At 36.7% G+C, this 71,199-nt stretch overlaps 9 protein-coding genes and 2 long non-coding RNA genes across 16 annotated transcripts in view; 5 read left to right on the top strand and 6 right to left on the bottom strand.

The window, feature by feature from the left end:
• Positions 1-631: 631 nt before the first annotated feature.
• LOC100746777 (mitochondrial fission 1 protein) lies at positions 632-3,224 on the bottom strand. Its single transcript, XM_003489989.4, has 4 exons — positions 2,984-3,224; positions 2,318-2,527; positions 2,132-2,237; positions 632-1,348 (listed from the first exon to the last, which is right to left on the bottom strand). Exons 1-4 carry the CDS (start codon positions 3,026-3,028, stop codon positions 1,257-1,259), a joined length of 453 nt encoding a protein of 150 aa, XP_003490037.1. The 5' UTR covers positions 3,029-3,224; the 3' UTR covers positions 632-1,256.
• Positions 3,225-3,656: 432 nt separating this feature from the next.
• Positions 3,657-5,093, bottom strand: LOC100746576 (dTTP/UTP pyrophosphatase). Its single transcript, XM_003489988.4, has 4 exons — positions 4,656-5,093; positions 4,171-4,412; positions 3,947-4,093; positions 3,657-3,864 (listed from the first exon to the last, which is right to left on the bottom strand). Exons 1-4 carry the CDS (start codon positions 4,743-4,745, stop codon positions 3,726-3,728), a joined length of 618 nt encoding a protein of 205 aa, XP_003490036.1. The 5' UTR covers positions 4,746-5,093; the 3' UTR covers positions 3,657-3,725.
• A 289-nt stretch (positions 5,094-5,382) lies between these two features.
• On the top strand, positions 5,383-6,977 carry LOC112212945. Its single transcript, XR_002946802.2, has 2 exons — positions 5,383-5,914; positions 6,602-6,977. It is a non-coding gene; the product is annotated as an uncharacterized LOC112212945 (long non-coding RNA).
• A 2,028-nt stretch (positions 6,978-9,005) lies between these two features.
• Positions 9,006-11,884, bottom strand: LOC112212944. Its single transcript, XR_002946801.2, has 3 exons — positions 11,350-11,884; positions 9,644-9,750; positions 9,006-9,145 (listed from the first exon to the last, which is right to left on the bottom strand). It is a non-coding gene; the product is annotated as an uncharacterized LOC112212944 (long non-coding RNA).
• A 3,912-nt stretch (positions 11,885-15,796) lies between these two features.
• Positions 15,797-23,245, top strand: LOC100746341 (endocuticle structural glycoprotein SgAbd-1). 3 transcript variants are annotated; one of them, XM_012386519.3, is made up of 5 exons: positions 19,634-19,966; positions 20,075-20,234; positions 20,715-20,848; positions 22,163-22,440; positions 22,835-23,245. In XM_012386519.3, exons 2-5 carry the CDS (start codon positions 20,181-20,183, stop codon positions 22,837-22,839), a joined length of 471 nt encoding a protein of 156 aa, XP_012241942.1. In that variant the 5' UTR covers positions 19,634-19,966; positions 20,075-20,180; the 3' UTR covers positions 22,840-23,245. The 3 variants fall into 3 exon arrangements, with proteins under 3 accessions (XP_012241945.1, XP_033176942.1, XP_012241942.1); XM_012386522.3 differs by lacking the exons at positions 19,634-19,966; positions 20,075-20,234 and adding an exon at positions 15,797-15,929; XM_033321051.1 differs by lacking the exons at positions 19,634-19,966; positions 20,075-20,234 and adding an exon at positions 19,498-19,536.
• A 3,409-nt stretch (positions 23,246-26,654) lies between these two features.
• LOC100745340 (endocuticle structural glycoprotein SgAbd-8-like) lies at positions 26,655-27,937 on the top strand. The gene is made up of 2 exons (XM_012386336.3): positions 26,655-26,752; positions 27,264-27,937. Exon 2 carries the CDS (start codon positions 27,290-27,292, stop codon positions 27,686-27,688), a length of 399 nt encoding a protein of 132 aa, XP_012241759.1. The 5' UTR covers positions 26,655-26,752; positions 27,264-27,289; the 3' UTR covers positions 27,689-27,937.
• Positions 27,938-30,942: 3,005 nt separating this feature from the next.
• On the bottom strand, positions 30,943-33,589 carry LOC100745217 (endocuticle structural glycoprotein SgAbd-8). Its single transcript, XM_012386534.3, has 2 exons — positions 33,451-33,589; positions 30,943-31,661 (listed from the first exon to the last, which is right to left on the bottom strand). Exons 1-2 carry the CDS (start codon positions 33,463-33,465, stop codon positions 31,281-31,283), a joined length of 396 nt encoding a protein of 131 aa, XP_012241957.1. The 5' UTR covers positions 33,466-33,589; the 3' UTR covers positions 30,943-31,280.
• An 11,736-nt stretch (positions 33,590-45,325) lies between these two features.
• On the bottom strand, positions 45,326-46,971 carry LOC100746222 (larval cuticle protein LCP-17-like). The gene is made up of 2 exons (XM_003489986.4): positions 46,866-46,971; positions 45,326-46,057 (listed from the first exon to the last, which is right to left on the bottom strand). The coding sequence occupies exons 1-2, from the start codon at positions 46,875-46,877 to the stop codon at positions 45,671-45,673; spliced, it is 399 nt and encodes a 132-aa protein (XP_003490034.1). The 5' UTR covers positions 46,878-46,971; the 3' UTR covers positions 45,326-45,670.
• A 7,430-nt stretch (positions 46,972-54,401) lies between these two features.
• On the top strand, positions 54,402-55,992 carry LOC100746101 (endocuticle structural glycoprotein SgAbd-8-like). The gene is made up of 2 exons (XM_012386539.1): positions 54,402-54,674; positions 55,287-55,992. The coding sequence occupies exons 1-2, from the start codon at positions 54,663-54,665 to the stop codon at positions 55,671-55,673; spliced, it is 399 nt and encodes a 132-aa protein (XP_012241962.1). The 5' UTR covers positions 54,402-54,662; the 3' UTR covers positions 55,674-55,992.
• Positions 55,993-57,086: 1,094 nt separating this feature from the next.
• Positions 57,087-62,476, bottom strand: LOC100745982 (endocuticle structural glycoprotein SgAbd-4-like). Its single transcript, XM_003489984.4, has 2 exons — positions 60,397-62,476; positions 57,087-57,780 (listed from the first exon to the last, which is right to left on the bottom strand). The coding sequence occupies exons 1-2, from the start codon at positions 60,406-60,408 to the stop codon at positions 57,313-57,315; spliced, it is 480 nt and encodes a 159-aa protein (XP_003490032.1). The 5' UTR covers positions 60,409-62,476; the 3' UTR covers positions 57,087-57,312.
• Positions 62,477-64,798: 2,322 nt separating this feature from the next.
• LOC100745862 (sodium- and chloride-dependent GABA transporter ine) overlaps positions 64,799-71,199 on the top strand; it is a 14,806-nt gene continuing 8,405 nt past the window's right edge. The window contains exons 1-3 of one of the 4 annotated variants that reach the window (XM_012386487.3): positions 64,971-65,109; positions 65,970-66,774; positions 70,672-70,868. In XM_012386487.3, the coding sequence (XP_012241910.1) occupies positions 65,984-66,774; positions 70,672-70,868 (988 nt within the window). In that variant the 5' untranslated portion in view covers positions 64,971-65,109; positions 65,970-65,983. Of the gene's footprint in view, positions 65,110-65,969; positions 66,775-66,922; positions 67,170-67,637; positions 67,984-70,671; positions 70,869-71,199 lie in introns of those variants that run through there. The other 3 variants (XM_024368158.2, XM_012386490.3, XM_012386489.3) reach the window with 3 other exon arrangements.

Raw genomic sequence — 71,199 nt, 5'->3', positions numbered from 1 at the left:
CGCTTTTGCCGCGGCTCAACACCGTCAAACATGTAAATATGTGTCGTGAAAAGACAAAATAAAGAGGAGGCCGAGGGAAACACGACGGTGCTCGAGAAAAATAGTAGCGGCGCTCCATATTTTGGCGTAAAAATTAAGCGAACGTGTAAACTCGTAAAACCAAACGGGGAGAAAGTGGTTTTAGCGAGTCCCTGGGCCATAACATAGGTCACTAAATATAATAATATTATAGGAATATCTCAGCGTTATTTTGTACATAAACAACTTTATCAACGGATATTAAGAAGTCATCAATAAATCTACATATAAAAAGACAATCCGTATAATTTTCTTTTCGATATCTATTCCCCTATTTTATATATTTCCTCAAATATACTCGCTCCATACATCGGATTAATAAAATGAGATCGTTAAAGTGTTAGATTGATCCGTTTTAAACCTAAATTAAATTTATTAACAAACATATATATTGTAGAAAAATTGGCATATAGTTTGTGATGTGTCTCATGTGTGAGAATATGTTGATCGTATTATACAAACAATACAATATTTATTTAAATATTTAAGGCATAATGTAGGCATTGGGCATAGTTGTGGAATATAGATCAGTGAACATAAGATGTAATATAGACGTAATATATTTATTTCAAAGATTTAAGTAACAATACACATAAATAAGACAATACAATACTTTTATTTTTATATACAAAAGCTATGTTTATCTGCACTGCGGTTTCGGCATAAATATATTTTTTTTGACGTACGTGGATTTAAATTAAATATAACTTTAAATCATTGATACATATATATCATTGATACATATATCTTATTTATAAACAACTAAACACAGAACAAAACACGAAACATTCGGAATGTCTTTCTTTTATAAATTAACGTATATATTATTAAAAAATTATTTTTGACAATCTAAAAAGAGGATACATATGATTTTATGATACATGAGAGAGTGTAATTGAGTTTACGAAAATCTAAAAAATAATACACATATATATTTATTACCGTGTATTGCTTATATGACGTATTATTTGTTTTTCTGTAAAAATAAATTTGACATTCTACATTACGAATCGCATTGCAGTTTACTTAATTTGAACACAAGACTATTTCTATTGTCCTGTCTCTGTTTTTTTAAATAAAATCTTTGGTGATATTAATTAACAAATTGTATATAACACATTGTACAAAGTAACTATTTCATATCACACAATAGTCATAAGCTTTTTCACGTGAATAAATTAGTTTCTTTTGACCATAGCAAAGCTGAGGCCGAGAATACTTGCAATACCGATAATAACCCCTCCTGCAATGGCCATACCGTATAGACCTTCTGTAAAAAAAAATCCTCGTAATAATTTAAAAATTAACATTTTTGTCGTTTTTGCTTCATTCATATTACAAAATGCCATAAAGAAAAAGATATGCTTGTGACTAGAATTAAAGTATATGAAACAAACACAAGTTGAATACTGTAAAGGTATTGAAAAAATTTCATATATAATACTACTTTTATTAAACATGTAAAATATACACACAGAAAGAGTAGCAAACACAATTTTCTAGTATTAACACGAAGAGCTAATATAATTATATTAATAAGGAAAGGTCAACAGTGTGAAATGAATACTCCTAATAAAATTGTATTAAGACCTATGTGATAAATACTGCTATCATTTTAGAAGTACGCAAGTCCGTTCTTTATTCGTTCCATTAAAATAATTCAGATCAAAGATATGCAAAATGCAATTTCTATATCATTTAATATAAACATGTATACATATATACACAGGTACAGAGCATTTGTACTTTCCTAGTATAGAGAACATAATGAAATTATCATGTTAGTAATGTGCAGACTTCTTGATTCATTCATGATATAACATCTAAGTTATTTACAGGTATAAGATATTAAATGAAATTAATATCAGTTAACTTTGACTAAAGGAAATGTAATAACTACTAACCCATGAAAGTATTACTATTGTAAAAAATAAAGATAAAATGATTGATTTATACTACGTGCTGACTGTAAAAGCATCAAAATGACGACGAAGCATCAAACGAATAACAAACTTTATCTGTCTAAAGCAATAATAATTTATAAAAAAGAAACCTTTTTCCATTTTTTTCTTGATCAATGTTTCCAGATGTTGTACTTGTTGATTTCCAGGTTCAACTTGAAGAAACGATCTGACATATGCTAAAGCTTTCGTATATTCCTATAAAGAAAATAAATAAATACTAATTAAACAGTGCTGTTTATTTTGAAAAGTTTCAGCAGGCTCGTAAAAGTCCATACCTTTATTCTAGCGTTTCCAATAGCTAAATAATAGAGACAATCTCGTTTCTCACTATCGTTATGATTGCAATATAAATCTTCCAATAACATTATTCCCTTTCTGATGTCTGCAGGATATTTGCTTCTAACAAGACACCAAGCATATTCAAATTGTGCTTTTTGTGTTATAACAGATGAACGTAATTGTTCGTTATATATACGTTCAAATTTCTGAAACAGAAAAATCATTTTTTAATCTCTCGGTTTATGATGTAATACTTTTGTGTATCTCTGAAGTATGAGTAACCAATGAATAATGTTGTCATTTTATTTTGATTAGAGCTTAATATATAGACTTATTACAAGCTTCGTACAAAGACATTATGTATTAAATATAATTGCAAAATTCCTTAAAAAGCCTACCATAATTTTATATCAAAAGAAAAATGAATAGAAATCACATAACCTTTATTGCTATATAGACACATTCAGTGTTATTTTACAGTATAAGCAAATGGAAATTTCATTTTGCAAATTTAATAATCAAATATTTAAAAATATTTCATACTACATACATTAATTATATATTATTATATTACTTATTATATATTTAAAATATGTGATTAAAACATTAAGGAGTCGACAAGTAAGAATGGTTTTCGTGTATTCTTTATTAAAAGAGTGTACCTTTAAATCATCAGAAGAAACAACCTCTTCAAGAACGTCCTCCATCTTCTAATACAAATTCGCAAGAAAACTACGAAAAACAATTTATCCTGTTCTAAATCCTACCTTAAAAGCAAAGAACTCATTACAAAACTACCAACTTCGGTCCGGCAATTGAGCTGTCAAAGGCAAAGAAACAAGCAAGTTCACATATGCGCTTCTACTTACAGTCACTACTTATTGGTAAGAATAGCAAGGCGCCATTATATGTATGGTTTAAACGACCATAAAGATGTACATGTATATTGGACTTTGTTCTTTTAACAAAATCATTTTGATTTTATGATGTTGGCAGTGCCAAACTAAACCAAACGTCTCTAGATTAAAAAATACAACTTTTCGCTTAACACAATAAGTATATGTTTAATCTTAAAATAAAGGAAAGAAAAAGTTCGTTTAATCATGCGCTGTGGTGGTAACTCAAAAATATTAACAATTGATTTAAAAATAAATAAATTAATCTATTTTTCATAAGTTATATGTAAAAAATGTTTCATGTAAAAAATAAAAAATGATATAAAAAGAAATATACACTGCTGCAGCAGATAAAATTCTAATGTATATTTTGTGTTAAAATTAATATAAATAAGAAAATGGAAGACTGAGCGAAAGAAGATACAAATAACACAAACTATCCTGTTTTTCAAACATTTATTATGAAATCAATTACTCGTAGTTCATTAACAATATGTATTTTTTCATGTTAGTTATTACCAAACATTTCGTTTAATCGTTTTGTCAATGAATACAATGGCAAGCCCATTACTGTATAAAAATCACCGTCTATTTTTTCAATTAAACAACCGCCAAGACCTTGTACGCCGTAACCTCCAGCTTTATCTCTGCAAAAAAAAGAAACAATTAGCAATATTTTCACATTATTAAGATTATAACATTTACAAAAAGATGAAATATTTTACTCACAGTGGTTCCCCTGATTTTATATATGCCCATATTTGTTCTTCCGATATGTCACCAAATTTTACTTTTGTAGATTCATAAAAATTGACTTCTTTCTTTGGCGTTTTTAAACATACTCCGGTATAAACTATGTGTTCCTTATTTGCTAAACTAAAATCATATTTTTACTTAAGTTAAGTTGACGTTAATATTACTTATGTATAAAGTAATATATAGTTATATTTTACCTTGATAACATTTCAAATGCATGTAAGTTATTCTTTGGTTTACCATAAATGACATCACCCATTGTAACCAAAGTATCTGCACCAATTATTAAGGAAGGTGGTGTTACATCTTCCTTTAATCTATCATATACTTCTTGCACTTTATATTTTGCCAAGTCTTGTACATAGTCACCAGAATTTTTATATGCCGATCTATCTAAATTTTCATCATACGTAGATGATACTACTTCTATATTTATACCCTAACATACAAAATAGATATATCCATGTACTACAGTACTAGTATAGTTATATTAGTATAGTTATAGTACTGTCGCAAATTAGTAATATTTAATTATATGTATATTAAGGCTTATGACAAATTAGACTTATGTAAAGTTTGCTTTTTTAAATAGGTTATTATGTCATTTACTAAGGTTACAATAATACATAAATATTTTCTGATATTATAGTAACTGTGTTTATGAATGTTATAAAGAAGTTACCAATTGCTTCATTATTTCATATCGTCTAGGAGATCCACTGGCTAATACAACTCTACCTGCTGTCAAGACTTGCACTACTTGTTCAAACATTATTTTTTCTTTTCAGATTGCATTAATGAAGTAGCTTTAGGAATAAAGTCTTGCAAAAGTTCAATATTAAGGTTTCCTATGTAGTCTTTCTATCTATATCTTTTTATCATTTTTAAGAATACAAATTAATTTATTATTCAATCAAGATGATTATATAATCACTCATAAGGTACAGAATACAGAATACATAGGCCTATCATTGTATGGGTCAACCGACGAGGTACAACTCACAGATTACAGACGTACAGAACTGTCCTTACAATTAGTCAATGCTGTCACATTATTGTTACATGATAAGATAAATACAATGTTTCCAGATGTCGCTAGTTACGAAGTTTTCTGCTAACGAGTTTAATACTCCATAGGAAACTATTTGGCATTTTGAGTTGAAAGGAACATTTTATTTTTCACTGTAACAAATCAGATTTAGTTTTCGATTTTAAGATCTTTATTTCTTTATCTATTTTAATATGATTACAGAGATTACGTCTATCACTTATCTAAGTTTGGTTTAGTAGTATTTATATATATATATATTCATTTATAGCATTCATAGAAAAATAAGAATATTTTATTTATTACTAAGTAGACTATATTTATAACAAATTATATTTCTATTGGAAATTTGAAATTTAATCAGTAATAATTGGAGGAACATATGTTTAATTAAACATATATCTACATAAATAAATAAAAGTACACAAAATGTTGAACTTCTAGGAGATATCGTCGGTTGCATTAAAACAATTTCAGAAATACAAACGAGGTGGCATATAACAAGATATCGTGTAACCGTTTTGTCAGTTCGATGAAATTAAAATCGACTAAAAGTGCGTAAAAACGACGGGCATGGCAACACGCACTCGTGATATTCATTAACGGCTGTTACGAGAAAGCGAAGTGGAGGATAAGCGGACGGTTCATATCGTTCAAACTTAGTCTTATACCTTACTATACCTTTTTATTACTTGCTATCATAAAACGTATTTTCAGTGTTACATACTTAATTTGTAAATCAAATATACTGTCATAAAAAATGGATGGAATTTTTTAAAACTAACATCGAGTACACGTAGTGTTAAGCCTACGTGTTTTAATGGAATCATCTAGAAGTTGGCATGGTAATTGAATGTGGATGACAAAAGAGAAGACGATTAAAGGCGTAAAGGGTAAGTAAAAGGGGAATAGGGTGAATATATAGCGCAGCTTAAAAATATTAGAGCGGGAAGGAGAACTATTTTCTAGACACAGAAGATTCTAATACATCGTAATCGGTAAATTACGTAAATGCCGCATGCCATGAACGAACCTAAAGGTCAGTCAGTCCGAGGTCTTACATAATCGCAAGGCGAAAGGTTGACCCATCTTTACGCCGTAGCCTTCCAACTGAACAAAGATTTCGTGGCATTTTTTCGCCATACCTCGCATTGTTTCGACGGTGCAACGATCTTAACAGTTACATTAATTAATTCAAAACGATTTTTTGAGTGGTGGGAGGGGGGAGGGGGGGTTGTCACGATTCTTATAATTAGCCTTACTTCTAACAGCATCTGTGATGCTTATCTGTTGTGTTATTTTATTTCATTATGATTTTTATTGTACAACGGACATTTCATGGCGATATTTGATTGATCGTACTTGAGATAATATCATAAAATTGAGTTCATTGTGAATAAATTACTTGCGTACTTAATTCTGTTTAGAATCATGTTGCCATTGAATTTGAAGTCATTAAGAAACTTCCAGTTATATAGTTTACGGAAAAGATTCGAACCGATTAAAATATGCACTTTCTTTGCATAAAGACTACTATAATTTCAAAGAAATTGAAATCTGCGGAAACGTATTGATTGCAGCTGAAGATGCAAATTACCCGGAATTCTCGAAGATGATTTCATGAAAACAACATTGGTTATCTGAAGATCTACATAATCAAAGACTATGACGAGCAGGATATTAAAAACCAGTTATTAAAGAGTATTCATAGACAGAATGCCAAGATAAACGTAGATGATGTACGCTATTGTTACTTCATACGTTTGCCTCTTTACGGAATTGTAAATGGAAACAAAGATCTTAGGAGAGCGGGGAACATTCTTCAGTAAGAGGAAATTTGTTGCAATTTTTGTAAAAACGGTGAAACTTAGTATAAATTCTGCTAATGTAGCTCCTAATAATCAAATCTGAGGTAAATCTTTGAAAAAAAAGGAACAAAACGAAGAAACTTTAGAATCCTTTTGTTCTTTATTACTTTTAGTTAAGGAAACGCGTAACAATAAGATATAGGATCTATACCTATATCTATATAGGATATATACTAATATATATCATATGATACTAATATACTGCAATACAACCAAATATATGTATATTAAAAGAGAAGGAGGAAGGAACAAGAAAATATGATAGGTACATGTCGCTTTCTTTTTTTCCTTTTTCATATATTTATTTTCTGAATATTGGAACTTCCAATGAATGACCAATGATCGTAAGATATTATGAAAATTAAAAATTATGAAAGTATTCTCGGTCCCACGGAGAAATAAATTACGTTAATAAGCACGAAGCGTCTTCTCGTACTTTCACTAACTTTACATATCCTTCTTATCTCTGCCGAGTCTGAATTTGCCTCATCCGTATCCTGAAGTTGTTCCTTACCATATAATCAAGGTTAATAGGAAAATTAAGTTAAATAAGACAATTTTGGTTAAAAACTATGAAACGATGACAAGAATTGCATCATAAGTATGTGGTATGCAATCCTTGAGCCGACAATTGGAAAAGAAAGTGAGATGTTCTGGCTCGTCCAGTTTGGCGGATTTGCGAAGTCGTATACTAAATGTGGTGAAATTAGTGAATTGGCTAATAAGTGAAATTACTGGTATAGGTCAACCTCTATTTCTACGCGTATGATGAAACATTGCGTGGATATCGTAAAAATCGTTTGAGTAATTAATTATCACCATGCTGCACCGCATTTCTGTATTGGACATTACATAACAGTATTATATATCGAGTTTGGAACGTTATCGAATACAAATAACGAATTCTATTGATACAAATTTGCAACAACTTGTGTTGGTCTTATTGCTTTTCTTCTCCTCTCGTTTTATCTCTTCACATTTATCTCTTCACATAGGACACCGTCCTACGCATAGACTAAAGTTATTAAATGTTTTATCTCTAAAATTATTAATTTTTTCTTCCATCGATCGCCATTCTATCGTCGATTGTACGGCAATTTTACGTCGATAATCAACTTGCAATTCGTAAAATTCATTCGTAGAATTTCGCATATTTTATTACGAAAGTTACTATTATATAAGCAAATTTATCAGCATTGCTAATTTATACCTTGTCACTTGTAAAACTTCGCTGATGATACTAGTTCAATCGTGGAAAAAGATAATTTTATCGAAGCAAAATTAACTTTTTTCAAAATAATTGTACAAAAATCTCATTATTAACTAAAAAGGTGATTCTCAAAAATTTCATTGCTCGTTTCATTAATTGCTCGTTTGTTTAATCGTTACTACGAATTCGCTTACTGCTCATCCCGTCTGTGAGTTACTGACATCAGTCAGCACATTTTGAAACGTGCTTTTTCGTAGCAATTTATGATTATTTAATTCGACGTTGAAGCAGTAAAGATTCACCTTCCCGACATCCCTTAAGCCTTAAGGCGTCGTATGGTAAAATCAGGTAAAATCGCGGCTGGTGAGTCGAGATGCAGCGGTAATCGCCAGGCTGTCGTTATTAAATGTGATTACGCAACTCGAAAAGTGGCTTCAAAGGACGCGCATTATGACACTATGGCACGTAGCCGTTTCTATGGGGCGCTACGTCATGCCTCGAGGTGTCTGCGTTTAGCATTACAGCTAATACGCCTGCGAACAGGGGCGTATTCAGACGGAATTCGATCCCGGAACACGGTGATCCTTTTTTTTTCTGTACCGCGATTATACCTCGCGGATAATAAAATCACTTTGTTAGGTTGGATACTATTGCATCGTTTTTTATTTTCGTATAAGTTTTCCAGTAGAATTTGATACCGTAGGTAGTTCCGGAGAGTTATAGTTTACACATATATAGTAGTTCATCAGAATTATAATTTTTAAGTTATTTTCAATATGTACAATATTTCATATGTATAATGTTATGTTATGTTATGTATGTAATGATATGTGTAATGTTATGTTATGTTATGTATGTAATGTTATGTGTAATGTTATGTTATGTTATGTATAATGTTATGTTCAATATTTCATATTTTCAATATGAAAATTGTGTATTAATAACTTCTTTCTTGCAAATGATGGATTACGCAGTGTAGGTATGTGTTTGCTCCGGAAGTGGAGGCGTTTCAAATATTTGAAGGACGTAAAATTTTTTTAACGGAACTGTGGAATGGAACTTTTTCATATATCAATTAAAGTATCCCCTAATTTTGTATGGAAAACGTATATATAAAATACTTGTGTCCGAAAACTATTGGTTTAAAGTTTAACGATGTAAGAATTAACGTAGGACGGACAAGGTCCTAATTAACGTATATACATACAATGTATCCGTAACGTTACGAACGAAGGAGAACAAATAAACGATATGTTGTATTTATTTTACTAATAATTTTTAGATATACTTTATAAAGTGTAACGAGATAATCTTTCGAAATACATCGCACAGAACGAATTTAAATAAACGAAACGAAATAAAAATAATTAAATCTACCATAAGCCGAGAATTATTTGCGGATTTATAGTTATTAGTTAATGGCATTTTGTTCAAACAGAGATTAACGAAAGTATTATAAGAAATAATTGTTATTAATCCGCTCCTATCCGTCGATACTAGTACTTGCATGATGTATACGAAAGATCTATTCGTATATAACTTACCTGATCGTCTCATCTTCTCTCAGCTGACTCTACAGGCTATAGACAGCTGCATGATTTGTCCATACTTGCGTGTACAGTCTCGTTAGGCAGTTGCGCTTGATCGATACCTACTTTGAAATAGAAATGGAATGTAAATTGCACTTTTCGAATACGGGAAGATGGATTAAAATATCTCCAAGCGAAGAATGTAATATAGTCATTAAAGAAATTCTGTAGTCATATGATTGGGTAATATTACAAAATAATTACGAAGTGATGTAAAATGGATTTGAAAAATAATTATTTGTTTAAAAATATTCGTTTACAGAGGTGCTACATACGCTTGCTATATCTGTTATAATTTTGTTATATGAAACGAATTGAAAGAATTCACCACTTCCCTTTCTACGTGACCTAACATTTCAAAGCACATTATGACTTTTAATTAGTCTAACTCTGATTGTTAAACGCTACTGTGACCAAAGAGCCTTTGAGCGGATCATCCAATCGATGGATGTTGCTTCTTTTGACTGTCATCGGCAGCAGACCGATGGGAATTAATGAAAAGGGAACGCAAAAATTGAAATCACGAATGATTTGTCGCAACGAATTATTGCGATACAAGTTACCTATTGTCGAAAATATTCAGAGTCACGAGATATTATTAAGCGTCACACATAAATTTATTACTGCCTCTTCCTCTATAACATGTAACTTAAGCAGCATCAGCCTTCTTTTCGTCGTAGTTGTTAACCTAATCTTTCTAGGGTTGTTAGATAGAAGAATCTTCCCTCGCTTATGCGTGAACGGCCCGCGCCTCCTCTTCGTACCTGAGTTTCATCATCAATGATATCACGTATATTTCCTCTCTTTCTTTCTTAATATTCATTAACTTCTTTGCATTCGCAACTAAGATAACCGCCAAATATTTATTGACTAATTTCTTTACTTTTACGATCCCGATAATTGTGATATTAAATATACGTGTACATGTATTCTATATATCTAATGTACTATGATTCCTCCAAAAATTTCAAGATTAAATGAATAAATAAATACGTCTCACATTATCACCATTGTTTCTGATAGATGGATAGATAGGTCGAACATCAAAGGCGCATTCGCAGACTTCCCGAGCATCTACATGACACACCTTCTGTCACAATAGCGAGTATTTTTCTGACCTTTCAGTTGTCATTAAAAAGAAAGAAGAAGCTCGGCTGACGTGAAACGGAATTGCGGTTCGACTAGTTTCAAAGCAGCGGTCGACCGCCGCGAAGGACTGAAAACACTGGCATTTCAATCTTCAAACAGATATACTCTGTCTACCCTTCGTTCCCATTTGTTTCTCCAACGATTCAAGGAAAAGGTCCTACCATTCTATTAGGTCATCCCATAAGTAACGCTCTTTTTTTTACAACTGAATTTAAAACGATAAGATAATACCAATACAAATAGCTATTAACTCTTAACGATCGGCAATTGCTGATCTGGATAGTGATTAATATTATCTGATTAGTGACTGGCATTATAATAATGTAATATAATATAATGCAAAATATTATTCCAAGTTATAGTCGTGATAAATAAAATGTACCGAAATATAAGAAATTCTTCATGCGTTTCCGTTTCTTTTGTTTTCTATAACGCAAGTGAGATGTATTAACAACGAAGCTTCTCGATTTTCAAGGACTAATTGTTTATTTGCACTTAATATATGTACATACCGTAAAAATCGTATTGCTTATGAGGCGAGCTAATTTCGCTTTTCATCCTGAACAGTAGCGCACGGTATTGCGCGTCCTCGTTTGTCGCTCCGATGATTTCCACTCAAAAGACGTATACATTCCAGGAACCTAGTTGCGTCTAACAGCTGAATAGATGAACTTGTTACATTTATTAAGCGTACACGATTTCCCTAGTTCGTGGAAGCAGATTGTTTTCCAAAGGATCGTGCATACTGTACGACTATACTGTATAGTGTAGGACGTCGTGTCGCGCCACATGAATGACACGATGTAAATGTCGGTATATGGCCGTGGAATCCTACGAGAAAGGCTGGTACATTCGAGCCGAACATTAATAACAAATCAAGATCTCCGATCAGCATTAACGTCACAAATGAATTTCACCGAAATCTCCACGCGATGATTTCGTACCGTACATATTTCAGTGACAAATTATGTAACGAATGCTCCCGTTTTGACCTTATGCGATCAACGTTGATCGCGCGTTGAATTTTTAAAAGCATAAAGTTGTACGACGAAGACAAGTGTGTAAGATATCAGCGAAACATGTATCTAACGAGAAATGAAAGTGATTGATCGTTGACTCTATCGAACAATTTAACGAACAACTTTGGTAGCTGCGATCGTTCTCGATTTAATTAAAACAGGAAAGATACGAGCAATAGAAATGGAAGATATAATTTGTTTTATCGTTTTCATTATTTAAAGTTTTGTATGATATTTTTAGCAACTTGTATTCAAAGATTTTTAAACAACATCATAGCGGCGAAGTTTCACGTATACGCAGATTAAGAAAATCTCGATGTACTTACATAATAAACTATTACCATTTAAAAATATTAAAGAAATTGTCTGTAGTTAAATAGCGCATGATAATTTCTCCTCTTTATTTTATAATTTATTTCGTGCTTGTTTTCTAAATCTGAAGTATGTTAGCGAAATATCCATCGAATGATAATAAAATAAACACGATAATTGCTAAAATCTATTTACCAACGATTTTGAAAATACATATTACAATATTTATATACACGTTATTAGCATTATCCGAGCATGTTAATTACCCATATAAAATGCCTGTACGAGGTAAGATGATTTTACATGTCGAGATAAGAGATACGAAAGCGGATACAAGTAAAATGCGCCTTTGTCGCGAGAGTCGATCCTCGAATCACTGAACGATATAACAGTGATTCATAATGCGAAGTCGTCGATGATTGCTAACGATATAAATAAAACAATTAGTTAATCTCGTATTAGAATTTATTCTTTAAATTATGACGCAAAAGCTAATAAACTTTACATCGTTCAATTTAATCGCCTAATAATACAATATTGAACATAAAATCGGATTTTATATGTACATAAAAAATGTGGTATTACTACGACGTCGTCAAACACGTAATATTTTACATTGTTCTCAATGTTCCGTCCCACGTTTCATTTCTATGCAAATAATTAACAAAGTAAAAGATTACACGAATGAAAAACGTGTCTACAAAGTGAATTTCTTTTATTAAGAATTCGCTACAATTCCCAATCAAACAGAGCATTCGTACGATCATACCATATTCACCACGTTTACATATATCCATGGAATCGAAAATTCGGTTCGTTATACTTGGATTCATGCGAATTCTAATAATTAAGTTACGAATCGATGGTCGAATTTTCATGTTCACAAAACAATATACCTAGTGTGTATGTACCTTTCTCTTGTTTCGTGGCGTACTGCCATGTAGATATGTTCATGCCTGCCGCAGGAAACGAAGACTAATAAAAATCCGTTGCGGTTAATCATTACGAGATCAAATCTATCACGTAACAAGAAATCGAAGAAGCATCATACAGATTACTCGTGCTATTCAAGGCGACGAAAAAAAAAACCGATGCACAGAATACGTGAAATTACATCTTAATAACATGCGGGTGGGGACTTTGATCTAAGATAACATGCGGCTATTTTTAAGATAAGAGTAAAGTTGTAATTTTTTAACTACGAGCGTTGTTTACTTAAATTAATGCCGTTAATTAACGTGATTCTTGAAAGGAACTCAATCTCTATTAAAAGCACAATTAAAAGCGATATTACAGTTTTTAACGATATTAGGTAAATTTCTCATTATCCAAGCGTAATCGATCTTCTATCAGTTAGTATATTTTCGATTAACAAACAAATAAATAATTCGGCTACGTTTATCCAAATTTGCTTGATATTATTTAGAAAATATTGTTGTGTTAGATGTAATTTTCACTTCGCATAGAGAAACAAGGAAGATTTGTATTTGGCAAGTTATAAAGCAAGAAAAGTTACGATCCTATTAAAGGAAAAGGTATTTGTAATTATTATCGTATCTACTTGATGAGGCAAGAAAAACGATTATTGGCGAATTTATGAAAATTACGTTCAAATAGTCGTTGATGCATTATCGCCGATTGTAACTTACGCCGCAAATGTCAGGGTTAAGCAAAAGACCGTTGCATTAGAACACCGATATTCCAATATCGCGGGAAATTCTGGGTAATTTACTTTTTTTATTTCGTCCGAGTTTTGTTTCGGTATCGCGTGCTTGAAACGTTGCAAATATGTTAATAGTAGAGCTGATAGGTTGTTGTTAAATGTCAGCATGTACTTATTGAAAATATTTTATAATTAAGACGAAGAAACGGCAGAAGTAACAAACTTCAAAGTGCAACGATAGGGAAAAGAGTTGCGTTGACCCTTTACGTTGATTCCTGCCAATTTTTAAATCTCGTTGTCGTTAAAAGTCGCTTCGATTGATTGGGAGAAGGTTTCTAAATATTATTTTAAATCGGCGAAGCCTCAGAAAGAAGTTTTAATTCTGAGAATCTAGGTAGTAGATATAAATAGTTCTAGTGAAAAGACTACGTCGTTTCTACTTATTTAGATACTAAAAGACTTTCACTTGTTGGATTATCGAAGATTTTTGCTAAATAAATTCACTAAGGAAAAGAAGCCAAAATTCTGTCTTTTGAATATCATATTATTTCAAATATGCAATTTATTATGAAATGGATATTTTTATTAAAAAATTGCTAAATAAATTATAATAACAATTCGTTATTTTTTGCAACATTTTAAAACTCTTAATTACTATTCAAACATTAAAGTACGCTGTTATTCGTGTTAATTTTGCTAAAAGCAATGACAAAGCGCGAACTCTATATCGAAATTGCTTTTAAAAGTAATCGAAATGAAATTAATATTGCGTCAGGTAAATGCAATGTTAATAAATGACGCTATATGTATATAACTCGTACATCTATACGTATAAACGTGTCATGAGCTGTGCGTGCAGAAACGATTCAAGGAAACGAAGATTTCCTCTTCTATAATCGCAGCTAACACAATTGTACGTGACCTAGACACTGCATCCCTTCATACATTCAATCATAGCCTGTTTTGTTCGACTTTATAAAAATTCTGAACAAATATCCGGTAGAACCTTGCAACAAATGGCAATTATCTTCCTACTTCTCTCGTATCTTTTGTATTTCTTGTTTGTATTTCTCTGTTATATTACTGCATTTCACAACTGATGCTATCGACGAAATTGAAATTGAAATTAAAATTCTGTGCTATGAATCATACACTCGGATTTGTTCATTGAAACATAGTTTTCACGGTAATTTTTTACCGTACGTTATTTAATTCTGAATTTTCACCTTCTGCCTTATTTCTTTATTGTTTCCAGTAATTACTTAAAATTTCGATTTCGTTTAATAACCTATTCTTTGTATTATACGTTTATACGGATTTATTACGGATATGCATAAGTTTTATCGCTTTTGAATAATATTAATAATTAATAAATATTTCGTTCATAAAATAATTTATTCTTTAATACATTTTTTTTTTTTTTTTTTTTTTTGATTGATAAAGAGATCTTTCATTTTAATTTTCGTCATTATATTTGACATCTTTTATTTAATTAATTTTACGGCTTGCTCCATACGCACAAAAAGTTTCTTCAATTTGCTTTCACATTTTAATGATCACCTTGTTTTGTCTGGTATTTAAATCCTTAAATGTTTCATCCGTAAATCATTTATCCGTAAAGCAACTTTTAAAAAATCTTTCGCCAATGTATAAGGCGACAGCCGTCACTTGATTTCTGGACCTCGTGTGTTTCTCGAAACGTCCGAAATTCTTGGACGCGCTGCTCTTCCGGAGGATGAGCGAAGAATAAATCCGCCATAAGGATGATATCATCCATAGTCACGAGCGATACAATGGATAATTTCGCTGTACCGAAATTAATAGACGGGCCATGGACCATCGTTGTACGTATCGAGCGTCAAGATAAAAAATTCCAATTCCTCGATTCATCCGAGCACATTTTTCCGAAGATGCACTGGTCAGAAGAAGTGCATTGTGAAGAGGGCAGGGATGACCCCTTTCACTGTACCACGTTGCTACGGTCGTGTATATAAAGAGGCGAAGCATCTGACGAAGAAGCACAAGTACCAACCCATCTGCATCCTAACCGCTTCATCGCCGGTGTCCGTGTGACAGAGAGATTATGTTCACTATCAAGGTAGGTACTCAGTCCGTAATACACGCGCCCGACAGTTGTCCGCGATACACGGTTTTCATACGGCGAGATAAGTCTTCTGACTTGAACGCCACCAACTTGGCCGTGAATTACCATCGGTGTTAGGTAAACGGGTCGAAGCTTTGATTTACGTTGGCTATGGGGAAAAATTGGCTACTCTCGTTGGTAGCGTGTCCCTCGTCACGCATACATTTCCCGTGATCGGTGTGATACTCTAACGATAAGCACAGAGGAAGATCTATGGATATCGAGATATCGCTTAAACGTGGTTACAACTTGATTTCAAGTCACTGTTCGTTGTTACTTGTATCTATGAAATAACTATTACATATCCTTCTTTCATTCCTTTGTAGTTTGACAAGCCTGAAATAATATTCAAGTAGGTGTAGCAATCATTTCTTTCTTTCTTGATTATTTGGAATTTTGGACTTTACTTTCGATAGAATTACACAATTATTCTTATTTTATTCTTGAAATACGTCGGCGATGTACATGCGAATAATCAATGTTGAATTAATAGGATTGATCAATGAACGAGTAATCTGTCATGAAATAGTTGTGCTAGCGATAAACAGGGTTATTTCAGAACAGAAGCAACGAACATTCGAAAACCCTTCGCGTTTATTCCGAATGATATAATATCGTATTTTAAATCGTATAATTTTTTATAATTTTTTTTTTTGTTGTGTCGCCTTCCATTAACGCGATAATGACTCGCCATAACGCGTTGCTATCAAAATTATCTACGTATTGTGAGACAAAACACGAAGGACAAACACAGAACGCGCGTGTAACGAAACGGTTTTCTCAATCGATATATGTTTCTAAAAAATAAAAGGGACAGAAAGCTTGAAACGCGACGGTACTAGTGGGATATGTACCTGTAACATCGAAGTTCCCGCGAAATTCGATATTCGTGTTATAAATGTTAATATTGTATATTTATATGGTAAGAATTGAGTTTGCTGATAACGAAAGCTCTTCCGCGTGTACCGATCTGATTAATATTTATAATTCTTGAAATATTTCGTATTGTATCGTACAATAACCACGGTAATACAATACCAATACACGCAACGTGGATCACATTTCTTACGTGCTCATTGTATTAATATTTGTATTAATTTGTTCTTCATTTCGGTGATTGCAATTCTTCGTGCCGCGCAAATGGAATTGCACGTATACCTAAAATATTTTAATCGATACTGTTCTATTATAGAAATAACGAGACAAACAAATGGTCATTGACAAGCCTTAATATCTATGGTTTTCTGTAGAAAAAAAATACCGAGTCACGATATTTTCACGTTCGAAATATCCGCCGTTATCGAATTTTGAAACTTGAATTCATGTACGAATCTGACTTATTGACAGAAGTCGTATCCTTTCGCTCCGTGTATGTAGCTTTCGAATTAGATAGGTGTTACATCAGGATAACTTTAAAGCCGATTACTTGCTCGTGCGACTTTGATGCTGTCGTTATGTCACTTATATACGGATACGACTTTTCTCTTTTGTTCGTATAGCAGTGTCTTCGTCGCATCGCTGTTGCCTTATTAGCATCGAGCTAAAGATATTTTTACATACATTGTCAAGAATATTCTACGCACAGGTATTCCACTCGAAACATTTTTTCGTAACAGAATCGTCCTTCCTTTTCATTTACTCAACAAATTGTAGAAATTGTACATAATATATGTACGCAACGATAGTTGAAACGAACCTGTTAATCGAATTGAGCTGAAAATATATTTTATTAATAGAACTCGTAGTCAAACATGTACAAATAATACTCTGCGAATGATACGAAAAATATTCATACTCGGCAAGTTAAGCTCGTTATTCTTCTCTTACGCTGCATGCGTATCTTTTTTTTCAAATCAACGATTCGTTCTCGATGCAGGATTTAAAAGGAGGCGTCCGAAGATCTTCATTAGCAATCGCTGTTGCGATTGCATACAATCAAAATTAACGGAATTCGAACGAGGGAACAGAGGACAGGCGTGAAATTAAGAATAGAATTATCATAACAATTACGAACGACGAACGACTAGCACGATTGCGTCACGTTACACTCGTGTCGACACCTTTTTCTTCGAGGTAGGACAATTGCGATGGAATAAAGCATGACACCAACGAACATCCCGAATACTTTCGTGTACGCGTGCACACACGCGTGCGTTCCAATTGTGTCATTTCTCGCGCCACTTTGCCATTTAACTGGGCCAGGTAATACGCTCAACAAACGGGTATCGAACAATGAAAGAAATATTATTCATAGTTTTTATGAAAAAAAAAAACAATCGCCGCTATTCTAACTAAAATCTTTTGTATCTTATGTACGTTTTCCACATTGACGATAAAATTTCTCGCGAGTCTCAATAATGAAAAATCGTTCTTCCGCATTATCGAGGTTACAAATGATTGCTTATTGCAGTCGTGACAAGAAAATAATAGCTAATTTCGAAGGCGACTTAACTAGTTTTAATATGCGCATATATATACACACACACATTTATATATGTATAATGTATAGATAACTGTACGAACGACTACCAAGTAAGTAAAGTATGAAACAAAGTATCAACGAAAAAGCAGAAAAAGTAATGCAAAGTAGTGTTATTTGTAAGTTTTGAATAGCTAAAATTGATTAGAAAGAAACAATAGATTCTCGTTATTCTCGTTGTTTTTAATTGTTTATCGTAAAACACAACTTCCAAAATAAAAAGAAGGGAAAGAAAATGTAAGAGAAAATGTTCGATGAAAAACAAGGAATAAAATTCGACAGAAAGATATATGCATCCGTATCAAAAACATCGATTGCATATAAAAGTAAATACGAAAAAGGTACCACCGTCGAAGATCAAAAATGGTTTTGAATTAGTTTTTCGATTCGAAATCCAATACCAATATCGTTACTGCACAACTACGACGGATGGCGGAGCGATGGCGGAGCGAAATTGACAATCAACGAACGTATCGAAACGCGTCGGTGCACCTCTCAGACAGGGTCCCCTCGGTGATCGTTTGACCTTATGAATGAGAAGAAGAAGCGCCTTCGCGTCTCTCCGGTTCTTTCATAATCCGTGTGATTGCACGTTACGCGGCGCATCATTACCGCCACTGGTAATTCCTCCTTCATTCCGCGCGACACTTGTGAAACTTTCCACGCCTTGTCATTTTCGCGACTGAACCGCGTAACAACGGGGTCCGGTGCAATTAACATTTCAAGTAGCGATTCGTTCGTATCGAGATCTTTCTATCGCGCGCCTTGATAAGGGATCGCGAGCGAAAAACGGCCGATATCGATCGAGAGAAAGAGAGGAAAATCAAGACAGGCTACGTCCGCTTGTACACTCCGGCATACCTCTTCGATTTCCTTCCTTGTCCTCTCCCCCTTGGTGACTGGCTTCGCTTGGCCTTCCGCGCGTTCCATTGTCTACGCGGTGAACACGACACGTAGGAAGCGATCGCTTGTTTCAGCTCGGTCATACGGTCAAGGAGAATCGAAATATCGATTACATTGTTACGAGAATGAAATCTCGTCTTGGATAGCGTTTCATTGATGTGGCGCTGTTGCTCGGGATTGGTAATTAGAAACGCGTTATGGACTGGAATAAGAGCCACGAGTCCGTAATTCGATCTTTGATCGTGCTAGACGACTAGCATCTTGTCATTTGTCGGCGTCATTCACGAGTGGAAGTTTAAACAGTCGCAGACGGACGTCGGCAAAAATTTCTGTATTTCGCGAAACAATTTTGTGAAAGTTCGTCGGATCGTACGTTTAACGGTGAATAGAAGTGAAAATGTTTCATCGTGTTCGAAAACCGGTATAGAGTGCGATCTATGAAGATGGCCGTGCATACTTGTAGAAGACAAGAGTCAACGATGAAAAGCGATCCGATCGGGTTGACATTTAATTCGCGAATTTTTCCTCGAGCAGATTCACGGTTGATGGAATTCTTGAATGAAATTACACGTTCCACGGTCGTGCGGAGAAAAACGGGCACATTACACGGGTACCGCTTTCGTCCTGCCATTACGTTGTATTTCATAATGTCATTTGCAACTGATGTAACCGCGTCGTGCAGTCTCTAGACATTATCGTCTTCGCTTGCCCTTTGCAGCCGCACCACACAGTGCCACGCCATCGTCGCCAAGCGCTACTTTCACGAATTCTATGAATATTTGAACGAAAGGTTTTACAAATGGTGTTAGCGATCGGCATTTCTCATGGTCTACGGATTTCCCAGGCGCTACCCCACTTTGCCAGTCACGAGAGACAATGCAAGTTAAAAACTCGTATTCCAATTAAACTTAATTGGTGCGAATCCCATTTCGACGCCAATTCAAGAACGACGCTCACTCGATCGCGCTTATTTACGATGGCTTTGTTGTAATGTACACCGTGTAACGTGTAACGCGAGTGCTCGTAATACGATTATTCATCGAATTAAGACAATCGCAGGTTGGGTATGCGAGATTTCGCACGATTTGTATATTCCGTTCGTAGCATGGTTAGTGTAACCGCGATCACTTTGCTTCGCAATTATTTTTTCACAAAACAGCCTTTATTTTTTCACAAAACAGCCTTTATTCTTGCCTCTTTTTACAAAATTCATATTTTGAGTAGATGCGACGCTTCCTTTTCTATCGATACAGCGATTAACTACATATTCCTTCTTTGTCCGATTATTTGATATGTATATATATATACAAGTTCTTCGAAATTGAAAAATATATTAACGAGAAACATGATTGTTTCAGGCGTTAGTGGCGGTCGTACTTTGTACGACGGCGGTATTAGCTCTTCCTCAACGACCTAGCGGAGGCGCTGACAAAGATGCGATAATTACATCTCAGCAGCTCGAAGTCAACTTTGACGGCACTTACGTCAATAAGTAAGTTCATGGGAGAACATCATCGAAAGAAATAGTTTGTTGCAACTGATTTCTTACAAAAAGGTTTACAACTAACGGCAAACTTACCTCGTCGTTTTATTTCTTAATGTAGGACACTAGTTTTACAGAAGAAAAGTAGGTCAGGGCAACGCAGGAAATATAGAAAGGTGTAGCATCTGTATAAGAGAAATTATATAGTAGGTTTTTAATTTAAATGAGACGATATTTTTTGCTTTCTACAAACAAATACGCAACATGTAAATATAATAAATGAAATTTTCTTAGGTAGATTTCTTTTTAGAAATTTAAGTTTCAACTTTATTAACATATTTTGTATAAGACAAATGTCATGTGCCGTTTCTTAAAACTTAAAGGATTTCATACGAAGTTAGCTTCTATTTTTTCGAGAGAATTTCATACCAGACCAGTTGCATGGATTACAAACGATCAACTTGCGGAAAGCGTAAAGAAAATCGAGTTCAAAGTTGAATTGTCTGCCGGACGCTTTGCCATGTAACGAGTCAAGACAAGATCTTTGATCATTGCTAGAACGCGAACGTGTAACGAACAAAGTAATCACAGACGTCGAAGACAATAGACGGAGGATAACAGGTATTTGAGTCCAATGGCACTGGTTTATTCACACGATTCGCATTGTCGCCAACTGCAATCTCTATTTTGCATAAATACGTAGTTATCCATAGGTAGGAGTGACTGGCTACCGAGCTGAATGTTTTTCTTTCAATTAGAATACTGTGTCTCTTTCTTTTTTTTAACGCCGTTGGATTCTCGATATGATAATTATTATCGATTACTCTCATGCATCTTTATACTCAAGATCGATGAATTCGATAAAAATAACCTCAGCTTCTCTTTATCGAATTCGTTCAATTTGTCAAATTCGTTCGTTCAAAATTCGATTAAGATATTTTGCTGAATAAATTTTTTATTTCAACGATTTTCTACTCAACATTTATATATGTTATTCGTTAGTCGGATATTTAAATAACATTATATTTACACAAGCGTTTGATAAAATAATTAAAGCGTCATTCTTTAAAATGTCGTAAATGAATACCGCCCAAGTTATGAAAGTTTAAAGTGTCTCTTTGGAAGAGTGTTTTAGCGTTACGTCAGCGTTGTATTTAGCTTCGCTCGACGTCTCGACGCGGCATCAGTACAGCATCGGTATCGTGTTAATGAAGCTAAATGTAGTACCGATGAAACATTAATCTGCTGTTCCGAAAGGACGTAGCCTTCGCTGCAGACATTAAGCAGCGTGAAGCGTTAATCAAACTACAAATTATTGTTCAGCTTCGAGACAAGCAACGGAATCAGTCACCAAGAATCAGGACAACCTAAACAAGTAGACAACGAGACACCAGTTGTTTCGCAAGGCTCTGATTCTTACACGGCGCCGGATGGTCAGCAAGTCAGTATCACGTACGTGGCGGACGAGAATGGCTTCCAAGTGCAAGGATCTCACATCCCCACGGCACCACCGATACCGCCAGAGATTCAAAGGGCGCTCGAGTGGAACGCGGCTCACCCAGAAGAAGACGACGGTGGTCAACCACGACCACCTGGCCGAGGTACGTCTTCTTTTCCTACCCTAATGATTAACGACGATTTTACGTTCTCCGGTTAAATTGTTCGTTTTCGCGCGCAACGAGTCTGTACGATCGATTTTCACATTTTACATTCGCTTCGAATTCGTACGTTGCGTAGTTCATTTATTTCTTTGAATGTCAATTTTACAGCAAAAAGCATTTCTTATCCTTTGGCATGCTTTTACATTTTCTACTTTACTAGCATATGATTGTATTATATATCATGGTCGAACTTCGTAATCGAATGAAATAAATCGTAACGATACGTGGACTAAAATGAAATTTCTCGGTGATGGTATACACAGTGACGTATGGCTATAACAGTCAAAATATATGTTTTCCAACGATCGAGTCTAACAGGTTTCTCGTCCCGTAGGTTAATCAGCCCAACTATACCTCAAACGTGACCTGATTTCGAGCCAGCTTGCCATGGACAGAACCGACCCTGAGCCTTCGATGCGACCATAAAAATAAATATAGTGTGGTATATTAATCTAGGATTATACATAACAGAAAAAAATAAGGCGCGAGCCAGCCGGTATATAATAACTGTATACTTCGAGATTCTTTATCTTACCTGTATAGATGAAAGTAATGCGCACTGTTCAGCAGTTTACGACAGGATCGTGCCGATGCGCGCACGCTGCTTTCACAAACGTAAAACGCGAAAAAACGACGACGCCACCGCAGCTGCGAAGACGCGTATCGAGCGTCGATAGTACATAATAATATACGTATACTTTAACTTGTGATTTTTGTATATAAATAAAAACGTTTTGCCGAAGAATCTTCTGTCTGTCTGTCTGACTGTCACACTTTCCCTTTCTCCTTCTCTTGAAGCGTGTTATGGCCCTCGTTTATACGTATTAAACGGCCTGCATCGTCACATCGTGCGGTGATAATTAATCCAGATTATCACAAAAATTAATCGGTCTGAATTATTGTATCTTGACAACTTCTACAGGTAGTTTTTATACAATTTTATTGCGTGTTTTCAAACCGTATAGTAAACGGAAATAAAACGTGTAAAATAATTAAATCGCTGTAAAATATGAGAAATAAAAAGGAAAAGAAGACAACAAAGCCTAGTTATGCGTAATTTTACACTATCGTTATATCTAATTGAAGAAACACGTACATCGAATAAATTTTTATATAATACTTTGCTGTGACTTGGCTCCGAAAGCGATAACATACTATAAATTATAAATCTCTCGTGGTGATATTATTCTATATTTTATAGTCACATACCTTTTCTCGTTATGTACTTGAAAATTGAAAAAAATACGAAAATTATTTCTAATTTTCTTCTCATATTTAAAGTTAATTGTTACGTAAGATTTAATAGTTCCCAATCATCGCCCCAAATTTTACAGTAGCACGCTCGTTTTACATCATTTCAGAGCCGCGAGTTACGAAAGTCAGGCGTAATTTTGCTTCTTGCCCAGGAGTAAAACACGGGAATTATCACGGGAAGAAAATGTTATCGTTCGAAGGGTATCGATTACAAGACAGCGGGCATGTCGAAACTCTGCGGCAAACGCGATGGAAGCTTCGACGAAGATCCGAAGCAGTAACTTTGTGAAAGGTACCGAAAGACATTGTCGATGCCATTAATGGTACAAGCTATTAATTAATTACAGTAACAACTTTGAACGCGTGTCAATGCTTATATCAATTAGTTATTGTTAGGAACCTAAATGAAATTATATAACAGCGTATACCTGGTAGAACCGAAATAGCGAGTTTGTAAAATCTTCCGTTAACTTTGGGAGAGAGCAACGATCGCATAAATACGAGTTATTAGTGCCGGAGACATGTTGTCCTCCAAACTCGATTTAAAATTATAAATCATAAGTCTTCTTCGTAGAATTAATCATCTTATCCTTCAAATATTTCTAGCTTGTTACGTTCGAAGCAACACATCCTCACTTTTGCTAATATCTTTTAATGGAATTCCTAATTCTAGCTCATCGAGAATTCTTTTCTCCCTAGGTCCTCGTGTAATTTAGGTTTGTCAGAAGTTTCGAAAGACCGCTTGAAACCGTTCGAAGCACGCAAACTGATAGTTAGAATGAGAAAGGTCGTGAAACAATTACAAAATTTCTAATAACCATGGTTGAACCGTGACTCATTCGACATTGACCCATCGTTGCCTCACAGACTTGGAAAAAAAGAAAAAAAGAAACACGTATTTCTTAAATCTTCTTCTTTCCTTCTACAAGTTACGCGGTCTCTAAAGTGCTTCGAATATTTAAATAAAGAGATGACTAATTGCACTTGTCGCAAATGAAAAGTCCCGGGTAGTGCTGTCGGACAGTATAATACCTTGTACGAAATATTCAAAAGCCACTGTTTCCGCTCATTAGAATTATGCTTCCTCTGACAGATCATTTTTTAAAAGAACCAGTCCACGGTGTGCGAAACATCACTGTAAATCACGAGATTAATTATTTTCAAGTATGTATCATTGTTTGTTGAGACACGCTTCTTAAACTTTCGTTGTTGCTAAAATCTCATTCTTTTTTCTCACAAGTATACCTTTACCAAATATGCCTTTCTTTTATAAAAAATGTTTCTACATCCAGGTCGTTCCGAACCATTACGTAGGCGTACCGTTGCTAAAAAATTAACGGTCGACGAAGTCAGATATATATATCGTTATGACGTAATACTCCTCTTTTGAATCTGCAGGTAGCTGACAGCGAGTATTTGTCAAAACGTAACAGCATTATCGATACGATTGATAACGTCAATAACAATACGTCAATAACGAGGAAAGTGTCATATAGCACACTGCACTTTATTTTACTATAGGGCAAACCTGTATTTATTAGATACTTTTATAACGAGCAAGAAACAAAGAAAAAGAAAAAAGAAAATAGAACTAACAAATTGCGTTTTAGTACTTGAAATAAGAATAGAACGAAAGCTCTATTTTCCCCGATTTTGCAGCTCTGCAATGGGTAAAACCGTATACACTGTACGGTATTGGCGATTAAAGTAAATTAACAACGATAAAATCGAAAATAGTTAAGTTCTTCTGTTCTGTTCTACAGTTTTCGAGCGCCCCTCTATTACACCCTATACGTACACTGTACTCAACTTTGTTGCAAGTGCCCCGCAACATATTCTTCCTGATAAGCACATATACCATCTAACTTGATTCTTTTCTTCGACAACTTTTGTTTCTTAGCTGTTGCTGGTTCTTATAAATTCGAAATAAATGTCCTTCTCTCCCTTCTTGATGTAGCGAGTAATTGATTTTTGTATTCAGACTCCGAATCTTCTCCGAGACACACGAAGATAACTTTCTGTTTATAATGTTACAAGAAAAACGTAAACATAAAAGTATCACGTTGTCTTTCCTTGTCGTTCGTACGACAAGTTTTGCAAGATGAAAATTAAAATATCTTTTAAACTGATCATTTTTCGACCCAAATCGAAGTACCTTGATACTTTTTTGCAGGGAATTAAAAAACGTTACATTGGCATTGAAGCCTCTTTAAAGACGAATATAAAGAGAAATCAAGATATCCTGTTAAGTTTGGCCCATGAAGTCAAACAACTTTCATTTGAAACACTTTTTGTTACTTCTCGTACTTCGATACTCTTAGCGTGTACATTTAAAACCGACATACGTATATGTATCGTACGATCGGAAAGCGAGGATTTTTTGTTTTTTCAAGCTAGTCCAACGCATAAATTTTTGCTTTTGTATTGTATAAAAACAAGCGAAATAAAAGGAAATATGGAAACGTGAAAACAGGAATCTGTTTTGTTCGTATATTGCGTAAGAAAATATGAAACTGGTCGTTCATAAAAGTAATAGGGGATACATAAACAACAAATAAACTACATAAAAGTGACTTCTCACGCTCTTTAAAGAGAAGAGACGCGAACTCGTTGACACGGTGCTTATGCGCGTTGTCCAATCTCCTCGAAGGAAGCTCCAGAAGTAAACACAAGTTCCAAGCAATTTGTATATTTATAGCAAGTGTGTATCCACGGTAACGGTTACTATAATTGACGATCTAGGCGTGGATTGATTGCAGGTTGCCCGTGCCATAACCCAGCCGGGAAGGTTTTCTTTATTACGCGATACCGGTCATACGAAGGCTGAACCGGTATCACCGAGTGACATTTGACGGAAAATGTCGGTGATAGCGGAGAGTATTTCAAACTATAAAAGGTGCAAGCGATAGATGTGCACTCGCCAGTAGGGTTTTGCACGCGCTATCTGGAAATTCAGAAACCGAGGTTGGACGATCGCGTGGACACCGTCAATAACCAAGTATGATCGATAGATAGACTTTCGATCGTTATCTTAGCGCGCACACGTTCCATCGATTACCGATTAACAGGCGTATCGTTGCGACTACTTACGCCACATTTCAACGCTTAACTTAATCATCACGTTCGTAAAACGACTTAATTGAATTAACCGGCCTAAACGGATAACTACTTCGTTACTTAGATTTATGATCGGACACTTGTCACGGTTTTAACGAGATACGCGATAATTAACCGGTACGAAAGTATAATACGTAATACAGATAGAATTACGCGTATCTACACGTCGGGGATACAGTGCATATGAAAAAGATCAACATATAGCTGTTCATACATACATCATCGTTTATTTTCTAATTTTAGTGAATTTTAGTACGGTTTTTATTAATTTCTTAATTAATTTTAATTAAAATTCCAATAAATGGAATTCGGACGAACAAAGTTCTGCTGTTGAGTCAAGTTAGAATAATATACCTTAACACGTCACGATTACACGTAATGACTTTTTTCAGACATTTTTCCACCCGTTACTTGCATCATGCACTTCCGGACAATTTGCCTGCTGAGTGTGGTAGTTATGGCGTTAGCCGCGGACAAACCGATCGCCATCGTCAGTCAAAGTCAAGATATCAGTCCGGATGGAAGTTTTTACTCGAAATGGGAAACCGCTAATGGCATTGCCGTCGAGGAAGAGGGTGTTTTGAAGAATCGTGGTCAAAAGGATGCGGAAGCCGAAGAAGTTCGCGGCTCGGCCTCGTGGACCGCGCCGGATGGTACGAAAATCAATCTCGGCTGGTTAGCTAACGAAAACGGTGCCACATTTCAAGGGCCGCATCTGCCAACGCCACCACCCACGCAACCAATACCCGTTCTCATCCAGCGTGCCCTCGACTGGATAGCCGCACATCCCTCCAAAGACGCGAAAAACGGATTGTAGTTTTCCGTTATGTTTCGTTCTCAAAAGGACAGTATCGCGCGAAGAAGTCGACCGCGTGCTTTTTTCTCCGAATGATTTAAAGAATTTGACTTTATGTACGTACGTCTCTCTGGAAATTTGAATTCTCTTGCCTGGAATTCACCGAATTACGCTATCCGTGTGTAAATTGTTCGAAGAGTATGCGACGAAGAGAAGCATTTTGTAAGAACTAAGATGTAAAACCTTTAGATTAAACGTATTGTAGATCGATGAACCGACGTTATTAATTGATCGCCATAATATATTCGTACCTCGCTATCGATTAATTAAAAGATTGCTTTGTAAATAACCTAAGTAATATAGTACTTTTACAGTCGATTTATATTACAATAAAGTCGTTTGTGCTCGTGCGACGAGTATTCAACGGCAATGAAGAAATAAATCGTGTTCGTGTAAAATTAAGTGGAAAATGGACTAAAAATATAAAAGATAATCAAACAAGATGATCTATCGTTGTTACTTAATTCCATTTAAATGAAACGCTTTGACAAAAATATGGGAGTAAAATCCCATATTAACAACATTCCGAATTATAATGCTAGCTCGGTGTACGATAAATGACGAACTGAAAAGAAAAAGGTGAACGTCGGTCCTGCGAATTGTCGCGGCACTGGAATCTCGGCGAAACAACACGCGGATTTCGTAGGCGATCTATTTGCAAGCAAAATAGCTCGCGACAGGTGCAACGCGATAACACGGAAGTCGAGGTCGAAGGTTGCCGTTGCGGCGAAGGAGACAGAGAAATATGGCATAAGTGTCAGAGTACGAAAGTTGCTCGTTGCAGCACCTGCATCGCTGCTGTCAACGATGTTGTCCTCGTTCGTTTGGATTACACACGCCTTGGTAGACGCAGAAAACCGTTTAACCGTGTAAATAGCACGCGCCCATCGTTACGCCTATTTACGGATTATTTCGTTGAATTGTTTGCGCTAGCATGGCGACAATGAAAATAATATAGACCCATGCGCGTTGTAATACGAAAATGTCATTCGGTCGAAGTGTAATAAGTGGTGTCCATTTCTTCTTACGTCTTATGTACTGTGGTTACAGCGACAGAAGTACAGTAGGTACACTAGCGTTCATAAGTATTTGAACATTTGATTCGTTTCGATCAAAAGGTTGATATTGTTGTCATGTTTTCAGCGTTATAAGAAAACGCCTCTCCATCGTTAATATTTTATCACTTGCCATAATTCCTAATTAAAATTAATCGACGACTAAATAAGTAGCAATAAATTGAAACTTGATACAAAGAAGGCAAGGGTGAAAAGAAGATAATTCATGTCTGAAGAGATACTTATGAGGAGAAGGAGAATAAATGCTATCTTTATCAAATTTTGTCTCGAAACGAAAAATATAGAAATAATTTATGTATCCATCGACAAGTAATAAAATATCATCCAATGCTATCGAACTGCATTATGCTATAGATGGCAAAATGTCCTGTTGCATTTATTAGAAAATCTTGATTTCCTAACGATGCAACCGGTAGATTCGGTGAAAAGTTTCTTAGTATACCCGACACTAAAGTTTAATAGACTTTGAATATATAAAGTTTATTAGCTCGAACTTAGCGATATTCTAAGATATCGTAAATGAAGCTGATTATTCGATATCATGAAGGAAGGTATGAAAATATATTCGGTAATTCATCTTTGTTTAAGACGTGATTTATGACTCTTGACACGTACTCTAATGATGCCCTCGGAAAGCTATCGTATATACTAAAGATAAAAGTTTCACCGATGGTTTTGCATAGATGACAGAAGTTGGAACGGCCAAGCATTATGTAATTCCATTGTAAACGTGGAACATATCTCAGGTATACTAAAATAGAAGTGTATAACGCTGTCGTTCGTGAAAGTTCAACGAAAGTTTCAGACACAATCAATAATCCTTCGTCGCGTCATCGAAGAGACGTTGACACACGAGACTGATATAAGACGATTCGTTGAGAAAGTTTGGCGTTACGTCTGGCTAATTGACTAACACGTGTTTAGATCAAGTCAGCAATTAGTAATAATTAAGATCGTTCCATGACATTTCACGTCTATCAAACTTGACGAAATTTAAGAAAATAGAGAACGAAATACGCTAATGTTATTTTATTGTTCTTCCTATTTTTCAACATTTTATATTTATAATATCGTACCGTTGATTTAAATGAAACGATGCGAACGCGTTAAGAGAACAAATACCGATACAAGCATATAGAATAGTATTCTGTTCATAAAAATGTTGATTCTTATCAATTCTACTACTACTATGTTGGTTGAACTTTGCGTGGAATATAATTCTTAAGTTACGACAATTTGCTGTTTCATTTGCAAGGGAATGCAACAAAAGGCAAACGAGACCGCGTTATCCACAAGACCGTCGTCTTCGAATAAATTACCGGAGGACGTCCTTTATGTCCGCGGTATCGCGATTGATTAACGATGTCGAGGCAATTCTACAGCGAGCACGTGCTTAAAACGTTGTACTACGTCGCGTCGTGCTGAAACTTTCTATCGTAAATCAGCGCGTACCTTAGAGAGCACGGATCAAACAAGAACGAATCAAATTCCTCGAAGAAACTACGCTCCTCTTTCAGATTGCGCTCGGAATTTGTATTTTGTATTTACGATTGCAGTGCCGCGGGATTATTTCGTCGAAACGAGCCGGCGCTGATATGAATAATTGGAGCGGAATCGTAAATGATGACAAGGAAGTGTCAACAGAGAAGAGAATTTCGCGTGCATTTACAACGTGACTCTGTAGTTGCAGGCTGCACCCGTAGCTGACCCGTTCTGTCCTAGCCTTTCCTAAAGCGACTGTAAACTAGCCTTAATTCAATCTGCGTTTACATTCGATCCAGCTAACAGTTCCGGCCAAAGTGGACAAATTCGGGGCCAAAGAATAAATACTGTTTTGATACAAAGTTACGATTGAAGTTAACGTTGACAGTTCGACAAGTTTGTTTTGCCAAGCGGAGAAGCAAATTGTCGTCAAATTTTCAAGCTGCGTCCGGTAAGCGAGACGTCTCGGCAATCAGAGAAACGTTTCGTACAACTTGACGCAATAACGTAGGTAACGTTAGTCGTTTCTATTTTGTAATAATCTTGGTTAACGTAAAAATCAGTCTCGATATCACTGTATCATTTTCGTATACCTTCTACGTAAATGTACGGGAATAAAAATACGTAAATACGACAGGCAAAGAGATAAGACGAGGGTGTGTGTTGAATTGCAACATTTATTTCGTATGCATCGTAATGTGTACGTACCTGGCAACGATTGTGTACATGTTCGCTGCCCGTGGTACATACTCGCGTCTGCATGTGTTACAATACACGATACATATATAATACGATATAATATATCGATATACAATACACATATACGTCCGTAAAAGTATACAATAAATATTTACAACAGATTGAACCAGAGTAGTACGCGTTTCGTTAGAGCTTGGACTGCAAGAGGTGACGACGGGGCGATTCATCGTAATTCACGTTGGAAGAAAATTGAACGTAGCTCGTTTTGAGATCACTGACGGTACACGTCTCATCCTTTATACCTGATTCTGGTCCTCCTTGCTTGGGTGCGCCGCTATCCATTCGAGCGCCTTTTGAATGAGCGGCGGTATTTCTGGTGTAGTGGGTAGGTGAGCGCCCTGTGGTTGGAAACCTTCCTCGTTCGCAACATACGTCAACGAGATTTGTTGACCGTCGTCGCTCGGATAACTGAAGCTACCCTGAGCGTTCATCGCCTCGTTCTCTTGGCCAGCGTTCTCCAGATGACCCTCCTCTTGCGCTTTGATCCCATTGCCGGACTCGTAGCTCCATTTGTACGAGCCGTCCGGATTTGGACCCTCTTGACTTTGGCTGACAATTGGTATCACGTCCTCCGCTGGGGCAGCTGCCACGCAGCTTGCCAGTGCGATCACGACTACCTGAACATCCGAAAAACAGAAATAAGTCGCGACTTTGCCTTTATCGTTCTCGACGTCGCCTAACATCGAGTCGTCAGATCGCGCCGTATTATTCTTCGATTCTCTTCTTTTATCTTCTATTTCGAACAGTACGATAAATCGCACGTTCCGACGTTATCGCGTTGGAGCACTACTCGGAACAAGGAAACCGACTTTTGTTATTTCCAAATCGAATCTATACGGTTTCAGTAGAGCGAATGCAATATCTGATTCGTCCAACACGCTATCAACTTGCGTACGTTTACGTTGCCCCAATTTGAACAAAATTACGAAACAACGTTCGAACGTCCCGCGCGAATCACTCTCTAACTCGCAAATGACGCGTCTAGCTTTAGCACCTGCATCGAACCGGCAGACACGCATTTAATTGAAGCGAGTTCAAAGTTTGCTCGAGTCCTTAACGCAATGATGGTCGTTATAGCTGAGCGGTAAAACAAACGCGACACGCAATTTCGCGTAAAGACGTCAGGACAAATGGATCGGGGTGGAATGCTGTCGTGAACGCGCGCGCCTATGTATACATACACTCGCTCAGTGTTTACGTTATTGCGTTTAAACACCTATAAATTACGTCGCGAAAGATCGATTTTCACGTAATTACGAGCCGGTGAAGCGCGATTTAAACGGTAGAACGGATCACGTATCGATTCGAGAAATCGATTGCGAGATTACCCGTCGTTTGATCCGGCCGTGTGCACTACGAGTGGCTCGTATTGTCGAAAACAGCGGGAAGCTTGCCGCAGTAGTGATACCGTTTCGAGCCAGCCACTACTTGAATGGTAGTATGACGGTTATTAAGTCAGACGTAGTCGCCGGCGTTTCGTAACTGTTCGAACGTTTATCGCGTTAATAACATTTTCTGCTATCGATACCTTTCCGCGTAAACATCGAAGCTGCTAACTGTTTGCATAATTAGAGAAATATACAGGGTGTTTGGTAACTGGTGGTACAAGCGGAAAGGGGGTGATTCTACGCGAAAAAAGAGGTCGAAAATATAGAATAAAAATTTTCCGTTTGAGGCTTTGTTTTCGAGAAAATCGACTTTGAATTTTCGCTCGGTACGCGTGCACTTTATCGCGTCTCGTTATAACGGATCTCACTGTAGATCGTTGTCTCGATGGAAAGATTAAAAAAAAAAATTTTTATTCTACATTTTCGACTTCTTTTTCGCGTAGAATCACCTCCTTTCCGCTTTTACCACCAGTTACCAACCACCCTGTATAAGCAAAGATTAATCGAAACTGCTTTCGAGTTGATAACGAACATATAACGAAACAAGTAGAATATTACCTATAACAAGAATACTAAAGGATTAATCGCGTGCCAAGAACGTACGAAGTTACGAAACTTCGATCGACTATCTAACGAGATAATTTAGAGATCTTGAAGCCCGAGACGGATGTACACCAAGCGCACACGATCCTTGTTAAAACTGCAGGCCTCTCTACATTCCACCCTACTCACCTCTCGACCATTCGTCTCGTTAGACTTGCGTAGGAAATCGCAATACGTCCCCGAATCGAGCGAATCAAACGGCACAGGCAACGCGTATCACAATATCCCGGAATGTATCACGCACAGAAACGAAAAAATCGTGGTCTCGACGGATCACTCGACGAATCTCTGTGGATCAGAGAGCTCACTCTGACGACGTTCCGATTGGTCCGGATTTTCGTTTCCGCGAGTTTCACCCTAGGTTTCCTCGTCCCGAGATCTTTCCGCTGGCGATTTTTCTCTTAATTACGCTTACCAGTGACGTATACATGCTGCAGCAGTAATCGCTGATGGGCAAGTGTTTATCAAGCCCCGCAGCGCTCGTCGTATATATACCCCTGGAGGCATCACCAATACGATCGTTTGGCCAAGTAACGATAGCCACCGTGCACCTAGGAGGACGCACATGGGACACGACGACACGGCGACAGACAGAGAGGCACGATCGAGACGAACAGAGAGGGAACGATAGTGACACAGAGGTAGAGGTACCTTAAGAGGGGTTACACGGATCCTCGTTTAACGCGCGCGCGATACGCGTTCGTGTGTATCTATGCGAGGAAACGTACAGGGACAGCAACACATTGTACATCACCTGGAGAGAGATTACCTTGCCGGGGATCAGCATGTCACATTACGCTAAATGTCATCGGGTCCCCGTTAAAGGATGCTTGCTCAATTGTCATAATTTCTTTAACGACGCGCCACCATGCCATCGAGGCCCTTTAGGTCGACGTTTATCAGACGAGTTCGAGGGTTGACTTGCCATCTATCGATTCGCGTCAAACCGATTCGGACAGGGTCACGAGTTGGTAACCGAGACGCGTAATAGAAGACGAGAGCTGTAATAGGAGTACGTTGGATAATGATTTGTATCGGCTTTGTCTTATATCGAGATAATTTGCCATAGTCGAGCCGGAAATCGTGCAGCTTAAGATTCGATCGTACAATTTGATGCTGTACGACTAACGAGTAACAACGATAACTGTCCGAAGATACTGATGTGTATAGTTTAGTTTCTAAAGTAAGGCTGACGCATGACGCATCTCATACTCATATATAATCTGTGAAAAATTTACTTTACCATTTATACTGACATTGAAAAAGGAGGGAGTTTATCTTTTTCAACGAGGAAAATATTTTCGATTTATCCTGAAAATCGAAACTATGCAAATTTATCGTATAACGATTATCGACACAATCAATACCGACTTTATTACTTATAACTTATTATTACCGACAAACTGATGAGACGATTCGCACTCTGACGATCGTGTAAATTTGTCTTATTCGTATTTTTGATTTAATTATAAAGTCGGGACTACGTTACCGATACCATCGAAGGAGTCTGAATATCACGAATAAATCTTACTCATCTGAATATTATATAATATTATACCACAAACTGTTCAGCGGTGGTCTTTCGTTGGTTGCGCTTAATTATACGCAATAATACGTAAGATATCTGGTCGATGTTCCAACTATTTACATCGTCGTTAATTTCCTCCTTAGGAATAAAACTCCTAAATCGAACACGTAATGCGTAGATAGAATTTTGCGTCAATGACGATAATTACGCGACACGTAATAAGCATATATCGTTGTGCTATTTTATTTAAATAGCGTTTAACGCGCAATTACATTCTATAATTCTTATGTCTCGCGTTTACGTCGTATTTAGTTTCTTCGGCATTATTCCATGCATTTCACTTTCGTTCCTTCTGGACAAAGTGAAGGCACTTTGCAACACTTTCTGTGTATCTTTCTATTCTATTTGAAACATACCAGCCGCGTCACCATTACCTTGAATTAAGTATGGGCGTGCATTTGTTTAATCAATGTTAGCCGATTGGAACGTCAAGAGTTGATCATCGATAGATATTAATCGATCGTATATTAATCATAATACTTTTCCATACAAATTTGCTTTGCATAAAAAAAAATTTCTGTTAATCTAATCTGACCGTGGTACTTACCGTACACGTTATAATGGAACGTGGCATTTAAAATCTGCATTTAATCAACGATATATGTAGCTACGAGATGAAATACAAAAGGTCGTAATCCGATCGAATGTTTACCTTTACGATTAATTTTCTGCGATGCCTCGGAGGTGGTCTCGAGAGAAAAATGAGCGATTGTCTCTAATGACGTGTACTAAACCGTAAATACGGTTTAAAAACTAGCGTATAATCGTGTTCGATGATATTAATCATATTTCCACTTGTAGAAGAAGAGTTTTCATCTTCCTTCTACGATCGCTAGACCTGACTATAATCGAATCAACTGATAAATCACTCGGCTAAATCGTCCAAAGAACGATGAATTATATACCAGAAGACGTTATTCCGCTTCTTTTATGGAAAATACAAGGAATACGCGAAGCTGTAATAAATTCTCGTTTTCTTAGGAATGTCAAGTACCCTGCTGGAAACGTCAGTTGTGATCGTGCGTGATTCACTGAGGCACGTCATCGATATCTATGGACAATCTTCTTCGAGCAATGCTTCTGTCCAGATACAGGCATTTTTAACCACACGAGGTAGCAACTGCGAGAAAAAATAACTTGCAGCTTCTCGACTAATAGAAACGCTTTTTCGTACGTTTTTCTATTTCGTTACCCTTTGAAATCAGAAGAAACTAACTTTTACAGTCCATCGCGTATAATTAACATGATGTGCTTTACGAGAACAATTTTGTTCCGTTTCTATGAAAGTTTCGTAAAACTAAATCGCTAAGGTTTACATGTGGTTGTTTGCGGAAAAACTTCAAGTACAAAATAGATATAGTAACGCAAAAAATACTACAAGTTACGGCTGCTCTGTTGTAGCCAGAGAATTTCTATGTACGGTAATGTGACTGGAGGTAAAGTGGAATTTATATTTAAATAAGAATACTTTTCTTTGCGATTTATTGTAATTTATAATCGTAAAGTATCATAATCTTCGTACTTCGTAGCCTTTCGGTGTGACACTCTAAACAAAACAAACAAGGAAAGCTGTAAATCACCGTACGCTCATGATTTACCGATTGACACGTTAAGATGCAAAACAAACAGTCACCGGTTCACCAGATACCAGACAGTAGCGTGGTAAATATAGGGGAAAGTCTGTCACGATATGTTTGAAGTTTTAATTAGCTGGGTTACGTAATATGACCAGTGCAAACAAAAGATACGTGCATAAATATCACTCGTGAAAGTAGCGGACTAGGTACCATCTTTCGAGAATATATCGTTGTATTGACCGGAGCGTCGCTCGAGGGGTTGAACCGAGTCGCCTCTACATCTGCGTTCTTCTACATTCTTACTTCGTTACGAAAATTCACTTTCCGTAGCTTACTTTTTCTCGTACGAAGTTAAGAAACTTTCTAACAAGCAGGTCTGCTTGTAACAACGCATCGATGTAAAAATAACTTTACACGGAACGTTTGCTGTACGATGAATACAGTAAATTGATACTACAATCTTAATCGTTCGATCTTATATTCGCGGATATCGTACAACACAGATGTGGGAGACGCGATAAAGTAGCGGGTAGCGGATAGATAAATTAGAAAAGTAGCTAGATTTCCACTTTACGACGATAAAACACCTCGATGAGATTGAAAATCAATTGCTGCTTTCACACGATACGTATTATGAAACGTTGAGGAATAACAAAGGGAGCATCGAAAATTATACCACTATAATTTCCGAGCAAAAAGCATCGTGGCAAACTATTCTGTATTCGGTACACCGCGTCCGTGACTCGTTCGCGGAATAACTTCTTCCTCGAGATTAATACCCGGACTTCGGGGAGCTGAATTCACGGTTTGTAAATTATACCGCTTTGAATGCCAGCCCACGCAAGCAACAGCCACAGACTGAACGACACGAAACCCATCGATGCGAAGGAATCGTGAATTTTCGTTTCCCTAACGAAGCGCTGCGATTCTTTTTTTTTAATTGGTGATTAAACATGCTCGGTAGTCTCTCGTTATTTCGCTGCGGCGAAGGCTTTCGCGTTCCCTCATTTTTATCTTGTTTTTTTTTTTTCTCTGTCCCTTGTCAAAATTCGTTTCGAAATAACTGACTCATCGAGAATTTGCGAGAACCGATCGCTACCTTGGAAATCTTTAATAAGGATCTGTTCGATTTTGTAAACAAGTTATCTTCCTAGCGAACCAACGATATTTACACACATTGTTTTCGTTTCCTACCATACACTTATTTTCACTTTCCATTATTCATTAGTATGCCGTTCTCTTTCAACGTTCTTTTTATATCCTGCCTCGTTCAGCAATATTACGCAAAATATTTACTAAATGCGAGATTAAAATTTAAGAGTCAACGGTAGATCGAAAGGTTATACGTATACACTTAAACATATAATAGTTTAGTGATGCAATAGCTCGAGCATTATCTTGTCTTCCGAGGGAATAACCAACATGTATAGAGTAATCAAATGTACTTGCGTCACGGCATCTTGCTTACACTTTGGTACAAACCCGATTAATAACGTTCTATGGCCTGAAGCGATCGATTAAGCGAATGACAAAACTGAGTTTAAAAACAATAACGAGTGTTATTTGTCACTATTATAAAGTGCTATAGCTCGGTAGACAGATCTGTTAGCTCCTTATCCTATTACGATGTTTGTTACGATGCCCTTCCTTGCAAAGTAAAATTGCGTTCCTATGGCAGAAAGTATCTCCACGATAAATGCGCGAAGGTAAGAATCGATTCGATATTTGTATTTTGTAATAGAGGGAAGTAAAGTGATTCGATCTATGAACGATAACGACGATTTATGATAGTCCTTTCCGATGAAAAAAAAAAAAAAAAGAAACAAATTCCTGATGTTACGAAGCAGATGGTCGAACAATTTGAACCTCTTTCTTACTTTAGGCGACTGCCTGGCTTAAAAAATTCCTCGGAGAAAATAAACGAAGGCATTGATCATCGTTAAAATGTCAACGATGAATACGAGAACTGCCCGAGAGTCAAGAGCCGACCATATTTACGGAACATAGAAACTCCGATGTTCGTTGGACCAAGTCGTTCGACTCTCCGAAAAAAGGTAATCGTATGACAGACCAGCAATAAAGTCGATGATTCTCTTCGATCGTTCGTTGCTTTCATTGACTCGCTTGTTCGATCCCGCTGATACACTCTGACTTTCTCCCTCTCCCTTCCTCTCTTTCACATTCTTTCGCATTCTGATTCATAATCTTCACTTATTCCATCTTCCTTCTCCCCCTCTCTCTGCCTCTCATCAACATTTATAAATTTCACCTTATGCGCTCATACATATTTTAATTCATCTCCTTGCTTCTTTCTCTGTGTCTTGTTCTCCTTTCATCCTTTTTCGTGTCACGTACAATGTTCGCCAAGCCGGTATCTCCATCTCCGTTTCAACGTTCATCCCACTCCCCCTCTCGTTCTATCCGTCTACATTCGCGTGGGGTTTTCATTCAAGTACGCATTCTTCGGAATGCGCAGGGCTCGTAAGTGCATCCGCGTGTAACCTTTCTGTAAATATAAAACCTCTATTGCAACAACCGTGCCGCGTATCGTACTTATAAGGCCGTTGGAAATGCATTACCTTGCCATCTGATATTTTAAATTTCCTCGCTGTTCTTCCTTTGCGAACTTTCGAAAGCAGTCTGCGCGGTAGTTTCAGACTCTTGGAGTCGTGCGATCGAACCCTTGACAACAATCTCTTTGGCACTCGTTGTACTTATTCTCATGAGTTAGCAGGTCTTCCTTTGTAACGGAGCGTGAACTCTTTAAAAGAAATGTAATTTGACGACAATTTACTCGGACCAGCCTGTATACTTTTTCTTAACTTTTATACTTTTATACCTTTCGCATGTGAAATACCAAAAGGTAGCGTAAAAGCGTATCTACTTAAGATAAAAACGTAATTTTACGTTTCAGATAGATTATGGTACTTATACATAAATTAGCAATTTACATTCATAAATACTTGCAGATAGAGTAGCTTAGAAATGGAATATTTTACGCAAATTACATTCTTTCTACATTACACTTTTGCTTATTCAACGAAATAGAATTCCAATAGAAGGAGATGCCAATTCTTGAGATTATAATTTTAAAAAAATTATTAATTGATTTATTCAGTTTCGTACGTTTCAGGCAATTACCCCACTAAATCATAGTACGTAGAATACACGCTATGATTGGTACATAAAATATTATAGTACATAGTAGATTAATACATAGAAAAGTCAACGAGAAACAAGTGTTTTAAGAACTTAGAAAGGAACTTTAACACTTTCAATTTGACGTCTGATTCATCGTCGATTACTTCACTAATGTTCACACGTACCCTAAACTATTTCGTAGCTGTAATATCGAAACTGTATACATAAGTTACAACACCTAAGGACAAAATTTATTCCCCTCTTTTATTCTAAATTCTAGTATTTTTTCAATTGTCAAATGGTCGAGGTTTCAGGAAAGATAAAGAAAGAAAGAATGCTCTCAGAACGATAGGTGGAACGATAGGAGGAAATGTCTATATCGGTCATGTACACAGAGGCTCGTTGAAGTTAGAAAAATACGGTCGAAAAGCGGCACCAGTCGATTCTTCAATTTCAAGCATCGTCAACTGCTGAATTACGGAGCGCTGGATCGACGATTGCCATGTAACGATCGATCGAATCACTTTCTCGCGGAGCCTAGGCCCACGAGAGTAAACACGGGTCGATCGACGACTTTCCCAACAGGATTTTTTATGAGAATCGTCCTCGAGGCAAAGTATACAAAGATACACGTGCGTGCGTCGCACTACCTGCACCATGGATGAAAGTGAAATTGATTTTGGCACGGGTTACGTCTTCTAGCCTGCGGCTAGGCGCTCTCTTAGAATGCTCGCGGTATACGCTTATATGTCAAGGTCGTCTTCTACCATAACTTCTTCGTCAGTTTTACGATTTATTTGCGTTGCGCGCTCATTACCGTCTTCGATTCCCCGAGGCTCGACATACTCGCGCGAAGTCGCTATCGATCATCTCCTTTAGAAATTCCTGATGCAACATTTTATTTTATCGGTCGATTTAAAGCGTCTCTTTCGCGTGAATTAAATCGCGAAGCCATGTTCGCGACTCTGGAACGCCATAATCGAGAAAATCTCGCGGATTCTCGTAACTAAGCATTATGGAGGAAACGTCTACGAAAAGATGTCACACAGTCGATAATTAACGGCTCTCGAGTAGAGTATATTAACAACGTTTTATTAATTAAAACCGTTTTATATAATCCGATACTGCCAACTCGCGCGACTGTTTATTTTCGCTATAATTAGTCAAAGATTACGGGCAGAAATACGATTCATTTCGCGTCTCTCGTTTTAACGAGCCATGGCTTGAAAGGTGCAAGAAGTTCAAGATCCGGAAACAACAGGAATTATCTACCTACTAATTATAAAAAAGCAATGTACATGAACAGAGGATAGTTGAATGACTAGAAATATTTCGGTTCTCGAAAATGAAGATACGCAAAATTCCCCTCTTCCCCTGTGCTCGTTCGTTTTTCCTCTAATTTATAGTTTTTGAAATTTAAAAAAATACCTAGCTCTTATTCTCAAACATCCGCTTCACATTTTCACATATATCATAAAAGATGTATTAGAATATTAACGCTGTAGGGAAACAGATATTTCAGGGTACACGTTCATTATGGCTGGAACAAAGGGAATAGGAAGCGTAACGCGTTCGTAATAAGTTGTTTCTAAATGTTATTTCTACCATTAAAATAATGTTTCGGGCCGCCGCTGGCTAGTATACCGGAGTATGTGTATTTTACTTAATACGTTCTTATCCGGACGGAACACGTATGCGCTATCAGCTTTACTACGTGTTCCGCATTTAAGCGCATAAATCCGAAAATTCTGCTCTCGCATAAAATTACTCTGAAATTTCAGCTACCCTTCGTCGTCGTCTTTGGCTGAGAGTTATTCAGCTTGAAGGCATGACGAGCAGCTAGCAGGAGTTCGCTTAAAGGCTTCGTATCTTTAAAGTGTCGCGTTATTTACTTTGTTGCATAACATGACAATGATTTTCCACGCACCTCCCGTTACATAATACGATGGACGAGCCACGAGCCACTGTGTCATTATATTTCAAATGTGTTTGCGCGTGTAGGAAAATTTGAGAGAGCGGGAGAAGGCTCTCTTTGCTCCTTCGTTCTCTACCTCTCTTCCTCCCTCGTGTATTGTTTCCTTCTTTATAATCGGAACCTAACAATTCCCTTAATAAGCAGTTGAAAAGATCTTTCATTATTCCTCCTTACTCGTTCTTCCTTTACTATATCCTTATCTTCTTTTATATCGAAACCCAATAATTTATTTGAGGAGAAATCAGAAATATCTTTCTTTTTCCTTCTTTCTCTTTATGTTCTCTCCTTTTCATACTATTTCCGTCGTTTTCGTTTTTTTTTCTAAAATTTAATCACTTCGTAGATGAAGTCGTAAAGTCTATCGGGTTTCGTCTTGTACATCTACCTCAGGCTCATAAGCCATCGAGATTTATAACTCGAGATTGTCAAAGAAATTTCGGCTCTTCCCCTCATACGACTCACTTCAACGAACAGATGATATATAAAAAATGATTGGCTGAATAAGTTTTTATCGCGTGTCGGTTGCGATAACAATGCTCACAGTTGTGCGAGCAACGTTAATCGCGCGAACGATACTCCTTTTTACGTAATCTGTGGGCTCGAACCCAAGACAAACTTAATTACCCTGATCCATGTAATCGATCGATTCTATTCCATGTTAATTTCAATTACTCTACCATATTTCCTAACGCATAGAATTAACTCGTGTATTTACGCTTATATCACGATATTTACGTAAGCCTCAAAACAATACGCAGTCACGCCATCATGATCAGAGTAGAAAAATTCGACGTGAGTCGTTCGACCGATATCCACGACGCTATTCTTGCGACGTTTTCTTGTCAGTGGAATTCCGCGGGTGTCGTGACGAGGAAGCGAAGAACGGGCCGCATCTCGGGCATGCAGACGATAAATAGAAGACTTTCTCCGTTGCTATGTGTCTTTGCTAGGATCGAAGAGCTCGCTCGATACGAGCAATTAGATTTGCCGGTCTAGTTGCGGTTGCGAAATCTGGCCATCCAGCTTGTTGCACGACCTTTGGGACTATTCTGTCCGTGCAATGACGCGACCCTTAACCACGAAGAGGATGCGGCATGATCGCCGCGCCGATTAGATATTTCCAGTTCTCCACTGTTCCGCGTTCAGCGTGTTCCCGACGACTGGAGATTCGTGCAAAGATACTCGTAACCCGCAACTCCATAAAGCCGAATTTACGCTGTTTCGCTTTCGAGGAACACGACGAATGAACGATGCTTTCATCCTTGTTTTCATCGGGGATGAAAGCGACACGGTGTAAATTCGGCTGAAGCTTCGAACGTGAATTTCTACGAAGAACGTGCGGATCGAGGGAGCACGGCTAGTTCTTGATAAATGGATTGCACGACTGCGATTGCTAATCGAAGGGTGAATTATGCGTTCACCTTTCGCAAAACTCTCTAACCGCCGTCTATATATTTTTACCGACATTTAGCTGTGTGGCGGATTTACCAGCCTAGCTGAGACGACTAATTCTTCGGTCCAAACGCAGACTTCCGTACTTTTCGCTTAAAATTAACATCGATATTAAAATTACTCGCCACACGAAAGGAACATCTTACTGCCGACTTTGAGAAACAGAATACAATGCAAGCAAAACGTTCGTTTATTCATTGTCGTTATAAAGAAAATTATATTTCGTTAACTTCATTTTCAGTAGATCGATTTACCGCGTTTCTCTCTGTCGACAAAATTTTAATAAACATCTCTCTCTCCCTCTCTTTGTCTCTCCTCTTATCTTTCTCTTATGAGCGTTATAAAACGTTTATCGCAAGCAGAAGAATCATCCGCAGGAATAATCTCGTACCACGCTCAGCGATTAATTCCACGAATACCATGCAGTAGCTAACCGCAGTTAACAGATTGACGATTTAATCGGCTTAATCGACGATACGTTAAATATGGAAAATAACTAATACATTAATTCCAAGGACATCGTCCGAGTAGTTGCGAAGACTGGTTTCTCGTTCAAATATTGTTCGCTTAATTAGTTGTTTCTTACACGAAGTGTCCAGAGGAGGGCTACACTACGTAGTTCCTTTATAACTACGATAGAACTTCATTTGTGCGTCGTCGAGCAAACAATTCGCATAACATCACACGATAGGAGTTCGTTGGTTCTTCTCTCTGATTCCAAGCTAATTTTCCTAAGCCGATGAACGCGAAACACACTGTACAAATGTATCTTTTAGAAAAACAAATATACGAAAAGGCACGTAGCGAAAAAATTTAATCGATTCCTTCTTGCTCGTTTCGATTACGAACGTTCGCTTTTTAAATCCTAGACGACTTAGTTACTTCAGGTTAGTACACTTTACCGCTTATATCATTATAAATTACGATTCTGTATACCGTCTAAAACGGTACGGAATTCTTTCGGAAATCTCCAATTCCTTGAAGATGAAATAATACAGGGTGGTTGGTAACTGGTGGTACGAGCGGAAAGGGGTGATCCTACGAAAAAAGAAGTCGAAAATATACAATAAAAATTTTTTTTTTTTAATTTTTCCATCGAGACAATAAAGTACACGCGTACCGAGCGAAAATTCAAAGTCGATTTTCTCGAAAACAAAGCCTCAAACGAACAATTTTTATTCTATATTTTCGACTTCTTTTTTCGCGTAAAATCACCCCCTTTCTGCTTGTACCACCAACCACCCTGTATGTTACTTAAATATATCGATACAAACTATCGTGATACGCTGATCCACATATTGGCAAAACCATCGTCGGAAACGAACCCCGAAAACAATTTTAATCCGCACGTTATTTCCATCCTCTTTTTCACATCGTGTCGTACAGGTGAACTCCAACCGTGACCGTATTAATTATAATTCCAACGAATAACGCGCGTCACGTGAAACACGCGCGACTTTCGTGGAACTCGCCTTTTTCCCTGTGCAGCTATGCATCACTGTCGTTTTATGCGTAATGTGTGACAACTCTGAACCGATGTCGGTCAGTGGTTAATGACGTCATCAGTCTCGTACGCCGAACACGTCCGTAGGACATAGCAGCCGTATATCTCTTGCTTGGATCCCTGGTTTCCTTCATTTTTGTTCCTCGCTCGTCGTTCGTTCGTAATTGAGACGAACGCGCGGACAACTGTTTCGGAAATGGAGCTCGGCACGTAAAACGCATTCCGATTCTAATTTTTGGAAAGTAATAATCGATAATCGAACAATTTTGAAAATAATCTTCCATTCGACAGAACCGCAAGAACGAGATTCTCTTTGTCGATTATAAATCCGATTATTATGCGAAACTCGGTCGTGCAATAAAATTCAATTATCACGAATGCTTCGTTGCATTCGCTCTGCGTATCGTGCCGATCATTCTGTTTACGCTTTTCGATCATCGTACCCCTGCAACCACATCGATTCGTCAACTCGCGTTTGCTCGGTCACCACACCCTATGTAAACTTAATTAGTTTCAATAATCGATACGATAGAACTGCATTTATTTGAACTCGTCGAGGCGAGGCAAACGAATTGTGTCTTCGGTCAAATCTATGAACTTCGAACTTCGCGAATTGCCGATTAATTTCCATCGTATTCTTCTTAATAATTTAGATAACTATTTTGATATTTGCTTCGGTGATTATTATCTAAATCTCCAGCTTTGTTTACCAACGACGTTTATACGTGACGTAAGCAGCGTTAATCAGTTCCTCGAAGAAAGATCCGACTAATCCGCATGAATAATCAAATCCATGCGTCTAAACGCAAGGGTAATTTATCACCCGATTATGCAATTATGCGGTATTGTTCTATGATACAGAAGCCACGCGTTATACACGTATGTTACAAAATTTGACGTACGTACGTAAACGGTAAGACTAACTTTCTCGGTGTATTAAAAATTATTCGACGTGTGTTTCTTCGTAAAAAACCGACTGGCAGTGAGATACGAGGAAACAACGATAAACGAATAAGAGAATGAGAATGATCAAGAACCACGAATCTCGTAAGATCAGCTTAAACGTCTAAACATTTATTCCACGATACAATTGAGACCGACATATTTTACACAGATATTACGTTGTATATCGATGCTAGTAACGATAAGTCGTACAGCATCGCTGTATCCGTCTTAAAACATAAACGTCAAGTGACTTTGCGTTACAGTTGTTACACGGCTATCGCTTACGATCGTTATAACGCCGGGCGAAGATTCGATGACGAAAATGGAGAAAGTAGGTGAAACGAGTCTATAAAAATACACTGCATCGTGACGAGTAGTAAAACGTTCGCACTTGACTCGTATGGTCGCGTTAATTATGTCCTATCTCTACTGTACGATCCGTGTAACGAGCGATCAGCGTGCATTGTCTTGTTCGGGGTGTGCGGCGATGTATTCCAGGGCTTTCAGAATTCCAGCTGGGATCGGATGAGGGGTTGGAAGGTGTTCACCCTGTGGCTGGAAGCCATTCTCGTCGGCGACGTAGCTCAAGGCAATAGGAATCCCGTCAACATCCGAAAAACTGTAGGATCCTTGAACGACGATCGCCGAATTCGTGTCGTTAACTTGTTTCAGTTGACCGTGTTCCTCTACCTTGATGCCATTTCCAGTCTCGTAGTTGAAAGCGTACGAGCCGTCTGGGTTGGGTCCATCGGCGGTGTACGCCAGGATCGAAACCGGTGTGTTATTGTCCACTGGCGCGGCGAACGCGGAAACCGCGACGATGGCGAGAACAGCGCAAGACTGGAAAACAGATTTTTTATTGCAATTTTATGGTTATGGATGGTTATCCGAGATTGATTAGTCGATGACTATGCGAAATACATTTTAAGAATTTGCGAATAAATTTGGTAGAAGTAAAACCTTTGTGCGTGCATCGCGTAGCCTAAAGTTGGTTAATCGCTGGTTAATTTGTAACGATAAAGTAAATGCGTTATACACAGAGAGCGAACTTGATTTTATAAATTGCGACGATATACGAACGATACATAAGCTTGCAAATTATAAAATCGATAGGCAATTATAATAAGTAACAGATAACAAGCGATTTGTAGAATTACGAGATTAAATTTCTGCATAGATTATATCTAATTGTGAATACTCTTCTCCCGATTTCTCGGTGAAAATACGATTGCAATTTCAAGGAAAAGAGTTGTCGAGTACGCGGAACGTTTGGTCAGTGACATAACGTTATAGTTTACGACGTTTAAAAGATATAATAATTTGAAGGAAACGACCGTAAAACGATGAAACGATAATAAGGAAGAACTACAAATTGTAAAGATATTATGAAAAAGGTATTTTGCCGTATATAAATAAAAAAGGATATAGGACACCGTAACAAGAAAACCGATCAGAAAGAAACGAATCATTTGCAGGAAATTTACTTCGAAATTTTAAATGATCGTTCAAGTTCACGAGTCGAATAATACACGATAAGAAAAATATTTGCAAAGCGTTCGACATGAAGGTAATAAAATTTGTAAAACGATAACACGATCTCCGCGACAGCCTGGGTGGCCCATGTATCTGGATATCGTGTGGAACTCACCAAAGCGTTCATGTTGATCGGAGTTGTTTTCTGGTTGTAAAGAGCTAGTCTAATGGACGCGTTTATATAGCGCTGCCGAAACCTTGCAAGGTGCGAGGATCTCTCTCTCATTGATAGATTTCTGGCCGAGGCTTAGACACCGGCAAATATTACGAAATTTTCAGACAGGGGTCTGCATAGGGGGGCGACCAGAGTGCTGACCACAGTACAGACGCGCGATGTCTCCTCAACGCATAACACCGTGTCCCTGCGACATGTTCATGAGCCTTCCTGGAAAAAATACTTACGTTTGCGTCGGCTTGAGAACTCGCGGTTGAAGAAAGTTTCCAACCACTGTATTACGTGAGTATAATATAGATGGTTAACTTAAAAGAAAATAAAAAAAAAAAGGTTTTAAACTTTCTTGCAAGTATCTTAAAGATTAGAAGAATATCAAATTTATGTGATATTGTTACAACGTTACTTTGAAAGCACGATCGCGTCTGGTCGACGCAAGAGCAGTTAACGCGAGAAAAGGGATGTATATTATCGAAGGGGTTGATACGTGTTCGTGCGGAATATCGAGTAAGAGCGAAGTTTAGTAATCTGATCGTTAATATTATCGCGAGTATCGGAACGATTAAAGCGTAGTTGCAACGCTTCGGTTTATGTTTTTCCTAAATTCGTATTATATAATACTTTAAATCGCGCCTCGCGTTCCATTGTAACGTAGGAAGTACGTGAAAAATTCTGGAGAATTTTTGAAAATTCTATAAGAATTATTGCTTAGAGTGTTTCTAAAAGTTGAGAATGTTCGATCGTGCGTATAGTTGTAAAATTGATTGTAAAATTCTCATTCTTAAGGAAAAGTTCGAACATTTTTACGTTTCGCGTAAAAGCACTCAAACTGGATTAACACGAATAAAATTGAATTCGGAATGTTCTTTGAGCTTAATCGCAGCGTATTATGCCCATAAATTTCATAATGAGATACTTATTCGTTGCTATTCCATTAAATAATACAGCTGTCAAAGTCGTTATGTTTAAATGAGCTCTAAATTCGAATATTAATTTATTATTATAGTAGTTCGTAAGACTTTATTCATAGAATCATAAATCCCTTATGGGTATCCTATAATCATCGATATCAATGACAGTTAATAAATCCACTATTCTTTCTGATAAAGCTATTTTAACTTTATTTCACGCGTTCTAACGGTCTTTTGTAAGTTTTAACGAGAAATGCACATTTCCAAAATTCAGCATGGATTAAAAGAATAAGAAATGACGATTGGATCGCGTGTCATATTTTTAAATAAATGCTTTTTCAGGTTTGCACGTAAGGTGAATCCGTAAAAGGCTTTCCAAATATGGAATACATTTTCGATGCTTCCATTGACCCGGTGATCTCTTTGTGCGAATTTTCGTATTTCGCGTTGATTATAAATTCAGCCGTGTAACAAATCTCTGGAGCCTTGGCCAGACCACGTGAACCGAATATATAAGTTAATCTATCTTCATCGCGGCAAGGGGATCACTGTTAAATTCTTTCTTATTTAGGAAGTATCTCTGACGTCTCTCTGACCAACTGCATACACATAGACATAACGGTATTTACTTATCAAGGCATACAGTTTTGCGTTGCTTTTTTCTCTCTCAAACTGTCATAAATTTTTCGCGTGGTTCTACAATTTGTTTCGTTAACTCTATTTTCTGTTCTTTATACTCTGTTTTATTTAACGCTTTTCAGTCGTCTATGCTACGTTTCCAATAATCCATCTCTGTTTAGTAAGTTTATTCGTTGACGAAATGAATCACGAAATTGTGATTGCAAACATGAAATCCAATGACATCTCGATGCTATCTTTATACATTTTTAAGGTATGTATAACCTTACTTCTTCATAAATTTTATTCATTACACTATATGTGTACCTTATATACTTGTATAATGATATATTTAACAAGAAACCATTCGCAGCATAATAAAAAGTGTCTCCTGATCCGTTTGTACATCACACGTGGCAAGCGCTGTTTCTTATAATTACGCACTAATACATTATATTTATACTTCTTTCCTAGAACCGTTGCGTTTATTTTTAATTAAATCCTATATGTAAAAACTAGCAGAAGAGTAAAAAGACCAGCATAATATTATCGAGTCTAAAATTTATAGACACGTTATCTCAAAATCAAATTTTTATTTCATTATTATTCCGCTATCGCGTATTTCCCGCGTCTCTTAACCACTATGTAATACTCTTTCTTTCTTTCTTCTTCTTCTTCTTCTTCGTCTCAATAAAACCTTGCCTTGAACAGTTACACGCGTCGAGATTCCTTTTTGTCGCAGACGGTATCTCAAAATCAGAAGCTAAATGATCGAAATGAGAAATTTAACTTCCATTAAGAATTCTCGCTTATCTGCAGATTCTGATCTCTGTTCGCGATCCAACGAACCTAAACGAAAGCGTGAATTCCGCTTCTCTCGCAACTACTCGTCAAACGTACAGTGACATGGTTAAATTGTTTGCTCTTCAAATTTCGCCGTTAAACAGCGAAACTTCATTTCTCTTTCGTGTTACGCCTACATGCCGTACAAATGCACGTCGTCTTATGGTTCTGTAATTCGGCAATAAATCTTCGCGCGGAGAAAAGGATAGGAGAGAGGCAAAGGATCGCGCGCAACAGATGTGAACGCCGAGATGTCCTTATAACCCACGGCTATCGGATTTCTTTTTCTAAGGTTACGCGAAAACGAAGGTTTAACAAAAATTTGGTAATAGGTCAGCCTCCTATGTTTGGTCATTCGAAATTTGGAATTTGATCCTGCGAGGCGATTTGGTTGATAATGAACTTAGTATACGATGTGAAATCGTCATTTTATCTATTTCGCCATATTTACGAAGATCTATGACTCGCTCTTTTCTTTTTTCTAGTTCTATATCAAAGATTCGATTGCGAATGTTGCATAAAATTTACAAGCTATCTTCGCTGATTTTTACTTGATCGGTAATCAATACGCTTCGCTTCTTCGTCTCGGGAGACGCGGTGAACGGTGGAAGCGGACACTGGGAAATATGCTTTTGAGTCATCTACCAGTTTCTGCGTATGATTATTCGCCAATCTTCGTTTTACCGTCGGTAAGATAGAAAGTTAAAACTGGTTGCAAGTAGCAAAGGGGTCGAGGGGAAATTAAGCCAACGATTTCTTCGAAATTTTAGATATTTTTAGCTTCCGTGAGAGAAAAGAAAGGCTTCGGTATTTTTAGGATTAGAAGAAACTGAAGCTTGTTAGGTTAATTGAAACTTGTGCTTTTTCATTGATTTTTGTTAATTTTAATCCATTTAAGTATGTTTTCCTTTTTGGCTTGTTTATTATATTAGAAATCCAGAGTCGTCCTTCTGTTTCAATATAGCCGTCTCATTATTAATAATTATCTCTCGAGTATATTTTCCCTTAATAATATTTACGTATGAGTTCTATTATTGGAAGTAGAAGAGTTGTATTAATATCTTTTTATTATTTGTATTAGTAATTTCTGGTATTAATACCGTTATAATTATTTAAATATTATTTATCGAACATGCAATTCCAACTGATTCTTTCGATACAATTATTAAAAGAATTCAATTGGAATGAAAAGAGTTAATCTTAGTGATAATTATCTAAATTCTCAACTATTTTTGTAATGATATTCAGTTATTAAAATAGCTTATTCCTTTCATCATAAAACAGACAAGACGATTCTGTAACATCTACAAAAAATCCAAATAGGGAGAAACAGCTTGCTCGATGAGAACATGAACGTTTTAAATCTGACATCTTAATATTCAGCTTCTGCTTTTTCCTAGGATTTTAATTAACGATTCGTAAAGCACCTGGTTTATTACCGTTATTATTTCGAAAAAAAAGAAAAAAAAAACAAGAAATTCGTTTCTGTCAAATCTTATTCCGATACTGATGATTCCTAAGGCTTTTAAATGTTCTTCGTTTTCGTATTATCGTGGTAACGATAATAAGCATGCTATAAATTACCTTGATACGAGAACGAAGTTGCCAGAACCTAGCTTTTAAGGAAAAAGTGAATGGATCCCAATTCATATTCCTGTCATCCCCCAACATGTTATAAACCACTTAACGAGAAACCTTCGTGAGAATTCCACCTACGACCCTGACTCTCTTCGAGGTAGAACCTGCACGGCCTATAATTTCACCTATATACGAGACCTGACGCGTTAAATAATTATTACTGAACTTAAAAAAATGACAAATAAATGTACCATCAAATCGTCCTACTAAGATGCAATAAAGATTCGAAACTCTTTCGAACACCTTTAAAACAGATTTTAAGAATTTTTTGACGAATTTTAATCGTGACAACAATTACAAATAAGTCGATAGAGATATATGTATGGCCATCCCTGTAAAGAACGAATGTCTGTTAGAATTTTTTTTTTTTTTTTACCGACACACACTTTTATATAAAATCGTATAATTTTGTATATTGCCGATATAACATAGTCACAGATACTTTTTACTATCTATGCTACTACTATCTTTACTATAAATTACTATCTTTTGTTCGTTTTTTTAATTGACTACAAGTATGCAAGACCGATACTGATACAACGGTAAAGCACCGTTTTTATTGCGGCAGAAAATGCAAAATACCAAAATTCGAGTCGTATATTTGAACTTTGTCCGTTCTTTATGTATATTCGTGATGCATACGTACTATCCGTTTCGCTATCTTTGAAGCTGACATAATCTGGCGATCATACATAAATTTTACATCAGAATTTATCAGCCCAGATTTGATTAGCATCGACAAAACTTTATTTCGATCTCAAGATTATCTTTCTTGGCACAGCGGAATATCCCATGAACACGTATCTCGACAACCTGAATTATCTCTTTCTTCGGGAAACAGTTCAATTTCTTGTTGCACGGGCGCAGCTATAATTTTTGTATCTACATTGTACAAGTACAATTGGAAGAAAGGACGATGATTCTGGGTGCCGGTTATATCACGTACATTTTCAGAGTTAAGCGTACGGCTGAAAATTGATAAGAGAATCGAGAAAGACAATTTCTCATGGTCGTTAAGTCGTAATAAAGGCGGAGGTCTCGTTGGACGAAGATCCACGGAATGGAGGTGATAAATTATCATAACTCGTCGTATGCGGCTCCTTAATCGTTGGCTATGTAACTTTCGTTGAACCAACTAAAGGGAGTTCGGCTCATTCACCTTGTGAAAGTAAGAATATCGTGTAGTATTTAGGTTAGCGAGATGAGCTCCTCGATACGAATTACGATGTCTTCTTCGTCTTTCATTGCGTGCAAGCCGAGCGGGACCTACTTGGAGCACGTAAAACCGGAAAGAATCAAAGCGTGAGCAGGGAGGACCGAAGGCGTTTTAATTATCGTGCCTCGTAAATTGTCTCGACGAAGATAAGTGTATTTATTAGTAATCGAGCAACGTGTACCGGGACACGCATATAACTGGCTGTTTTAATAATTCTGTAATTTATCTCGTATAATTCATCCTGTCATATTTGTTTCTTCGTTTTTCGGTCTTCGTTCTTTCTCCTTCTCGTAATTCTACGTTTGTTAAATACATAACAAGTGAAATTACTTTCACCACGTTGTACTGTTCACTGCTGTTATTAATCGGGATAATTGATAACTGAGCGCGACGAGCGAACGATGTTTTAATACAACCGTTTGGCGATACGATGGTATCTTGAAATATTTGGAATCTTATAGGCTCAAATTGAATCGCGTGTCAAGATCTATAATTTGAATTTATTAAATATTTTAATTAATCATTTAAGTGATCAAGTAGCTCGCATATATTTCCACGAAGATCCAAAGATACATTTGGATTGAGAAATGTCGTTGTTAGTGAAAGATGTTGCGTCCCTGCAAAGATGGAATCGCTTAATTACGCGCCACTTAATTATTATTCCAACACAGCGTGGATCGAATGATTTAAAACTATGAAATTTTTAGCTGCAGCAGAGAAATATAACTAAAAATAACGTTGTAACGATCGTTCTGCAGAGATTCATCGATTCATTCGCTTCCCCTTAATCGTTGTTTTACAAGAAATCGCACTTTGAATCGCATTTCGAAACATCGACGAATACAAAAGAATTGTTTACATATGCCGGTGTATCGTGATCGCTACGTACAATTTTTAACGAATTAAGAGATAACAAGTTCATCGCGTTTTCACACGTACGTATAAATTTACGTTGTAAACGTTGTTGACGTTAATTTCATCGATCATACTTACAACATAAGATGTTCAACCGTTTAACGTATCATCATTTTCTCGTTACTTGCTTCCACTTGTATGCGAATAATTACGATAATCGTAGAATAATTATGCTACCGATACCGCCGTATACGATTTGCATAAATGCACTTAAACCGATCATTTGATAAACCATATATATGTAGGTTGATATAATATACCTATTTATTCGTCGATAAATGAAGTTACACCATTTTACATACAAATTTCTTAAAAAGATACTTGCGATTTAAACGGTTATTTCTTCGGTATAAGAAAGTCGTCAAATATCTCTAACTATCCCATTACGTTGAGATAAAATGTCGTTTCACCGGAACTTGAATTTCACGAATTAATGTATCGTCCATCAAATGTGATCCTATCGTGAATTTTTCAGTAAAGAAGTGAGAAATTTTCTATAACATGCGACTAGGAAATGCTTTATAATAACAACAATAAAATTTTCTTCTAATTGTCGGCACGAATAATCGAAATATCCGCACGAATTTAAATTCTTATCGAGACAACTGAGAGTGCAATGTATCAAAACGAAGAAATGTTAGTTTTCATAGAAAATAAATGCAATTACATTTATTAATAGTAATTTACGTTCGAATTCTGAATAGTCTAATTCATCAATTATTTCGTTAAAACTTTAGAGTATAAAATTTACATAAATCGAAGTATAAAGATCGTTGTACTGGAAGACGTAACAAACTTTGTGTTACGGAAAACAGCAATGTTCTTTTCCGTAACTGTATGTACAGGCGATCAAGACGCATGAAATTTGTGCATTGCAAGTATCACGAATTTTGCAGTTTACTTTGACCAATTTCGGAATTAAAGGTTCTGCGTGTTACAAATTCGCCCCACAGCCTTAAAATATCGAAATACTGTAGATCTGTTATATAACGTTACGCAAGTACGCAAATGTGCCGAAATCTACACGGCAAGATTATATATATTTCGTCATAAACGAAGATGCATTCTGAAATATTTATGAGATCGAATTGATTTTACCTTTATCGATCGATGCTACGTAACAACCACTTGTTTTGAGCACTTTTAACGAAATTTCGTCGTCCGATACGAAATTCCGTTTGAATAAAAATTTCATTGAGAATATATCGTGCCTTCGCATTACACGTGTCTTCCTAAAAAGATATCGAGTTATTTGTCATCGGCTATTCTGCATATCCTAGGCAGGGCATTCAGAAAATGCAAAAGATACAAGGCTTACCTTACAACTTCGACTTTCGGATCAGCCAACCGCTTTGTCATCCTCGGGCCACGTGTCTGGATCATCCGCAAAATTTGGAGGTGTCCTGTTCACAGAGTGGGAGAGAAAGGGATGGAGGGGGATTAAATAAGGCACCGGCTTGCCAGAAATTCACCGAATGTTCACTGATGGATATATAAAGGGATCCTGTGCCCCATGTTACGAGTCAGTATAGTTTCCTCCTTGTGGAAGAACCAGAATTTCGCTTTCGAGACTAAAAACAAAAAGTCCGAGGTATCATCATGAACCAGTTGGTGAGTTCAGTAACAGTGCCGGTGCATGGTGTTCGGTTTCATTTTAACGGGTGGTCGGTAGATATGAAATTTTAAGATTCGATGTTATATCATAACGCGTGGTACGGTGCCATTGCGTAATTACACGATCTGAGATGACCGGTGTGTCCGGGAATATTCAGAATATCCGTATGAAAATTTCCGAGAAGTAATAAGCATATAGAGTACCGCTTATTCCTAGAATTTCTTGCTCCGACATAGTGTTACTGCTTTTATAAGTGGGATACTAAAGTATATATTTTGTTACTCTTTTTCGTATTCAAATTCAGCAGTTACGGAGAAAATTGAGATCATCGTTCGTTCGTTACACGACTATATATTCTGTGAATTTCTAAAAATTTTCTACGCTGTTTATAATTAGAATATTCCATTCGAAATTAATCATCTTCTATCGTAGATTGCTCGCTTAGACCAAGCAATTGAATTTACGATTACGAATTTACGAACACGATCTAATGTTCCCACTTCTTTGCTCTAAACGCTCCTTTGCAACACGAGTCCATTGTACTCCTAGCCTCTAACTTGTTTATAAGTAAAATATTGGATTATTTCAAGAAAATGCGTACGTTTCAGACGATCGTGTTATGCGCCTTCGCTTCCGTGGCAGCCGCCGTTCCTCTGGGTGTGTACTCTTCTACCACGCCGATTCCCATTCTGAGGCAGAGCGCGGACGGCCCAAATCCAGACGGAAGCTACAGTTACAGTTACGAGACGGCGAATGGTATCCAGGCACAGGAGATCGGCTACCTTAACTACCCAGGCACCCAGGCTGAGTCTCGCGAGGCTCAGGGCAGTTACAGCTACACCGCGCCAAACGGTGAAATTATCCAAGTGTCCTACGTGGCTAACGAGAACGGATTCCAACCCCAGGGTAGTCATATCCCGACCATTCCACCCGCCATTCTCAAAGCACTCGAATACATTGCCGCCCATCGGGAGGAGCATATCGGTGCTCAATGAAAAGAGACAAACGTGGATCCGTATACGACAAGAAGATCGGTCTTCGAGCTCCTCGACGTTTATGTCTAAACCAAAGTCGAGGATGTACGAAATGGAAACGTTGTTCTTTATTCGGCACGACTCTCGATCATTTTAGTGGCATTTTGAGTAGAAATTCGTTTACGAATTTTCGGATTCGGAGTTTGCAGGCTCGATTCGTACGTTAGCTTTGTATTTATGCATACTGCTTACGATTCAGTTTTTTTGTATTTTAAATAAGGAGATTGTAAGAGAACGTTAAGGAGGATTACTGTAAATAAATTGTACATTGATACCTTTATCTTTGTTGTTTTAGCGATCCAAGAGAATATTTTACAGTATCGCTTACGTACCTTGTTTATCATTTATTAGTATTTATTAGAAGTACGTAACAATTGGCGTTATTTTAATTCTAATTTGGTCCGTTGCCTCTCGATGTTATTTTCATTCACCGTTATTTCTTAGAAAATGGTAAAGCCAAGAATGGAAGTCAAAGATGTTTCGAGTGAAGCAATTGAAGGTAATTAATCTTCCGTGTAACTTTCCCTTTCCGTGACACTAACGATATTTTCAAGATGCTTGAATTTAATTAATTGATTTTTGAAAGCTGATTTCGCTTTTCATCTTCCTTTCATTTCCTTAGATAACTTCACAAGCAAAACCACATCAAGAAAGACCATAAACGAGCAATACCAAGTATCTAAAATATCTTCTTAAAATGACAATTCCCAATTCTATATGAAATTATTTCGTTTAATTAATAGTCTGATACATTTTCCATATTAGAATTATTTTATAAGCCTTATAAGTCTTACAATATAAGGAACATAATACTGATTTACGATTAGATAATATCAGCACATTTTCAAGATCGAAAGCTCGTAGAAATATCATAAACTTTTTAAGAAATATTCGTATCGATAAGCAAGTTTAGTGAGAAAATGAAAAATTAAAATCTAAACTTTTGTCGACATTCCCTTTTTTTAATTACAAAAAATGCGCGACTAAGCATCACAGAAATAGCGATTCCCTTAAATTCCGTCCAAGCTATGCAACGCGTGTTGTGAATTTAAGTATAAAGTTGCATGTGCTTATTCAATTGCAGTCATCGCCTTTTTGCGCTCTATATCGATAAATTATTTTCTAGGTAACACGTAAAAGTGCTTCTGTGGAGCGTGCAAGCATTCAATTCTGTGCGTGTTTGCGATACGGATAAAGAAGCGGAATTTTTTCTCGATATACATATGTATATTAGCGTGTTTATGAACTAATAAACATCGTTTCAAATAAAGAAAGTAGAACGATCAAACGCCATTAGGAAAATCATTAACGTACGAAGAAAAAGACGAATACATAGAGAAATCGACAATAGATTTTTAAAAAATATATAGATAATTTTCACGGTAATAATTTCCTACGTTTATTCGTGAGACCGTAACACGTCGATGGTTAAACAAAGTTCCCGAATAAAAATATTTGGAAGCGAATTGAAGATGAACGATTGTCGATGAAACGAGTTAATTCGTGACAAATGAGTTTTCTACGAAAATACGAGGTTTATTTTGTACATTATAAAAACTAACATGTGAACTATTCTAATATTCTAATGTATCACGATCGATCAGTTTCGTTGATTCGTCCTTAACGGTTTATATAGTCGATTAGTGTTGGCTGCTGGAACGGCGTTTTGTTGACTCGGCGAGTCTTTGGCGAGTTCCTCGGGTTCCGGAGTCGAGGGTTGTTTCGCGATCCAATCAAGAGCTCTCTGTATGGCTGGTGGTATTGGTGGCGGTGTTGGCACGTGAGTACCTGCTACTTGAGTACCAAATTCGTCGGCGGTCCAGCTAATTGCTATCGGAGTACCATCTGGAGCATTATACTGTACGGATCCTTGAATCAGCTGAGTTTCAGACGGCGTGCCGACGTACTTTCGACTTCCCGTCTCTGTTTGTACAATACCGCCTTCGGTCTCATAAGTGAACGAATAGTGGCCACGATTGTCACCGAGGTTCCGGTTTTCGCTGACGATCTTTTCCGGTTGCCGGAAATATTCCTGGCAGTGAGCCACTGCGATAAGCGTAAGGAAAACCTGAAACATGAAGATACATGAAGATACATGTTAAGAAACAGTCGAATGTGAAAAATAAGACTAAACGATGCCAAAGTGCCCTATAAGAAGACAGATAAATATTTGACGCTACATATGGACTTCGAATTGACACAGAAGGCGTACATTATTGCAAAGATTCAAAAGGTCGGAACTTAGTATTAAAACAAATAGTAAAACAAAGTAAAACGTAGTAAAACAAATTATAGGTCTATAAAAGTCTAGAAAATAAAGCTAATGTGGATGTATGTTATACCACTATGGGGTATATAGCCAAACTCGAGGCCTATTTGAGCTAGTTATCCTACGCTCCGTGGTTCGTTAGAAAGGAAGAAATAAGAAAAGACCTAAACGTCGTCACACTAAGATAACCAGCAATCGCAAGGAAAAAGATGGAAACGCGCATTAATCTGTTGGTCAATAATATATACGATCGATATATCCCGTGTAAAGTATCCGGTTAAAAGAACACACCCCGCGGACTTAACAAACAAGTAAATATCTGCAAAGGATTCGCAAGATCGACTGATCTTAACGATAATGACGTTGTCTCGGAAGAAACGCTGTCTATTTTGCCACGTTTAAAACGATTTGCCTAATGTCTATTGACAAAATTGTAAAATGTATTTATAAGAAAATATTCAAAATTACGAGGTTGAAATAAATTTTCAGAACGATGCTGCTTTTCTTCTAAAACTTATAGAAAAGAAACAATTTGGTCGATTGAATTACTACTTTTTAATTAATTATTGTACCAATTATAATTCTCTGTTTCTTCAAAATTCAAATCATTACATTCCGTTTATCGTCAAGATGCTTCTCCTTTTACTTCGACATCAATTCACAAAGTTAATTGAAATTTTCTTTCTTCGTCGCACGCTCATCAAATCATTTGATTAATGTTCAGTTAGTCGAAAAACACGCTTAACGTTCTTAATGTTCGCTTTCAGGATGCCAATGCTATTTTGATAGCAGCTGTTTATTCAAGTAGATAATCAGTAGCAAAATTATAGAGAGTCATCGTTAGCACGAACGCATCGATGTTTGATGTAGGCATATTGCATTATACATAACGATTGCTTAAGAAAGCTCGGTAAGATCGTAATGGTTGTACGTATTATCCATGTGCGCCAAACGTATTGAAAAATCGTTAAATTTTTAATCGGCAAAAATTTTTACTTCAAATCTTTATATATCGATTCTTGCTTGAAATTATCGTAGGATATTGTAAAGTTAAATAAAACCGAGCCACTCACTTCACTGTCTTTCTACTCTATCTTTTCTCGTTTACATTTTCCTTTGTCTGTACGTATTCGTTTGTTTTTGTCAGCCGTCCTTTATATCCGATTTTTAGTGATCGAACCAAAGCGTAACTATGGAACGTTAAGAAATAAAAGTCGATACAGCAATGCTTTAATCTTCGTTACGTCTGTCCTGTAAATCCGTTGAAATGCCTTTCCCCGTGAAAGGTCAGGGCAAGATGAATGTGTTAGTAGGTAGGTCAGAATAGTCATTACGATTGTAAGCAGTAAAAGGGACGAAGGAAATCTGGCTCTAATGTCGTTATCCGCAAAAAACTGTTCAACCTAGTTCAATCAATATCTATAGCATCTTTCGAATATTTTCTTTCTCAAATATTTTTTTTCAAACATTTCATCAATCGCTGTTGCGTACTTTATAGTCATATTGAATTCACCGTGCGAACTGGAAGAAAATTTGTTAGAAGAAAGATGCGGTAATATACAAAATTTATATTGGTTACGTCACTTGAAACTGTTTTCGTAGACTCCCTTTTTATGTTATACATTTTCATTGTCGTACAATACATAATTTAAGTTAAAGTATCGAGTAATTTTATAATTAATCAAGTAATTTGAATAAATATTTATGTTTATAAGCTTTTGTAGAAAATGATAGAGAAAGTAGCACAGAAAAAAGAAAGTACGACCACTTCATCAACAAGGAACGTAAATTAGCTATATAAATTTTAATATTATATATTCTCCGTGTAGTTTTTAATATTACTAAAATTCTATTTATTTTCTCAATAAAATTCTCATTTTTCCATATTTTCTGTAATTTCTTGCACTAATTATCAAAAAGTAACGAAGAAAATTGGTCGACATTTAACGACTGTATTTAAAACGCTATTCATGTAGATTTCGCAGAAAGATCTAGACATTATTAAGTAAATTATATTAGATAATTAAATAATAATCCTGCAAACTGTGCAAAGTTTCCTAGTAGAATCATACTGGACATTCAAGGAGCGAGGAAAATTTCTATCGATTGTCACGAATTGTAAATACAATTTTAGAACACGCTCGATTCACGTCGAATATCAAATAAATTGGACACCTAATAAAACACTTAAACAAATGATTCGATGTCACTGACCTGGTCGCGTTAAAAATTAATTACCTTTTGAAATTTCGATCTCAAATTGTTAGGTTTCACTGCGAAGAAAACAAAGACGCGAGGTTTAAGAATAAGAGCGACTTCAACCCCCGTTTGCATCACCAAGCAATAAACGAAAGAGGAAGTTGAACACGGTGCAGGATAGGACAAGAGTGGCACAAGGCAAAAGAAGATACTTACCAAAGAACGCATGTTGCCGAAATGACGCGACGGGACACGTGCCTGTGCAACAGCACAACGCTCTCTCGAGAAAGTGCGATGCGACGATGCGTGTGAACGATGGAGATAAGTCTGCGTCAGATAAAAACGCAACGTCACATATAGAGCGTCGATGTTCTGCCGATGGTTGCCGGCGTGAAGTTCGTGAGCAACTCTTGGACTGTTGGGGGCACAGCCGACCTTTATACCGGCGAGTCTACACAAGCCAGTTGCCAGCCTTTACATAACCCGAGAAAGTTTATTTCGGGATATCCACATCTCGCTCTAGAGCACTTCTAACAGCGAACGATCCACACCCCCGTAGAAATAAAAAAAGGAGCAGAGATGATCGGTCCTTCGATCGTACCTGCGCGCGGCTTTTTAACGCGATTTCACCGGCCACTGTACTCGCGGCACCACGGTCATCCGTGGCTTTTCCCGTCCCAGTCCAATACCAGGAGAACTTGCGTAATCTCTCACTTGCGTAATTATCGCGAGTATTCTGGTATCTTCTCCTTTTTCCTTCCCGCCAACCTGAACAATGCACCGGAAGATAAAATGATTATAGTTTATTTCTTTGTACCCGAAATGGAGCTGACACCGATTTTGGAGATCCGCTCTTGGTCCATTCGCGTATATGCGTCATTCGAGAGACGAAACTTTCCGGTAAACGTCGGTTCAATAAACGACGAAGATTTATGTAATTTCAATGTGATCGAGACAGCCATCATTACCAGATAACGGTAAAGTGTTGATATTTGTGGTTATTTAATTGGTTACCCGACTAGTGGAAAAAAAGGCAAAGAAAGCTTTCTACTACTTTTATTGACGCTACCTTTTTAGTACCGTACTTATATTCTATGTAAATACTTTGCAAGCATCGTCAGACGCTTAATAAGACTTTATGAATAAATTCATGAAACATTTCGGATTATCGATAAAGATGAAAATAAAATGCGCTCAAAAAAGCTTGATATATGTTCGTGTGGGCTTTAATGTCAAATGCAAACGAACCTTTATATCGTAGCTTGAAAACATCTTAACTCACAATCTCATGGTATTGTAGTTACAATCTAGTGTGCATCGTGAACGACACGATAAATAAATTTCTCATCTTGGTTAATACCGCGCGTCGCCATCGTTAAATTCTTTCAACGTGATTTATATGTATTGCGTTATATTACAATATCAGGATCCTGAGGAGTATCAGATTATATTTAAAAAACCGACGACATATTTGAAGAAACGATGATAATTCGATACGCCATGTTCTGAGTAAAAAATTCAATGACAATTACATTCCTTTGGAATTATTATTGTGCTTGTCTTTACATAGCAAAGATGCAATTGCAAGGTAGTAGCAGAACGAATTGAGATTTCTTCATCGGATCTCATTTTCATAGCTTTATCTAATTCACAATTCTGAATAAGAAGTTTATGTATCATAGAGTTAATTGTTTTACACAATGATCGCTAAACTAAAAATTGCTTAAACTTTTTTTTTGGAGAAGCAGAATGAAACACTCTTAGAAAACACACAAATCCTGATTGTTAAAAGTTCGAAAATAATTTTCAAAGATGAATATAATAAGCACGGTAGGAAACCATGATAAAGATCTTGAAAGTTGTTGTTGGTTGAAAGTTGTTCAAATTAGTTCAACGACATAATATTTCTTTTTGCGAAACACACATGACTAGAATCGTTTTGTCATCGTTAGAAACTAGAATCTGCAGAAAACGAAACTATTTACTCGGTCGTAAAATACGCTGAGCTCACATTATTGAGTTACAAGTAAGCAAGAAATGTTACGTTCGGCTGTACCTGTTATTTATCAGGAGGATAATGACATCGACTCGACGTCTCGAATGCCCGTTACTTGCACTTCTGTGGGAATTGAACTCTACGAATACAAGTCCTTGGCACAGTGATCCTAACGACGTGCTACGTGTGACAACCAGCGTACATATAATTGCATTAACCGCTTCCTAATATATGCAAGTCAATATTTATCTTTGCGAAAGGAAGATCTTAGATGAAAGACAAAAGATTGTTGTACGTTTTTAATAAAAAGAAATAAAAACGACTTCCAAAAGTAATGAACATTTACAAACTCATTCTCATTCCTCTTGAATCTTGTTTTAATAACGATTTCATATTTATTTATGCGTTTCGTTATTGGTTCACTAAAATCTGCATACCAGGAATTGCAAGAAAATTTGTAAGGAAAGGTTTGCGAAAGATATTTTCGTTAATACATTTCGACAATGTAAAACACATTGTTGGGAGGACAGGTTTTGGATTTAAAAATGGAAGAATAAAATCACCATTGATATTTCGACAGTAACTAGATTTTGCAAGTTTAAAAAAGAAGATCGTAAATTGAATTATTATAATTATTGTAATATCAAAAAATAGTTCTCAAAGTAAACAGGGAAGATACGGAGATCAATGTTACAGTTGTAGTAAACATTTATCAAGAGATATACATAATGTAACTTACGATTTGAGAAAATTGATTATTTCAAAACAAATATTATAATTTACTGTAAGAAAAAGATAAGAATGGGTAGTAGTATTGTAGTATACATTAGTAGTATACATTAACCGGTAATGCCCAGCTCGGCAAGCTGTTGATACTTCTTTAGTTTTTATGAGCAAACCAACTTTACGTTATTGATATTGTTGATCCTACTACATTTCACATTATATCAAACGTTATTGCAGTCATAAAAGTTGCAGTTAGCTAATCACAGATTCTCTTTCTAATTGACAATTAGATATAACGTGGGTACATATTTGTGTGTATACATATACTTTGTAATGAATATTTCTAGACATATACGTACATAAAATTATCGAACGAAATATTAGGTGACTTTACAAGAATATTTGTGTATATGTATAGATTTTCTGATATATATAGGATTACTAAAGTTTATAAAATTTAGAAATAAACTTTATATTTCAACCTTGTTATTTTACGAACTACGTGAATAACGTGGAAAAGTAAATTAATAAATAATTTATGTTAGTTTCTTGATCAGACACTGTAAGTTGAAGTTAACGTGGTAAATTGACGTCAAACATTTGAAATCTTTTACGTGTTATTATACATTATATCGTGCCGGTACATTGATTTGTTGATTTAGTACGACACGAACTACATCATTTAACTTGTACCTGACATTTTAACTTTCTACATTATAGTACTACTGTACATCCTTACCTCGTGCGCTCAATCGTGATATTTGTGGTGAAGCAAAATTGCGAAACAGGAACGTACTGAAATAAATTATTAAATAATCTTTCGAATAATAAGATTTATTATATTTTATTGTTTAATTCTATTATTCAATGTTATTGAACCACTTTAATTGTAACCCATATCTGACTTGTCTCACTGATTCCATTGCTGTACAAACGACACTGCAGTAGAATGGGTTGTCTATCTACAGGCAATAACACTGCTCGATTAATGATTGGTGTTTTCAATCTATTATGGATAAAATTTATACTTTACAGAACAAAATTATACCTAATAGAATTATTTATTACCTTTGTTTGTTAAATATTTGTGCATCAATATTTCCTTGTTAAAAAATCCTTTCACAGCAACAAATTAAAATTATAGTACGTATCATGAAATAAATAACAGTAATATTCCTTAAGAATAACATGTAATATTTTCTGTATTGTTAAAAAAATTATGTAAATTAATCTTTTTTTAATTAATATATAATGAGTTTCCTAATTTATTATCAAATCATTATAGAAAAACGATACAAATTAAGATAAATATATTTAATTAGATAATCCCTATCGCATAAAAATTATCTTTTCCAGATGACTGATTGAAACCAAATTTGCAGTTGAATTTTATAAATTCGTTTACGTTTGAAAGAATATTCGCACACGAATGCATTTTCTAAAACATTAAATTATCAGACTGCTGTCCGATCTTAACTTTCACCGAGACGAAGATTTTGAAAGACTTTCTTTTCCTTATCTATCTCTTCTATTTACATTCACTCGAGTCATTCTCATCTCCGTCGTGATTACGATACTTAGAACCCTTTTCTAATGAAGTTACCGAATAGTATTCGTAAAATACCGCTTTATCTTCCATCGCTCGCCTTCGCAAGCCGACATTCTTCCCATCCGTTGCACTTTGGAAGACCCATCGATCACATCAACGAACGGCAAGAATCGTGGTCGATCGATTCAGCTACTAGAAAATTGTAATGAAGTTAGATCGCTATGTAGTGGGAGTGTTAGCCTGACGAAAACTCACGAACGATTCCGACAGAGGTGCGTCAGGTCCGAGTCCCAACTTTCGTATCACTAGTACTCGTAATGTCCACAAGAAGGCACTGTCAATTGAAAACGCGATAGCCATGCATGTGTTTGTCACGGCTGCTGACGCAAGATCGGCATACACAACGCCGTTGTGACGCGACGTCGACGTATAGTAATCGCGTGCAGCCGCGACAACGGTCGTTCCGATTTTCGCGACTATTCCACCGGGACGTATTTCACGTTCCCAAACGACCACTGAAACTTTTGTCAATCACAAAACGTCACGGTTCCACGTGGACAATTGCGTATCCCTGTTATCAACTCTCTGTACATCGATGGATCTCAGTGACTTCGTTGGAATGCAATCGATCCGGTCGAGGCTCTCTTCGATCTGACAGGTACTGACTCGATAACACGTGATCTTTGTAGCTTCGTTGATGTACGCGTATCTTTGTCTCATAATATATATTTTTGTGTGACATTTTACGCTAAAAGTATCAAAAGTATACGTCTTAAATTTTTGTTTCTCGTTTGTTACATGCTTGCTGTGTTTACTGCATGCTACAAGAAGAACATTCTGTTCGAATTAGTTTTGAATGAATCGTTGCATCGATTCAGAGCTAATGTTTTCATTCAACTCGGTGCTTATAAATTTCGGGGAAAGACGACAGATTCTGAGTCGTGACTGTAGACCGTCACGTCGTACGGTCTTTGATATCATCACGGTAAATCTTAATACGACGCGATTAAAGGTGCTTCATACACTTTATCTTTGTGTACGGTTGCGTTATAAGTACAAATGTATGTTGGTAAATGGGCCCATCGCGTGAGATAAAAATAATTACACGTATGGTAATTAAAATCTTTATTGGTAATAATAAATCATCGTAAAAATTGATAATTCGAAATTTCAAGCGACTGTGATACAAACATGAAGAGCGAAAAAGTCTCGAACAGTTTTTCATTGCAATCGTGTAAGGTAAGAGTCAAATCTGATCGAATCTTTTAGCGAATTGTCCGTGAATGTTTTCGCGTTTCCTTACATCAATGAAATTACCGGAAGTTCGTGCAAGTATTCTGTGTAGACTCTTCTCTACACACACGGGCACACACACACACATCTCCTCTATCTCCCTCTCTCACCTGGACTGACTCGATCGCTACTTCTGTGTGTGCCTGTGTGTGTGTTTCTCTCTCTCTCTCTCTCTCTCTCTTTCTCTCTGTGTGTGATTCTCCTCTTCTCTCTTTCTTCCATTAGATCGCCATGCCATCATGAATGCCACGGACAGCAACAGCGGCGTCAACGGCAACGACAGCAACAACACGATCGCGGGCAAGACGAATGCGCACGGCAACAGTGTTCGTCTGCAGAGCGTGATCGGCAAGCAGAGCAGCTGCGTGCGCAAGATGAGCACGATGCCGGAGGAGGAGGATACCTCGGACGATATGGATCCTGATGTGATAAGGATAGAACACCAGCACTATCAGCATCATCAGCATCACGACGTCGATTCGGATTCACCGTCCGAGGAAAGGGGTCGTTTACTAAGTGCTACCGAGTCGACCGTTCGAAAGATCACCATTACCCCTACGAGCTCGAGTAACCTGCACTGTAACGGCACTATAAAGAAAACCATCCCTCGAAACGACAGTAGCAACAGCATCCACGAAAAAACGTACTCTCGACTTCAACAATCAAAGTCAGGGGACCAAGTCGGTCAAACGGAGAATAGGCTGCATCGCGACATTCCACAGGGTATACTTAGATCCGTTCGAGGGATCGACTCACATAATACACGACATCGCTGCTCCAGCGTAAGATCCGTGAAATCTAATCCGACGATGGATGAACATCAGCACCAGTATCATCCACCGGCGGCCAGCTGGGCATCGATCGTGTTCTCTGATGGAAACGGGCAAACCCACGTGCGAACGCTTCCCGATTCCGTCTCTATACGCTCTCTAGCATCGATCGGCATGGGTTCTTCCAACGGCCGGAAGCTCACGATACGTAGAGTTCTCACTTCGCCGTCGGAGCTGCTTAACATGGTACATCCGCCGCCGTAAGTGAGCTACATTATCTAACGTGCGCGTCTCGGCGAGAAGCGTCGGAAGGAGCGAACTATGAATCATGTTCCGCAGTTCCTCCTTCTCCAACTTCCTGCATGCGGTTTTCATTCGATGCCTTTACGCTTGCCGGAGCTTACGCTTTGCTCTATAGCGAGGATTACTGCTCGTTGGCCGGAAGAGGATTCGGTTCGGCAAGACTAGGCTAGGTTGATGGAGTTTGATAAGATAGCCGTTATCTTGCCGTTAGCTACTCTATAGTTGCGATGTTGTTCAGTGATAATTGGTAATTGGCGATGTTAGATGGAGATGATTGATTGTTATTGTTTGTTTCTCTACGTAACGGGGTAACTCGGATGAAGTCGGCAAAAGAGATAGTTTTAAAGATGAAGTAAGTTTACTTTAATTAAAACTTGTTTAAACCATGCTTTTTCCAACGAACGTTTTTAACAAAGTATTCGATTGGGTAAAAGTTATCGTACGATGTATCGTCTAACGCTAATAAAAATCTCGTTGTGGTACAACTTATTGCAGTTATATGTAGATTATACGTTTCATATGTAGTTTAGTTTATACGTGGATTGTACGATGTAGGAAACAGAAGATATCCACTAAATGCTACATTTCGATGATTCATCGATGTATTGAAAAAAAAGGATCGAATCGCGAGTTAAAAGAATTCAGAATACTTCCAAGAAGTAAAAAATAATGTTCATTTTTTATGGTTCTCGAATGATTCACATTTGCCGCCTAACGATAAGGACAAACAACAGAAGACGCTGTTTTCTTCTCCTGCGGTAACTTAGCTCCATAAAAGTAAGACCTGTGGTGCATTTGGTTCAGTTGGCTCGTAACACGCATCTCGCGATATATAGTTCTCGATAACCAATAACCTTCGTTTCAGTTATCTTCCCGTACTTAAACTTCTCTTCGTTAGACAAATATTGGCGAGTAGTATCTAGCAAATTGCATTTCGAGTTAAAAGTGAACAGCACTTCGGATCTAGGAACACGTAAGTTAGAGGCAGTGCGAATATAAGTTCTTATCTCGGAAATTGTTTAAAACGCGCTGGCGATGTAAACCAAGCTGTTATGCTTGTCTAAGTCAAGATTTCGGTGGCAAGAGATGCCGCGTACATCCGAACTGCTTGTAAAGCATGGTCTCGTCATCCAGGCACTGCAATTCCAGCGTATTGTCCCAGAGACGTAAGTGGATAATAGGTGTACAATGTAAGTCCATACTTTTGTTATAAGTAGGTGTTCATGCGGTATATTGTTGTAGCTGCCTCGCTTCCTCCATTGAAATCGGAGTGGTCCGTTTAAAGAGTCGTAATTGCTGTTCCACATTCGAAATTTCTATAGGCCGCGGTAATGAATTCAACGCGAAACGACTCGCCTAATTGCCCGTGTTGACTTCACCTGCAATTAGCAGACTTTAAACGGGTGTATTTATCTTTAAGAAGCAAATATTTGCGATTAGAGAAAAATGAATCTAACTTGAAGCTAACGTATAGCGAATTTGATGAAATTTGATAGGTATTTTGCTTGATTAATTTAGCTTTAATTCTCATCGAAAGTCAATTTCTCGGTCGAATGTTAGAGCGCAGTTTGTATTTTCGTCGAATTATTTAGTTATTCCTTAATACGTTTCATTGACAGTTTTTGAACACTGAACAATAGGTAACATTTAAAATACTGTTTAATATAGATTTTTTATTAAGTTTATTTTATTAAACTTGTCCGATTCGTTATAAGAATTATCTACATAAAATTCATACAAATCTTTAAATTCAGTTTTCAAATCATCCATTAGGAGATGAAATACGGGAGATGAAGAATTATGTAGGATACTATTTAAACTTTTTTCTCAAGTTAAAAATCAGGGTTCGCTAAGTTCAATCAGTATTAAAACATTCGAAATACTCGAGAAGAAAACGGCTGTAGGGACAAAATATTTGCCTTTATATCCAAATAACTTCAAAGCATTATACTAATAACAAAGTGTTTAATTAGACGCGTGATAAACGAGTTTACATATCATAAATCGATTGATTCCAATTTCAGTTATGTCATGCACAATCCTTACGTAAACGCACTTAATTGCCGTGATATGCTAACCAAATATTAATTTTTTTGTTTGATTTGTTTCCCGCTAAAATTTACTGTATGGATAGGATGTACGGTTAATAAAATTTACTGGATTCGTAATATCATAAAAATTAATTGTAATCGTCATACAATTGTTAATTATTCTGTGATCAATAGCGTGCATTTCGTACTTAAATATTATTATTCTTCCTGGAATAAATTCGTTTATCATGGACTACATTTTTCAAAAGTGCTACACGAGCGAATTCAGTTTCTGTAATTGTACGGTTTTCTTTCGTCGACATTCGTAGATTTTCAATCTACGCGCAAATCGTTAATCCAATTCGTTATCACGTCTGGCGAACCTGCAGGTTAAATTTCACACGAAGAAGGCAAAGATTTAGAATTCTATTTTTACGACAGCTGTTCCTACAGCTGTTAACGCGCCTGCAAACAAAACAACGTCGGAATTATGCTGCAATGGATGTTGTGTCTTCGTTTGTAATTTAGTTATGACACGTATATGTATATGTAATAACTTATTATTATTGCCCTGCAGGTCGCATAGCCATTACGCATTGTTTTTACATTACGAAATGCCCGGGGAATTTGCACAGGTGTGTCGTATGTATTATCGTGCTCTGTCAATTGCCATAACTCTCACCGTCATAGTACGACATCGCTTCTGCATCTACCGCATCGGATACCATGAACACGATAAACTCGTAAAAATTCTTCTTCATTCTTGCCGCTTATATAATACACGGGTATCAAGGTTGTTCGTCGCTACGGTTGTAGGTACCCCTGTTTCGCACGATCGTTAATCATAATAAGGACCCCTCGTGGCTCGATTTTCGTTCTTTCTTTTTTTCTTTTTTTCGTTGGCGTTCATCAAAATAAATGCGCGATAAATTTTCACGTCCTCCTAACTATTATGATAAATCAAACACGTAAACCTCCGTTGGTTTAGGATCCTTGGTTCTAGAAGAAACGACGGATAAAGATAACCGGTTTGTCATAAGTTTCGTAAGTACATAGAAGGACGTATGTAGAAGAGAAGAATTTCTGAATGTAGCATAAATAGAACTCGAAATACTTTCCATCGATTTTTTAACCATGGATGTTCGTAAGACATGGTGTCAATTAGTATTACGTCTCATGCGTTTGACAGAAGGCATGTCATCTTCAGATCGACTAATGGAACGTATATCGAGAGATTGATAAACTTGCATAATGTCGTTCGTTATATGCTCTGTGTAAACTGATTGTCCCTGCAATATCTAATTTATGTCAAGTGCGTTCGAACTGTTTTGACATTTCTAACGATGTACGTGTAATGGTATAGCATGTTAAAATTAGAATATGACTTGTTTCAATGATAACACTATACGTATATATAGTATGGAGATACTGTATCTATCCTCAGACAATCTTTATTATTTCTATTTTTTTAACAAAGCTGTTAAACAAGGGGGATTATATTAATTTAAACTGGAATATACAACTTGCGTTGTTAATAATTAATAAACAATTTTTAATTATATTTTTAGCATCGGTTTCTAAAAAATATATGTCTATGTTCTACTTTCTAACATCTACGATAGTTCTTAAATAATAAGAAATAATCATTTTCTCTAGTTAAAATTATATAAAATATTTGAAAATATCTTGTTTTTTTCAAAAAAGGTGTCAATTTCCTGCATTTTCGATTGATTGTACTGCAAAATTTTATATGATTTGTACCTCACACACCAAAGTTTATATTTCTACATAATAATCTACATGGTGATATCGATCCGTTTTCAGATCGTTCGAGGATGATCTGTCCGTGTGTACCAGCTTCGATGATGCTGAAGATGACGCTGAAGACCCCGGGGACTACAGGCAATCGAGACGCCCACACTGGGCCAACAAAGTTCAATTTGTCCTTGCTTGTATTGGTTACTCTGTTGGTCTCGGAAATGTTTGGAGGTTTCCTTACCTATGTTACAAAAGTGGCGGTGGTGAGTATCTGCATACGTTTACATAATTTCACTCGGGACGATAACAAGCTTTCTCTCTCTTCGAGAAAATTTCACTTTTACTCAAGTCGAAATCTAGTAATGTAGAGTCTGTAATCGATTTATGTTCTACTATTTCTAAATAGCGATAAAAAATTAAGTAAAAGTCGAGATAAACAAATAGAATCTAAAATGAATAGTAAAATCAGGCAAGTCTAATTGCAATTACTTCAAGTAGGTTTGATCGCCTCTCTCGTAATATGCACGATACGTATAAGAAATATGCTTTGATCGCGTATTTATTTTCGCGACAACACTTCAAGCAGATGGTTTA

The sequence above is a fragment of the Bombus impatiens genome, unplaced genomic scaffold (assembly GCF_000188095.3).
Source record: "Bombus impatiens unplaced genomic scaffold, BIMP_2.2 scf_0389, whole genome shotgun sequence".
Classification (NCBI taxonomy): Eukaryota; Metazoa; Arthropoda; class Insecta; order Hymenoptera; family Apidae; genus Bombus; species Bombus impatiens.
Note: the sequence above shows the minus strand (reverse complement) of the source record. Positions and strands in the feature narration are given on the sequence as shown.

What these genes read in the sequence shown, in the direction of transcription:
- LOC100746777 (XM_003489989.4), bottom strand. Translation starts at nt 3,028, where the DNA reads ATGGAGGACGTTCTTGAAGAGGTTGTTTCTTCTGATGATTTAAAG. An exon ending in TTGGAAACGCTAGAATAAAG is followed by an intron (nt 2,238 to 2,317) that starts GTATGGACTTTT and finishes TTTTCTTTATAG; the next exon opens with GAATATACGAAAGCTTTAGC. An exon ending in CAAGAAAAAAATGGAAAAAG is followed by an intron (nt 1,349 to 2,131) that starts GTTTCTTTTTTA and finishes TTTTTTTTACAG; the next exon opens with AAGGTCTATACGGTATGGCC.
- LOC100746576 (XM_003489988.4), bottom strand. Translation starts at nt 4,745, where the DNA reads ATGTTTGAACAAGTAGTGCAAGTCTTGACAGCAGGTAGAGTTGTATTA. An exon ending in GCATTTGAAATGTTATCAAG is followed by an intron (nt 4,094 to 4,170) that starts GTAAAATATAAC and finishes ATATGATTTTAG; the next exon opens with TTTAGCAAATAAGGAACACA. An exon ending in ATAAAATCAGGGGAACCACT is followed by an intron (nt 3,865 to 3,946) that starts GTGAGTAAAATA and finishes TTTTTTTTGCAG; the next exon opens with AGATAAAGCTGGAGGTTACG.
- LOC100746341 (XM_012386519.3), top strand. Translation starts at nt 20,181, where the DNA reads ATGGTCTACGGATTTCCCAGGCGCTACCCCACTTTGCCAGTCACGAGA. An exon ending in TGCCAGTCACGAGAGACAAT is followed by an intron (nt 20,235 to 20,714) that starts GCAAGTTAAAAA and finishes TGATTGTTTCAG; the next exon opens with GCGTTAGTGGCGGTCGTACT. An exon ending in GACGGCACTTACGTCAATAA is followed by an intron (nt 20,849 to 22,162) that starts GTAAGTTCATGG and finishes ATTATTGTTCAG; the next exon opens with CTTCGAGACAAGCAACGGAA.
- LOC100745340 (XM_012386336.3), top strand. Translation starts at nt 27,290, where the DNA reads ATGCACTTCCGGACAATTTGCCTGCTGAGTGTGGTAGTTATGGCGTTA.